Source organism: Mastomys coucha, unplaced genomic scaffold (assembly GCF_008632895.1).
Source record: "Mastomys coucha isolate ucsf_1 unplaced genomic scaffold, UCSF_Mcou_1 pScaffold9, whole genome shotgun sequence".
In the NCBI taxonomy this organism is placed as follows: domain Eukaryota; kingdom Metazoa; phylum Chordata; class Mammalia; order Rodentia; family Muridae; genus Mastomys; species Mastomys coucha.
In genome coordinates this window covers 52753841-52824876 of record NW_022196915.1, presented here as the reverse complement: position 1 = coordinate 52824876, position 71036 = coordinate 52753841, and the positions used below count along the sequence as shown (strand labels likewise).

At 46.3% G+C, this 71036-nt stretch overlaps 3 protein-coding genes across 13 annotated transcripts in view; 2 read left to right on the top strand and 1 right to left on the bottom strand.

Annotated features, from left to right (window-relative positions):
• The window catches only part of Chrna2 (cholinergic receptor nicotinic alpha 2 subunit), a 30385-nt gene extending 21769 nt beyond the window's left edge, over positions 1-8616 (bottom strand). For 4 of the 8 annotated variants that reach the window (XR_004116499.1, XR_004116500.1, XR_004116498.1 and 1 more), the window contains exons 1-4: positions 8511-8616; positions 8365-8409; positions 5990-6099; positions 2535-3567 (exon numbers count right to left, since the gene is read on the bottom strand). Coding sequence is in view for 5 of the 8 variants with exons in the window: in XM_031362845.1 (XP_031218705.1) it covers positions 2535-3567; positions 5990-6099; positions 8365-8394 (1173 nt within the window). In the remaining 3 variants the exon portion in view is untranslated. The other 4 variants (XM_031362843.1, XM_031362844.1, XM_031362846.1 and 1 more) reach the window with 4 other exon arrangements.
• A 20572-nt stretch (positions 8617-29188) lies between these two features.
• Ephx2 (epoxide hydrolase 2) lies at positions 29189-67023 on the top strand. Of its 3 annotated transcripts, XM_031361525.1 has the most exons (20): positions 29209-29358; positions 37620-37704; positions 39062-39221; positions 41438-41628; positions 42287-42409; positions 45926-45994; positions 47393-47488; positions 47967-48045; positions 50683-50717; positions 53396-53422; positions 54442-54527; positions 56722-56833; positions 61238-61312; positions 61979-62029; positions 62431-62464; positions 64142-64244; positions 64951-65020; positions 66092-66172; positions 66390-66448; positions 66619-67023. In XM_031361525.1, the coding sequence occupies exons 1-20, from the start codon at positions 29258-29260 to the stop codon at positions 66695-66697; spliced, it is 1716 nt and encodes a 571-aa protein (XP_031217385.1). In that variant the 5' UTR covers positions 29209-29257; the 3' UTR covers positions 66698-67023. The 3 variants fall into 3 exon arrangements, with proteins under 3 accessions (XP_031217387.1, XP_031217385.1, XP_031217386.1); XM_031361527.1 differs by lacking the exon at positions 61979-62029 and having other exon boundaries at positions 29189-29358; positions 66619-67018; XM_031361526.1 differs by lacking the exon at positions 53396-53422.
• Positions 67024-70890: 3867 nt separating this feature from the next.
• The window catches only part of LOC116084506 (disintegrin and metalloproteinase domain-containing protein 2), a 46189-nt gene continuing 46043 nt past the window's right edge, over positions 70891-71036 (top strand). For both annotated transcript variants that reach the window (XM_031361524.1, XM_031361523.1), the window contains exon 1: positions 70891-71036. This exon is cut by the window's right edge and continues 10 nt beyond it. In XM_031361524.1, the coding sequence (XP_031217384.1) occupies positions 70974-71036 (63 nt within the window). In that variant the 5' untranslated portion in view covers positions 70891-70973.

Sequence of the window (71036 nt, the reverse complement as noted above, 5' to 3'; positions counted from 1 at the left end):
GGCCTTGGGAAGGCTGAGGAAGAAAGCTTTGATATTGTGTAGCAGTTCTGGAGCCCAAAGCAACTGGGTTGGTTTCTCTCCACTACTCAGGATGGAAGGGTCCACGTGCTGAGCTCTCTCACCCAGCTTGGGCTGAGTGAAAATAATAAAAGCAGAGACTGTGCCCTGAAGGAGCACACAATTGAAAGAGCTTGAAGCAAAGATCTCAGTTCCTATGCAAGGCATGCTGACAGAGCAGGGATTGGGGACCAGGCCCCATGGATAGTAAGGGCGCCAACATTGGAGACTGCCTTCTGACTTCATTCACTTGATGATTTGAAGGTGGCCTTGAACCTCGTTTTTGTAGCATAGGACAGTGAGACATGGTGCTGAGGGGAACTTGGGGGCTCTAAGGTGCTTTCAGATGAATGGCCCTGCTGCTTGTCCCTAATGTTGCTGTTCTTCTGCCTCAAGCATCCACCAGGGCATCTAGATCAGTGGTTCTCAACCTGCCCAATGCTATGACCCTTGACAGTTCCTCATGTTGTGGTGACCCCAACCACAAAACCGTTTTCGTTTCAACCCCATAACAGTAATTTTGATACTGTTGTGAGCTATAATGTAACCATCTAATATGCAGTATATCTGATATGTGACCCCTGTGAAAGGGTCGTTTGACTCCCAGAAGGGTTGCAGCTCAAGTTGAGAACCACTGCTCTAGAACTTTCGTTGTGCCCCCACTCCTTCTGGAAGTGGACATTTCCTGCAAAGCACATAGAGGCAGGTTCAGAGCAGACTCTGAGCTTCTTCCTGGGCCTGGATTAAAAATACCCCAACCTGCCTCCCAGCCTCTCCACCCCAGCTGCCTGTCTTCTCTGACATTCTGAATCCACAGTGTTCCATTTCCCTTTGCCCTGGTCTGACCCCTCCATCCCTTTGTTTGATCCTTTTGCCATATGCAGCTCCTATATGCTCTTTCAGGAATAACCTGCCTCTCCCATGTCACCACCATGTTGTCACTCCCTGCAGAGCAGCCTTCACCTCTTCGAGTCCCTCAGCATCCCTAAATAGTTGTCATGTTGAGTGGTCTCAGTGCTTGTCACCACAATGGCACCATGAGCTGCTGCAAGGAGGATATGGAGTCCAGGCTAGGTTGGGGGTCTCGTAGATACATCGCAGGCAGATAGTATTAAGTCAAAAGAATATTCTAGAGATGGCTCCAGTCACAGAAGACTAGAAGATGGTTGTCCAGGCCACCTTGGAGCCAACATGAGGGACACGAAGTCAGATCATCCCAGCCAGGAATGGAGGAAGGAAGAGCCCGATGGTCCCCAGGAAGCAGACGATAATGAATAGCCAGAGGAATATCCGGTCTACCACCATTGCCACATACTTCCAATCTTCCTTCACCTGGAGTTAGAATTGGGCTTACAGTGATAAGGACCAAGCTTTAGAAAGAAGTGTCCCTCCCATAACCAGCCTCATAGAGGCAGCAGTCACCAGGCTACTGAAGGCTTGTGAAGCCAATGTGATCCCACACATAGAGATGGGCAGAGAGAGAAACAGGCTTAGCTCAGGGCTGAGGCATCCCTTGGAATCCCATTCTATGTTTCCCCATTGCCACATACTGCCAGGTTCAGGAATCCAGAGGGACATGAGGAGACGCTAGGACCACCAAGAGGGCACAGGCCTTCAACATCAGGAAAATTTAAATGTAGCTCACAGTAGTCATATAGCGCCCAATAATGTGCTGTCCCATGCTACCTCCCCACACACCTGAAGGGGACAAAAAAAGGCAGGTTGTAGCCCAGGGCAAGTCAGTGTGGAACAGCTGGAGCTTTGTAGCTCTTCAGCTCATAGGCCAAGCCAGAGGATCTACATTCTTAGACATTTCCAAATTAACGATCGATGTTCTTATCTACTCAATAAGATCATGCCGCAGTAACCACAGATCTTTCACTCCTCCTTTGGTTGGTAAGGGGTCAGCCAGGTTCTGAACACTAAGTACTTACTATATGCAGCCCTGGGGAGGGGAGCTCACCCTGGTTCAGCTGAGAATCTGCAGGGTTTGTGAGTGAATTGAGAAAGTCACAGAAGGCCCAGAGCCCAGATGGAGGAGACCCTCTACCACAGGGTAGTGCAGGGGCCAGTGATGCACTGAGCTGATGCATTTGTATTTGGTTTCTCTCCCTGGGCAGAGCAGTCTCTCTATCTCCCTGCCCTGCCCCCACCCTCTCATAGAAAGGCTGCTCAGCAAAAGCCAAAGCAGATGGAGACCAGATCTGAATTCTCCAATTTCCTCACTCTCTCCCACTTAGGTTGATCAGAGTGGGACGGGCCCTGTAGTATTCTGCCATTAGCGAGGAAGTGACCAAAGAACTTCTAGCTAGTGATCCTCTCTCGTGATCGAGTCTAGACTCCTCAGGCATGACTGAAGGAGTTTGATTCTTACTAGAAGGGAAGGGGTTACCCAAAGGGATGCCCTGGGCTCGGATTTTTCCCTGCTAAGCTGTCAGAATCACCCATGGAGGGGCCCTTCCCTCAGCCCAACTCACCGAAGAGTCAGCATCCTCAGACCTCAGGTGGTCAGCAATGTAGTGTACACCTTCTAGTGCTTTCTGTATTTGAGGTGACAGCAGGATCTCACTAGCCTGGGAGGGAGCCTTGGCTTCAGACTCCATGGCCCTCAGATGCAGGCTGCTGTGGCCATAGAGAACACCCATGGAAGAGTCTGGGAGGCCTGCACACATACATATGTTTTCATCTTCTCCCTCTTCTTCCTCTTCCTCCGTCTCCTCCCTTTCTTCCGCATCCATGTTGGTCTCCAGCCAATGATACGTGGGGCTGAGCTTCAGACCCGGGGAGCCATGGAGCTCCACAGGCGGCAAGGGCCGGTTCATCATCAGCCACCGGGGCACCCGGCCTAGCAGGGCGACCCTCACCCACTTGGGCATATTGTGAGTGCTGGGGGAACGGTGGTGGACATTGAGCACGAAGACTGTGATCACAATAGAGAGGGTGACGAAGATCATGGTGAAGAGCAGGTACTCGCCGATGAGTGGGATGACCAGCGAGGTGGACGGGATGATCTCCGTGATGAGCAGCAGGAAGACGGTGAGGGAGAGCAGCACCGAGATGCACAGCGTGATCTTCTCTCCACACTCGGAGGGCAGGTAGAACACGAGCACCGTGAGGCAGGAAATGAGCAGGCACGGGATGATGAGGTTGATGGTGTAGAACAGCGGCAGCCGGCGGATAACAAAGTAGTAGGTGACGTCGGGGTAGATCTCCGCGCAGCAGTCATACTTCTTGCTGTTATAGGTTCCGGTGGCGTTGATGATGGCCCATTCGCCGCTCTCCCAGTAGTCCTTCAGGTCCACCGTCCGCTCCATCTGCTCCAGGTCGATCTTGGCCTTGTCGTACGTCCAGGAGCCAAACTTCATCTTGCAGTTCTGCTGGTCGAAGGGGAAGAAGGTCACATCGATGCTGCAGGAGCTCTTGTAGATGGCTGGGGGCACCCAGTGCACAGTGCCCGTGAAGAAGAGGTGGGCCTTGGTCATGTGGGTCACCGCAAACTCCCCATCTGCACTGGGAAGAGGAGACAAGCTGGGGTCCTGTGTAAACCGCCTCCTCCACAAAGCAGGGCAACTGGGTAAACAGAGTCACTACTGACTGGCTAAGTAGGGCCATCGGTACAAGGGTGTGAATCTCTCCTGCAGACAGATGTATCTGAGTTGTCTCTTCAAATACTAGTGTTTTAATTACAGAAGTAAAATTTTTAAATAAACTAAAAAAAAAAAACATTATTGCCATTTTGATACTATAATTACATATCTGACTATCATAAAGGCTGTACCTTAATTTTACATATTTTAAATCATGGGACATTTATAGTCTGATCCTGTTTTTATTCATTTAGTATGTTGAAGTTTTGTGGGTTTTGTTGTTGTTTTATGAGACAGGGGTCTTACTATGTAGCCCCAGCTAGCCCACAACTTGCTGGCTGGATTTGAACTTGTGATCCTCCTGCCTCAGTATCTTGAATTCTGGGATAACAGGTATGCTCCACCATACCTGACTAGAGTAATGATTTTTGAGTGTTTTGATTTCCCTCACGATACAAATGGGAACTCAGTTCCAGAAGAGAAGGATCCTAGATTTGGTACCCAGATCTTTTGTTCCTTTCCAGAAGAAACTAACATTTTGGCTGGTGAGGAATCTCCCTATAGTCTGTGCATTTGGCATAGTATTGGGGGCCAGTTTCCATCTACCAGGGCCTGTCCTGTACCTGAGGGATGTGAGATGTGGACCCTGCCCTTGGGGAACTACATGGAAACGAGATATATTCACATGAAATTACCACACAACTGGGCATTTGGAATGCTTCTGAGACCAGGAGGGACTTCTGGCTGGGCTCGACAGGATTACTGTGAAAGCCTCTGTTTAGTTAGGACTTAACCTGGGAGGTAGAGACGAGGGCATAAAAACAGGAGGCCTCACAGGAACAAGGAATAAATTGGCAGGCAGGACTTCATAGGACTCTGAATTTCCCTGGGTAGAAATATAGTCTAGTCTTTAAACTCCACCTCCAAATCCCACCTTCAACCCAAACCTGTAGTGATAATTTTGGTCATTTCACATAACTACACTAGATGGCAGCAGGCTCCCATCCGGGGGGCGGAGAAGAGACCATGTGACTTCATTGACCCTTTGCCTATAACTTGGTGGAGGCTGTCCTCCACACACCCTTTAAATGCCTGCAGCAGTTCCGACTAGCCTTTGTCCTACCAGAAGAACTTGCTGCAATCAGGCATCAGCAACCAGGTGTCTTATTGACAATCTTAAAACTCAGATGTGTCTGCTGCTGGAACGCTGCTCCTGATCTGTCAGACAGAAGCAGAAACTAAGGATTCTAGATGTGGGCGCTCAGGGCACAGAGATGGGGTGTGGGGGCTGGGGGCATATGACTTCAGCAGCAGCAAACAGCGGGTGTTTAAGGCCTAGACCACCAGGGGGTTGACTATGCCATCCAAAATTATGTCACATGCCCCCTCCACCAAGAACCTTCTATAACTATTCATATCTCAAGAAGGTAGCAGTGTCCCCCAGAGACCTGCTTTAGAAAGTGTGTCAGCAAGAGACACTGCCATCATTTAAGTATTTTGTTGTTGTTGTTTTTTGTTTTTTTTCGAGACAGGGTTTCTCTGTGTAGTCCTGGCTGTCCTGGAACTCACTCTGTAGACCAGGCTGGCCTCGAACTCAGAAATCCGCCTACCTCTGCCTCCCAAGTGCTGGGATTAGAGGTGTGCGCCACCACTGCCCGGCCTTAAAGTATTAACATCTGGACTTCTCTGTGAAATCTTACCCAAGCCAAAAGGAAAGGATAGTTTTTAGTTTCTTTTATGAGAAATTGTGTGTGTGTATGTGTGTGTGTGTGTGTTTGCGCGCACACACATGCATGAGTATGTGTGTGGTGCATGCACATGTGTGGAAGTGTCAGTGCACATGAGTGAGTACGTGTTTGTGTGTATACATGCTTGCTTGCTTGTGTATGTATGTATGAGTGTGTGTGAGTGTGTGCTAGTACACATGTGTGAATATGTGTGTGTGATGTGTGCACATGTGTGGGGAGTGCTTGTGCATATTTGAGTGTGTATAGGCCTAAGGTTGCCATCAAGTATCTTTCCTTGATCATGCTCCATCTTTATTTCTTGAGACAGGTTCTCAAGAATCTTAGGCTTGTCGTTTTTGGCTAAACTGACTGGCCAGTGAGTTCCTAGGATCTACTTGTCTCCCCTACCCCCAGTGCTAAAGTTTTCTCTCTTTCTCTCTCTCCCTCTCCTGCGCACGGGTACACGCACGCATGTGCACACACAGACCTACAGAAACAGAGCACCGTGCCAAGCTTTTATGTGACCACTGAGGATTCAAACTCAGACTCAAATTTCCTTGCTTGCTCACTGAGCTTCCCCCTCCCCAGATGCACTTTAATTAATGAATGGCGTCTTACTTGTTGTAGAGAACAATGTCTGGGATCCAGATCATCTCTGAAGGGACGCGGAGGGAGGTGATGTTGCCAAACTCAGCCGGGTCCCAGCGCAGCTTGTAGTCATTCCATTCCTGCTCAGGGAAGTGGTCATATCAGGGTGCCACTCTGCCGGGACCTCAAGGTGATCTGAGGAGCTGTGGGACTCATAGGACCCCTGAGTCCCTCTCCTAGCCCCACAGAATCCACAGAATCCGTGATGCCAGGAAAAGGCTGGCATGGGAATCAGGCAAACCACTTCTGATAAGCAGCCCATTTTGTTTGGACTTTGATAGTGGAAATCCCAGGGTGCCAGTGACAGCACACTTGGCCCCTTGTTCGGATGCTCCTCACCTCATGAATCTGTTATACAGTCACTCCTTCTTCATGCAGGGCTTGCCAGAGATAGCCAGTGAAGCCAGGAGAGTTACCCATGACCTTCAAACTATGCTCTGGAGAACTCCTGATCCAAGAAGTCCCAGCAGGAAGAGAATGCTCTGGATCCCAACTATGCTGCCACCAGAGCAGGTCCTAGTGGGCTTTAAACCAGACTTTGTTTGTTTTGTTATTATTTATTTGTTTGTTTAATGGGAGATGGTGTAGCTCAAGCTGGCCTCCAACTTACTGGTTAAAAAAAAATGACCTTAAACGTTTGCTCTTCAGCCCCTACTCCCAAGCTCTGGAATTGAGTTCATGAGCCTCCATGCCCAATGCATGTGGTGCTGGGGAATCAAACCCAGGCAAGCACTGTATGAAACTAAGCTTTACCCTTCAGTCCCCAAATACAGAACACTTATTCCCTCTCTAATCCATCTTTCAGGATTTCAGGTTCATACATTTGGGGACACTTACATCAACTGGGGTATCTGAATGTCACAGGCCTAAGACAGATGAGTCACAGAGAGAATGGGGCTCCCAGGAGGTTAATAACTTCTCCAGCATCTCAGGCTAGTCCCAGGCAGCAACAGAAGACCTGGCTCCACCACAGTGCCCTTTCCCTTCCTCCTCCACAAGCCCTGGCATGAGTGACCAGGACAATTGTGGTGATCGAGGATCTAGACCTCCCCTCCCACCCCCCATGACATGAATGCACACCTTTCAAAGCCTTCCATCTCACTCTGGTTCCCATCAGTTCATCCATAGAGACGAAGCTCAGACCTCCAATGACTCCAGAGTGAGCAATGTCAGAAGCTATTGGCTCAGAGCAGCCCCTGACCCAAGCATCAAATTTAGAAGTAGCTCTTACACATCCAGGACCCAGTGAACTGGGGGTTGTATGTAGGACTCCCACAGTGAGCAACAGACCTATTTGAATGACTCTGAAATGTCATCATCTTGGTCTTTGTGGGTTTCTGCCTGCTAGCCTCTGCGTCAGGGCCAGTGGGGTACCCAAGTATGAAGCTGAGGGCAGGGAACCACTATAGATCCATACATATCTATCAGCTTCTACTTTCCGTCTCTTGGAACCTTCACTCAGGGAGGCTTGAAGCCACCAAGTGAGAATCCATCAAATCTCCTGCCGAAGAGACCCTAGGGAAGGAACCTGAGATTATGTACGGAGGATCCCAGCCTTCCAGAATCTTCCAGAGCTTTCCAAATACCCATGTAAAAGACAGACATGTAAGGCAGTGGCTCTCAACCTTCCTGATGCTGTAGCCCTTTAATGCAGCCCCTCATGTTGTGCTGACCCCCAAGCATAAAATTATTTCATTGCTGTTTCATAATTGTAATTTTGCTACTGTTAGGAGTATACGGTAAACATTTTGGGGGATAGAGGTTTGCCAACAAGCCATGACCCACAGGTTGAGAACTGCTGCTGTAAGTAAAGGAAGCTATTTTAGACAGCAACAGACTAACCACAGCTGTCCAGGTGCCACCAAGTACCTTAGTCACCACTTGAAGTAGAGAAAGCCATCTGATCACCAGGTCACAAATGCGCACAGTGTGGTATACGGGTCATTGCTTTATGCCTGTGAGTTCTGGGGTCATTTGTCAGGTAGCACAGACTCTAAGCCACACATAGAAGGAGAAGGGCCTTGGAGACGGGCACACCTGGGTACCCCCTTGTCCTTTGATAAAAGGGTGCTGATTCAGTGAGCTGTCTCGTAAACCTGGGACTATGAGATGCTTGCTTCTAGAACGGTGTCCCTCTGTGCTGTGGGTGAAAAGAACAGTTGAATATGAGAGTGGCCAAACAAAAGCCAGCCCCAGGGAGAGGAGCCTGCAATACCACAGCTGCCTCACATCTTAGGTGACCTACTGATCATGACCCATGAATTTAGCATCTTGCTGCTCGATAATGAGAGTCCTAGAAGGGGTTGGAGACTGCACATCTGCCAGCTCCTACTATGGAAGCTTACCTGCTTGAGCCAGACATTGGTGGTCATCATTTGATTCTTCTCATCCTGGGGTAGCGGAGACAGAAAGTAAAAACAGTTGGGGTGACTGATGAACCAGCCCAGAAGACAGAGAGTATACAAGGGAGGCACTTTGAGGATCTACTCACAGGACACCCAAGCCCAGCCGCCCCTCCTGTCACCAGCACTCTGATTCCTCAGGGTCACCCGGATCACAGAGGAGGGGGTTTGAACATGGGGATTTTTGAAAACCATCTTTTGACAACCTATGCTGTTGGGGTCTCCAAGGCATGGGAACAAAGGCACCATGGCAACCCAACATGGTAGCTGCAGGCTGTGACCAGGGTGGGCTTTGAGGGCTGATGGGAGAAGGGCTGAATCCAAGGAGGACCGAGAGAAGAATCACACGGGCTGGGGGCTGATCGAGGGAACGCAGCATGAAAGGGCAGGCCCACCACATCTATGAGCTGGGCAATGGATAGTCCAAAGCGCACGATGACCACATCGGAAGTGTTGGGCACTGGCCGTGCCCAGCGATTGTAGCCTCCAAACAGGTGTTTGAACAAGCGGTCCTCAGTATGGGTGTGAGAGCCTTGCTGGGCCAACACTGAGATAGGGACAGAAAAGAAAGGGTGAGTCTGCGTGAGGTCAAGGAGGTGAGCTTGTGGCTTTCCTTCCACCTCCCACCAAAGCGACAGCACTCAACATCATGTAGCCTCAGTACAGGGGTGCACATAGGAAGCCCATGGTGCACACAGGAAGCCCATCTCAAACCCATTGAGGAATCCATAGATTGATGCAGATTGGTGCTCAAGGCAGCACCAATATACTACTCTGTTTGCATGATAACACACCAGGCAGACAGCAAACACTCCTGATTTTAAGTAAAAAGTCAGGGAATGAGGGTTGCCACAGTTGAGCAAGAAAGCTCGGACCTAGAAACCAGTCTCAGCCAGAACCAGACAGCCTCCAGCAGTAGGAGGTAGGGATGGGAGATGGCTGAGAAGAGCTTCACCCACTCCCTGGCTGACAGTGAAATCTTTTTCCATTCCATCCACTTTTACAACAAGCTCCTGATGCCCACAAGAACATCTCCCACGCAGGGTACCACCCTGAGTTCCTAAATCACCAGCTCTGATCAGTTCTCTTCAGCTGTGCAAAGCTCTGCAGAACTGTCCGCTGGGATTTATTATGCCTTTGCACTGTGTTTTGCATAATAGCTTCTCCGCTCAGGGGCTCTGCTGTCTGAGCTGGCAAAGAACTACCTTACAAAAAACCCCAGAAAATCCCCCAGCAGCCATTGAGATAGAAAGTAGGACAATGACCATAGCTACTTGAGTGCATACACAACTATCTGCCCTAGCCTGTGTGCTGCGTGTAAGCTTCCTTCATCCCTGTAGTAATCTTGAGTGGTCTATGGTGCTGTTTGCATTTTGAGGTCAGGAACACTAAAGCTTGGGACATTCTAAGGCCACAAGGCTGCTAGTCCTAGAGTTGGAGCAGCCCTTCATCTTCACCCCGTGGCACTGGCCACCCAGCCGATGACCTTAAATGCACCCTGTACCCTTGGGAATGAAATGAGCTGGCCTTCAGGAGAGTCCACTCTGTGGCCTGTGAGCACACAGTGGTGAGAGGAAGTCCTCGTGGTAGTGGTGGTGCCCACTCACCTGTTGGCATCAGAAGGAGACACCGGAGATAAAGATGTATCCAGACCTGGAGAGCAGGGTGGGAGGGGGCCATGGCTTCAGAGGGTCTACCAGGAGCTGGCTTCTTCAAGGCCCCGTCTCTTTGCAACTGAATAATCAAGGGGAAGACTCTTAGGGTCAAGCAATGTGACATCTAGTGTCTTTGTTTTTCATGTTATTCCATAAAGGTTTAGAGGTGAGCAAATGGTTGTCAACGGCCCTGCCTGGCTTATGGGGCTCCATGGTTGCTCAGCTTCACAGAGGAGATAGGCGTCTCCTTTTGTCCAGAGCCATTGGATTATTAGCCACTTAGCTAACAAGCTAAGACATGACTGACCTTTACAGAGGACGGTGCTAGCCTTCTTGCCATAGTGGCCTCAACTCCTTATCTATAAAGTGGGCTAACCACATTGGACATGGTGGTCAGCAGCAGTATTTGGCTACTAGTGACAATGACCCAAAGATATAGGTAAGCAAATGCCATCAGTGTTGAGTGATGGAGTGACAGGCAAGATATCTAAACAATGGGATACAATGAAGACATAAAATAAATCAAGTACTAACATGGCATTTGCAATTGCTGGGATGAACTTTAAAAACATGCTATGTGAGAGAAACCAACTACATATTGCATGAGTCTGTTGACAGGTGACCTTTGGGACTTGCTAGCCACCCAGCCAAACTTAGTCATTCGAACCCTAATCCCAGTGAGAGGCCCTGTCTCAAAAATAAATAAATAAATAAATAAATAAATAAATAACACCTGAAGAACATCTGAGGCTGTGACCTCTGAACATATGTGCACACATGTGCACCCCTACACGTGTGCACCCCCACACATGTGCACCTGCACACACACACACACACACACACACACACACACACTCACCACACACAGTGTATGTATCCAAATGTCCATGTGCGGTACCCTATGTATACAGACTCGAGATAGAACACTGGCTCTTAGTACATGGCCCTTAGACATGGTGTTTCCTTTTAACAGTAATAAGAATGTTCTGGATATTCTGAGACGTTTTCGGAATGGTGGTCAGCGCACAGCATTCCTAAAGCCCTGAATGCCATTCATAGTTTGATATTGCATGTTTTTAACCGTGGCTTCACAAATGTGAAGAATGTGTAAGAAGATACTTTAAACACAGAAGTGGCCACATCCATGCAGGAATCAGGAGTCACCATCGTTACTGATGGAGCTGTGATGTAGCTTTCCTCTGGTCATCATCCTTCAGTCTATCCCATCCTGTCCCAAATGACCCAGCCGAGAGTCTAGCACCCCCAGCTGCTGCTGTCTCTCCTCCAAACTGTCACCATTCTGCACTGTGCTCCTTACCCCATCCAGAGTCTGCATATGTGACTTTGAGTCCAGGCCATGTCATTAACAACGCTGAGAATTCAGCTTATCTGTAGGGTAGCTATGACCCCCCAGAATAGGTTCATAGTCCAGTGGACTCATATGTGCCTGTGTGTGAGCTCCAGAACACTGAAGGGGGTGGGGCAGGCACTGGGTTGCTCTGTGGAGGTCAGTGCACTGTGACCCAGTGGGAACACTTAGTGACTGTCTGTGCCAAGTAGAGAAAAAGTGAACAGGGGAGTGCCAACATGCTGCAGTTTAGGGGACATATTTACTACTATAATTGACAGCTTCAGGGTGTGTTTGGGGGAAAAGCCTGCCTCCATCCCCCCCCTACACACACACACATCAATTCTCATGAGAGATTTCAATTCAGAGACTCATTAAAATTTGAGATTTTTGGCTCCTGACTCACAGCTCCACCACTACCCCTCACTACCACATTCACCCTCTCCACCCAGCCAGATCCAGCATGTACATCCTCCTCTGGGGTCTAGCAGCATAGAGAGACCATCCAGTCCCAAGTGATACATTTACGATGAACTCCTGCACCTGAACTAAGGCTTGGGAATCGCTGTGAAAGGAGGTAGGGAAGATTGTCACAGCCAGAGGAAGAGGGAGTTTGCTGTGAGATTGTGTCTCCTAGGAACTTCAGAAGCTACACCCAAGTCTCATCAGCATGAGCTGAGCAACATGGGCATGACTGTCTTAGGGTTTGTATTCCTGCACAAAACATCATGACCAAGAAGCAAGTTGGGAAGGAAAGGGTTTATTCGGCTTACACTTCCACATTGCTGTTCATCACCAAAGGAAGTCAGGACTGGAACTCACACAGGGTAGAAACTTGAAGGCAGAAGCTGAGGCAGAGGCCATGGAGAGGTGCTGCTTACTGGCTTGCTTTCCCTGGCTTGCTCAGCTTGCTTTCTTAGAGAACCCAGGATTACCAGCCCAGGGATGGCCCAATGGGCCCCCCACCCTTGATCACTAATTGAGAAAAATGACTTACAGCTGGATCTCATGGAAGCATTTCCTCAAGGGAGGTTCCTTTCTCTGTGATAGCTCCAGCTTGTGTCAAGTTGACTCACAAACCCAGTCAGTACAATGACAATGGTAGATACGCAAACATGGAAGGGGAAGCCCATGATGCCTCTCCAGCACAAAGAACTACATTCAGCAAAGGAAAGCTGAGAGCTGGAGAAATGGCCTTCCTCAGGAGAGAGCACACCAATCAGTTCTCTAATACCAAATGCTCATCCCTGGAAACATACATAAAAGTATCATTATACACAGCTTAAGCAGGTTACATTTATGTATATAGGAATATATATAATAGATATGCATAATATTTAAAAAGACGCCAGGAATTTGAAAAAAAGTAAGGGGGATGGATGTGCATGGGAGGGTTTGGAATATGCGTGTGTTGGTGGGGGAAGCAGAAACTATGTGATTACATTATAATCTCAAAAAAGTATTTTTTAAAAATTGAGATTTTCGTTCATCACCTGCTCCCTTGGGACAATACCACCCTGGCCACCTGTGTGCCTGTGCTATACTGCACACAGCCTGACCACACCTTTCTCTGCATTGCCTTGGTTCTCATAGAAGTGACCAGCTTTGTCCTGATTCCTCCCCAAAAGTCCCAGGGAGTGGGTTTAAAAAGCTAGTGATTTCCAAAAGATGGCAGCTCTGGAAAGCTCTTCTAGAACAGCGCCACCTACAGGAGAGCAGCAGGAAGGCCTGCCATGGGAATCAGCCATGGTGATGACACCATCCTCGGCTGCCTCTGGAGCAGCCGCAGTCTGGTGCTGGGCCTCCTTCCCTCCTTCACTTCCAGGGAAAGTGATCAGAATCAGCATGTTCTTTTATCTTTACATTTTCCTCCTGTGTGCCCGCAGTCACCTGCTGTCTCTAGGGGCCTAGGTTACAGGCATTTTTAACTTAAAAAAAAAAATTATTGGTTCTTTGTGAATTTCATGTCACGCACCCCAGTCCCACTCATTTCTCCATCCCTTCATACTTGCCTTCCACCCTTGCAACCTCTCCCCACCACAAAAGAAAAGAAAAAAAAAAAATCTTATTGTGGAAGCTGCACTTGCTTGCAAATGTTCAGACTACCACAAGTCATTGGTCTGGTTCAAGGCCTCTGGCTTCTACTATGCCATCAGTACTGGAACCTCCCTGGGACTCCTCTCCGATATCCTGTTGTTGCCCTGTGTCATGGAGATCCTGTAGTTTTGGATCTATAGAATCGGTCCCTTCACATGCTCTAGCGGTTCATGGATGGAGTAGATGTTGGGGTGGGCCAAGTCAAAGCCCTGATCTGGGCCTGAGAGGTATCTGAGCTGGTCTGCCTGTCGGCTTTCCCTCACCACACATGAAGCTTTCTATCCTGCCTGGGCTAGGTCATCCAGTGCCACCACCAGCAGGGGCAAAGCCAGCTCTCCTACTCTCAAGACCCAGGGCCGCTCACCTGCAGTCCCCATAACCAGGGCAAGCTCTACTTGGCTGCCCAGAGGAGGTACTCTCCCGAATGTTGCAGGTGAGAGACAGGGCCAGTTCTCACACTCTTGTGACCTCAGGGCCAGTTCTCCTGCCTGCCATAGGTGGTGAGGGACAAGGGGGAAATTAGCAGGAGGGGCATGCCTCCCTCATCTGTGCCACTGCACAGCAGACAAGTTGTGGGGCCCAGCTCTCCCATGCTTCCCCCTCAGGGCTGGCTCACCAGGATCCTCACCACCAGGGTCAGCTCTACTGTGTAGGGCCTGCTCTCTTGAGTGCTGTAGTCAGTGAGGGCAGAGTCAGCTCTCTCACTCTGATGGCCTCAGAGCCAGCTCCTGCCTGCCAAAGATGGCCATGGGGGGAGGGGGAGAGCATCTCTCCCTTGCTCAGAGACTTTTTAAAACTTCTTGACACTTTTCTACGTTTTCTAAATTTCCTATCATAAGCATAACATTGAAAAGTCTCTTTAGTATGCAGCGACATCCACCGTGCGTTCTGTGTCCTCCTCCAGCCTCACAGGTGCGGCTTCACTCCAAACTCACATAGAACTTAGATTCCAGTCCACCATCTGAATGGATACAAGCAATCAGGGTGAATTGTGTGATGGGAGGAATAGCCTACGTCCCCCAGAGATGTAAGAAAGAAAGTACTGTCTGTGCTCTCAGTGAGGACCATGCAGCCTTCAAAAGAAAGATCCGGACAGGAATGAACCTTGATGGCGCTATGCTCATTGAAATAAGATAGATGCAAAAGGGTAAACATTGTGTGACTCCACTTCTAGGAAGAGGCACCTGGAGTCATCAGATTCCCAGAGACAGAAGTTAGAGTCGGATGGGGATGAGAAGGTAGTATTTAAAGTGTAGAGTGTCAACTCAGGAGGACACCGCAGTTCTGGAGTCTGAGATGGTGGCGGGGCACCATGTTGCTGTGCTTACTGTCTGTAGGCTGAGGACCTGGCACATGGTACGACCTGTATTTTATCACAATAGTAAGAGTATGTTGGGGCCCATCTGTAATCTCACTAGGTTTAAGACATCTGAGTTCTCACGTACCACCAAAACTGGGGCAAAGGGAGCAGAGGTTCCAAGAAGAGCAGAGTCCTGCTGAGAACTCCCTCCTTAGGACGAGAACTCAGAAGCCCTGTTGTAAACTCACTCTTTGAAATGGAAACTAAGTTTCCTGCTTACTCTGTGTCTCCTGCACAACCTGTCCAGGGAGAACAGAGGCCTGGAGAGCTTATGGGGAAACCAGGGCTGGCCACTGAGGACAGGAAATGTGATCAGAAGAAATAGCTGTCATAATCTGGTTACTTAATACTTAATGTATGTGTAATTTGTATATGTGTGTAGTATGCGTGTATGTGGTGTGTGTGTGTGTGTGTGTGTGTGTGTGTGTGTGTGTGTAGAAGCCCCAAGTTGAAACTGGGTTTCTTCCTCAATCAATTTCCACTTTATTTATAGAGGCAAGGTCTCTGTACCTGAACCCCAAGTTGAAACTGGGTTTCTTCCTCAATCAATCTCCACTTTATTTATAGAGGCAAGGTCTCTGTACCTGAAGCTTGGCAATTCCAGTTGGTCTAGTTATCCAGCTTGTCCTCGGGGACTCCATAACTCTGCCTTTGAACTGCCGGGATTATAAGCAGCGCCCACACCTGCCTGGCTTTTACCTGGTTTCTGAACTCCAGTGCACACTTGTGTGTCAAGCTCTTTATCTATCAGCCCATCTCCCCAGATCCTCAGTTACCTATTCTTTATTCATGTATTTCCCCTATCCCACTCTTCACCAAGGCCAATGATGTGTATGGTAAGTAACAGACAGAGATTGAAGTCACTTGGATGACAGAAAGGAACCATAAGAAAGAATAACTCTAGATAACTCATTCGTCATGTACCCTGAGGTGATCCCTGGCATATTTATTTGTCCTCCGTTGTTGGCTTCAATACCCCTAGCTCCTTGAGCTTCTCTTCCAGGCCTTAAACAGTCACTCATTTTTGGGAAGCCCTTCCTTAAGTTTGATTTCTGTACAAACACCCAAGAAAGACTATAGTTAGGCTAAGCTGAGAGACCTGGAGTAAGTGGCTTGTCCTATACCTCTCTTTCTCTCTTCCTCTCATCCTCTCTACCTTGGAGGACCTCAAGACCACCAGGTCTTCAAATTTACCTGCATGAGTGAGTAACTTAAGCCTAGTTCTCACTGTCACAACCAGCCTGGGGTTGTAAAGAGGAATTACAAAACTCAGTTCCTGGAACTGGAACTGGAGAGATGGCTCAGTGCTTGAGACTTATATTCAGTTCCCCAAAGCCACCCACATCAGGCAGCTTACGATGGCCTGTAACCTGTGTTCCAGGGATTTGGTGTTCTCTTCTTCCTTCCACAGACAGGCACATGGTACATAGAGACATACATGCCTGAAACACAATTGTACACATAAAATAATAGCTAATTATAAAAATTAAAAACCTCAGGTCCTTATATCTAGCATCCCATGGGCAAGAAGACACACTGTTTTGTTCTTATGCTAGGAAACAGGCTGGGTAAGAACCATTCCAGGATCTGTGTGTTAACATGTCTTCCTGAGTACAATTCATATTAATATCGCTCAGGTTTACAAAGCACATTGATACCCTGGTAGTCCAACATGAGGATTTATATCACCCCAGGGAGGACCTGGAGGGAAAGTATTGTCTCCCATGTGTAATTAAAAAATTGTTGCTTGGAGAAGTTGACAAATCTATCCAGTTCAAGGAGCATAGAAATGATAGAACTGGAGCTAACTCAAGCCCCTGCTTCTAAATTATACAGTGGTAGCATCAACCACTTGGGTGTCTACACAAGAGCTCACTCAGCCAATACTTGGCAGCATTTTAGAAACACGAACACTATGACAATTATTGCCAAGCGACCATCAAGACTGGGGTCTGTGATGAACAAGGTGTTCATCCCCAAGCTGGCTCGCCTGGGTCCAAAGTTCTAGAATGTTCCTCTGTATGCAGGCCACTGACTCCTCCTTTTAACTGATACCATGGCTGCGGATTCCAAGGTTACAGTCTGAGTGTTATCACTAGGAATAAAGATTTGCTCCCTCTCATTAATGAGGCTCGGGATGCACGAGTGCTGAAGTTGTGTTGTTCAGAGATCAGGGAAGAGATGTCTATTAAGGGCTGTCTAAAGCAATGTGCAAATGAGACGCCATTGGCTCCAGAGGCTGTGTTTGGAGTTGCCTCCGATTTCCACCTTTTGTAATTAGCTTACCATGATCATTTCATTAATTTGTCACCGGAAACCAAAGGAGAAATTGTTCCAGGTAATCAGCAGTAATTAGAGTAACCTTCCACCACTAGTTACAAAGATTTAAAGTGAAAGGCTCTGGACTCTGAGCCCCAGTGTCAGAGGATTAGCAGTTCTGGGATAAGGATGCTGGTGGAGTGATGTCATTATTTGTTAAGTCTGGGTAAATGAGATCTATGCAAACAAACACACAAACAAAAACTATTCCACATGTAAAGGGCTCGTGTGTGAATGTTCCTACTGGGGTGATGCACACCAGGGTCTAGCACACCCCCACAGCCCCAGCACTTATTACAACTTTGCTTATCTACCTAGATTCAAATCCACTGAAGCCAGTATAACTCTGACCCTCTACCTTGTCCACCTTCCTACTGCAGCTGCTTCTTAGCTGCCCATTCATCAGAACACACTCTTACGCTTTCTGGAAGTACTGCCTCTTCCCCCAAAGGAGGGAGTTCTAGATCCCCCTCCCGACTGCCATCCAGAAACCCCTCATGCCACAGCACCACACAGACAACCCCTGTGTTCTCCACCAAAGAGACCCCTGGATCAGAGGAAATGATGCCAATGCCAGTTGTTCATTTTCCAAATAACACTAACTTGCTCCAGGGATGGAGGGCTCACACTTTGCTTCCATGGCTGCTCTGCTCAGTGCCCTGCTCATCACAGCAGAGCAACCCCTCAAGGTCAAGTGGAATCTTGAAGGTCATGTGCCTTCACCAGCTGAGGCAGTACTTTGTCTAACTCCAACCTTGATCCACACAAGTCATAGGGGACTTGCTACCTTTCATGTCAGTAAATCCCACTGCTGTCTGTTAGTCTAATTCATGTAAGTGTATATTCTCACTGAAGAGATAAATGAACCAGAAGATAGGAGTGACAAGGACACAAAGTGAACACTGCTACAAGACAGAAGTCTCCACAGCCCCTCGGAAGTGGTCCCTTCATAGAGTTCTGAGTGGGTCTAGCAGGGTCAACCAGAAGGCTGAATTCTGCCCAGCAGTACATGACTTCCAGCATTCTGACATGACTGTTTCCTAAGTGTTCACAAGTTGCTAACTTCCTTCTGAACTCACACCCAGTCTCCCCCAGCAGGCTGAGCACCTCTACCTAGACTCAGCCTCAGGAACAAACAACTTGCTTACTTACCTGTGGTTACAGAAGAAGTCAGGGCCCTCGAGGGATGCAGAGAACCAGCCGGCTGGAGACCTGGGGTGGCCGATGAGGGTCCCCTGGAAGCTGTGACAGGTGCAGATTGGAGCTCAGTCTCTTCAGCTCACGGTTGCACAGGCACAGAAACTAGAAGGTTTGGGAGGCACTGTAGGGATGAGGGATTCCAGCTAGCTTCCTGGGGATAGGCAGTCCAGTTCAACAGAGTGGTCAGTTTTCCTGGGGCTGCTCAGCTCCAGGAGACAGCAGAGGCTTCACATAGGTGCCACCGAAGAGGCTGTCTTGGAGAGTCATGAGCACTACGGCTTCTGCAGACTGTGCTCTCATACTGTGCCTCTCTCTCTCTCTCTCTCTCTCTCACACACACACACACACACACACACACACACACACACTGGAAGGAGGAGGAGTCTACCACTATTCTTCACATTGTGTCCAGCATAGACAGATGCGGCTCTGGCTTCTGTTCAGCCAATTACTATGATGGCTTGCTCCCAGCTCTGAAGGACCCTAGGCTCCAGGGCTGTCACCTGGAGTGCCTTTGGATTCCTGAACACACCCCAGATGAGGTCCTCTAGGATTGTAGGGTCTGTCATAACAATGTACAGATGTCAGCAAAATGTGAGTGAGCCATGGAACACCCCGCTGACAGTCGCCTCTGTTCTTTATCACCTGGAAGATCCTTGCCCGGACTCCAACTACTGCCTGAGGGTGCCAGGGTCTCCTGCCTGCTTTGGCTTCAGGCCTGTCTTCCTCTTACCCTCCTTGCACATGACTTCAATTTTTATGTTCTAGTGATATCAGATTGTCATGCTCCAACTCTATAAGCTGACCTCCGGTGCCTTTATAGTTTGTAGATTATCGCTGCCAAATTTATGCAGATGGTTGCCTGTGATCTCCATGGCACCACTCTGCACTTAGTGACTCCAGGCTTTTGTGGGCCCTGACCTCTTTTTCCTTTCTGCCCTTTCCCCTCAGCCCCTTTCAACCCAGTAACTCCAAGTTCTGTCTCCCCATTGAACTACTTACTCTCAAGGCTTTCTGACTCCCGTGGGCAAGGGCTGCTGTGTTTGCTTTCCAGTTCTGCATGGATTTGTGACTTCAGGCAAGACTCAAAAGATGTTTATGCCTCAGTTTCCTCACAAGTGAAAGGAGGGTGTGAATGATGGTGACCACCCACAGGCTTTCTTTGAGGAGCCCACGAGTTGGCATGGGCACCGTGAATTGCTTCAGATGGTGAGAGTGTGACGTTTGTGCAAACAGAAACATTTGCATGCATTACATTTATTGTCGGACATTTGATTGCTAAACTCGAGAAACACTAATCTCATTAATCATGATTTAAAATGTTACTATAACATTCTTGGCATATGCAAACATGAAGCTAGCTGCACACATTCTTCATTGGGAAACTGGAAGATGGGAAGGAGAGAGGGAAGGAAGAATCAGAGATGGAGGGAAGGAGGAAGAAAGAGGAAGAGATAGAGGAAGGAGGAAGGAGAAGGGAGGAGGAAAAAAGTATCAGATTATTGTCAAGATTCTTGGCTATCAACAATAGAAACAACCAACATTAAGCAAAGCAGAAGATAAAGCTGTGGGAAGCCACTTCATAAGCACATCGCCATTACAAAATGGCGATGACATTTGGCTTGCCGTTGGTATAAGAATGCCTTGTCGTTGGCATAAGAACGCTTTGTGCGCGTGTGCCTGTAAATCCCAACGAGTGCCTTTGGTCACGTCAAATGGCCTGATCGTCACACAGCCTATTATGAGTCGCCACGTCTGAGGCGGGCATACAGCTCTATATAAGGGAAGGGTTTTGAGATAGTCGGGGCTCTCCTCCTCCTCAACTGAAGCTTGTGATGCATTAAAGCTTGTACTGCAGAAGGATCCTATGTGTGCCGCGTCTTTCCTGCTGGCGGGAGATAGCGCGGAACAAAAGCCGCTGGGCAGCTTGCAGCAGCACTTACAAAACTGGAGGGACTGCTTGGAGGCCAGGTGGGAACAGAGGTGACAGCTCTGCTTCAGCCTAGAGCAGCCCTGTTGCCTGCGTGGTAGGCCCCTGTTGCAGAGCCAGGCACCAGAACTCAAGCATCATGGGTACTGCTACCTCAGCTGTCCCTGGAAATCAGCCTTGCTGCTGCCACTGCCACCACTGCTGCCACAAACGATTCCCCCCCTCCCTGGTTATTCATGTCACTGGCTCCTCATACAAAGGTCAGGGTAAATACCTCTGATTAACTCCGTTCCCAAGATCTGGATGTGAGGAAGGCTGAAGAGGGGCAGGCGTCTGTGTTGTGGTCTCCTGGGTGGAAGGTGGGCTTGCATTGTCAACATTGGGTAGGATTCCTAAAATATGTCAAAAGAGTAAAATTCTTGGGAAGTTCCTTCACCCCATCCAGAGCTTTCCCTCTGTAGAGACACACACAGTCTTCTACAGTCATAACCCCCTTGTTCTAAAAACTCACACCCAGAATTTGTTTGAATTAAGTCTGGTCAGATACAGATACGGGAATGAGGATCATCAAGAAGGCAGTTTATACTCACAGATCCCAGCACACAAGAGGCATGGCACACCACACCCAGGGCAGGCAGGAGGAAGAAGGTCTAAAGAAGAAAGCCATGATTAAAGAGCCCTCTCCTCGCTCTCCCCCGGTCTGTTCTGGATAGCTTTGGGTCTTAAGGTGTAGTTATTTACTGTTTGCTTGTTTGTTTGTTTGTTTGTTTGTCTGTTTGTTTTATGGAACAGCATCTCACTTTGTATCCCTGAATAGCCTAGAACTCTCAGAGATCTGCCTGCCTCTGCCTCTGCCTCCGCCTCCACCTCTGCCTCTGCCTCTGCCTCTGCCTCTGCCTCTGCCTCTCTAGAGTTCTGGAGTTAAAGCTGTGGGTCCAGGTTCCTAGACTGCCTTAACTGTTACCTTGAAACAACCTAGAATGGTCTGGGAAGAGAATCTCATTTGAGAGATTGCCTACATCAGATTGGCCTGTGGTCAAGTCTTGGAGATAGTGTGTGTGTGTGTGTGTGTGTGTGTGTGTGTGTGTGTGTGTGCGCGCGCGCGCGCGCGCACGCATGGTTTTGATTGTTAATTGATGTAGAGGGTTCCACCCACTGTAGGTAGCACCATAGCTCAGGCAGGGGGTGATTCTGAACTGTGTAAAAAGGCTAACAGTATGCGCCTGCCCCAGCCAGCATCTTCTATGCTTCCTGCAGTGTTTCTTTGGCATGAAAGTGAGTTCCTTGGTCCAGAGGTAATATAAAAATTGCTGAACCCCAACAAATATCCCTCAGGCAAACACAGGTGCTAATTCCAACCTTGGGGGTACATTTTAGGAGGGTACATTTTAGGAGGCAGTAGCCCAATAGCACCCATAGCATGAGGCAATGGGCTACAGAATCTCCACTAGGGAGACACTACTCAATTAGGGTGAGCTTTTGTACATAGTTTCTTACAAGTCCTTTATGCCCTGTTAAGAACAGTCAGGCTTCCTGGTGCTCAGATCTGGAAAGTTAGTGTGAACTGCTGGACAGGTCATTTCCAGGCATTCCATCTCAGCCATGCAGACCAGAGCCATGTAAACCAGGGTCATCAGACCAGAGCCATGTAACCCAGAGCCATGCAGACCAGAGTCATGCAGACCAGGGACTGTAGAGACCAAGACCTGTGCTGAATAAGAACAGTCTTGGCTGAATAAGCTCACAGCATGGCCTTGTTTATGTAAATTCCCGATAGAATACTGGCTTCTCTTTCTAGTTTGTTGTTGTTGGTGGTTGGTTGGTTGGTTAGTTAGTTGGTTGTTTTTATCTATTAATGGCCTTCTCTCCACTCGGCTTTCACTCCCTCAGTGTTCTGCACTGTCTTAGGTGTGTGCTAATTCTAGTGATCCAGGGACATGGGACTGACTTTACTCATTGCTTTGAATGGGAAGGGCACTCATTCCAGGGTCCTCTATTAGCTAACTGGTGACTATAATATGTCATGTGCTGATAAATTTCCTATTAGACTCCTGTTACTGTAACGAACTGAGGAACACAACATATAAGCAAGGTTAATATTGGCTCCCAACCAAGCTGGTTGGCCTTGCTGCTTGGGAGCCTGCGGTGATAGGAGTCTGTGCTGGAGGAAACTGCTCACCTCATTGAGCCTGAGAGGCAAAGAGAGAAGCAGAAAGGGGCCATGATCTAATACCCTTTCCCAGGGACCCAACTCCCTTCAACTAGGCTATACATTCCAAAACTTTCGACCACCTCTCCAGACCCCCAGGCTGAGCACCTCAGTGTTCAAACATGGTCCTTGAAGTAACACTTACTCTTCTTAATCCCTTAGCTCAAACCTTGGCACCTATCGAAGCCTGGGAGATCAAGATGCCTCCCAGCCTTGGAAGAGAAAGACCCTCCAGGCGCTTTCTGTGTCAGCAGGAAGGCAAACAAATCATATACATGGAATCTAGTCTTCCATTGCCTGTATGGGTTACTGCTACCACATCTTCACAAAACCCGTCAACATCATGTGGGCATGTATGCACATGCATGTGTGCCAGGGCACTCACATAGAGGCCAGAGGACAACTTTCAGGTGTCTTTTCCGCCATGTGGGTCTCAGATATCAAACACTAAGTAGTTTGGTAACAGCAAGCCTCATTTATCAGCTGACCTGTCTCATCAGCCCCATATGTAGCTCATCAAACATACAGACTAACCCTAAAGCTTTAAAAAGCACCCTGTCTCTTCCAAACACCAGCCAAACCTTCCAGGTCTGATAGACAGCACAAGGGTCTACACATACACACACACACACACACACACACACACACACACACTCACCTGACTGTGGACAGAAGCAAGCGGAATCTTGCAGATTTGGGGCGCTATTTTGTGCCTCCTTAGAACCTGTCTGTTGGGCCATGTGGGGATCTGAAGGGGTGGGAAGGGGTCATAAGTCAGGCAAGATGGTTATGGCGTTTTCAGCTAAGGCTGACGGAAACAGATTTCTGCACCAATTGCCATTCTTCATGGAAATCTTCCTAATACATGGCAACTCATTTCTTCTCAGCCAGAGCCAAAAACTCAACTAAAGCAAGAAGTGGGCAAATCATGAGATCAAAATGTGGTTGAAATGCAAGCCTGGACTTCAGCCATCTGGACAGGTGTCAGCGAGTCAATCTCAATTCCAAATGTCCTTTCACTACATTTCTTGAAACACTTCCCTTTCAATGTTAGAGCTTCGAGAGCCTAAGGCAGGAGCTTTGTGGTTTCTGGTAGTTATAGAAGCAGGGACTGCTAGTCCCATAAGGAGGCCACTGAGAAGATTGTTCGTGTACCCTGGAAGGTGCCAGCTCCAGCACATCAGAAGATCTAGCCTTAAACCTGAGCAGGTTTAAGGTTATCCTCATTGCATAGGAAGATGAGGAAATCAGCTATGATGGAAGTATGTCATTTGATGAGCCTGGGAGCCTTGGGAGTGTCAGTTACCTCAGACAAACAGCAAGGGGGAAAGATGCACTGGCTGATAGCAAGAGGGTTCTGGGGACCTGGCAAGAGAGGGGAGCTTCCTTAGGCTTCTGGGAGAACAGAGGGGAGACCAAATTAGAGAAAAGAAAGAGCTGGTTTGTTAGCTGGTTGTGGTAGAGTTTAATGATGTGAAGTGAATGTCTGTGTCTAGGGAGTTCTGGGAGCAAAGGTGAGGATTCATATGCTCATCTGCTTGTTCCCCTATTCCATGGGGGGCACAGAAAGAGAAAAAAAAACCAACAGAACACTAGAGTGAACCTCAGTGGAAGCAGGTCCCTTAGGTAAGAGCCCTAGGGCAGGCAATAAGAGACGGGATGGGGTGGGATGAACAGAAGAGGAGGAAGGGCAAGTACATGGTAGATTTTACTAATGATGGGCCTGAAGTTCCAGAATGCACAATGGATGCAGAAGATGCTGTAGAAAGGTTTGGGGGGGGGGAAGCTGTTATGAGTAAGAAGTGTCTTTGTTGACAATGACAGAATATATGTGTGGGCCCATGGCAGCTTGGGGAATTGAACCCAGGAAACAAGCAAGAGTAATAGCCACAGCCCAGATAGGAGCACAGGACCTGGCCCATGAGGACTCTGCTCTACAGTTGACTGCTGAAGCCATGGGGTCTGTACTGTCCCTGCCCACACAGTAGCTGATGAAACTGCCATTTGAGACCCTTCTCTCGTGTCCTTCTTTAGCTCAGCAGCTCCCGTGTGGTACTCTGGATTGATGCAACTGAGCTGGCGAGCTTAGCTGACAGGACTTCACCTCGATTCACATCTGTTTGGGAATAGAGTGGATGGAATTGAATTCTGTGGTCCAAGTGGCTCTTCTATCAAAATTCATGGGTTTGTATCTAAGCTATATCCGTCTTACAGTGTTCTTGTTTACAGGCCTGGAGTTTTCTTTCAGTCACGTGACCAGAAAGGGGATTGTTAAGGCCAAACTTGGGGAGGAGGCAAGAAGCCCGTTCAGAGACCCTACTGCCAGGGGCCAGAGAGATAGCTATCTGAATAAAGGCAATTGCCACCAAGCCTGATAACCAGAATTCAATCTCAGGGACCCATATGGTGGAAGGCCTAGAAACTCTATACCCAAGAGTGATCATGTCATGATACAATTTCAACAAAGCTGTTGCTGGGCCACCCTCGGGTACCATGCCCACTCAGAACCAAACCATACATGCTCCTCTAGTTCAGCCTCCACAGAAAAACTAGTTGCTCCCACTCCCACCATTCCTGAAAGAAAGTTCCAGCGCATACCCCCTGTTTTCTCAGGTCATCCACTGTCATGTCTAGACTCAGATAGAGGCACCAGAGCCCATGTCACACGACCAGTCTTCGGTGGGGTGCTTTGGGGAATGCAGCACCTGTGGAGCCTACCACAAGAAAGCAGTGTGCAGAATGTGGGAACTACCCAAATAGAGAGAAGCTGTTTGAAGGAGCTGGGTGGCTCTGAATGACAGATGCCACTACAGGATGCAGCTTCCCGTCTTTGGGTGACTACAGACACCAAGCAGCTGAAATAGTGACGGACATTCCACATATCAGTCCTCTGGAAGCAACTGGCCCCCATTGGGAATTCAACATTCCATGAACCGCACTCACCAGTGGCTCTTAAACCTTTTGTCTGCCACCCTTACAGATGCGTCCCAGCTATGTACAATGGTACATGGTGCATAGTAAGTACTTTGTAAATATTTGTTGAATGAGCTAAAGGAATTTCCCACTAGAAAAAGCACATTATCAACAAACTAAGCATCAAGCAGAATGTGAATTCAGTGCCTCTAAGAAGTCTGAGCTCAGCTGAAACAGCTACAGCAGAGAGAGCCCTCAATGTAAACTCTTCATCCAACCCCCAGAAAGGCAAAAATGGCTTTTAAAATCAAGCTGGGGGCTGGAGAGGTACCTCAGTGGTTAAGATCACTGACTATCCTTCCATCTGGATTGGACTCCCTCAGCACCTACATGGTGGCTGATAGCTATCTATAACTTCAGTTCCAGGGGACCCAACACCCAACATCCTTCTGCCAAAACAACTAAAACCATCTCCTTAAACTTTCTTCCTAAAATTATTTGAATTGAATCAGGAATGTTATGAAGTCATTAATTCATCTAAACAGCATTAATTCATGAAAGTTCATCTTCATGTTGATCCACGGGAAATGTGCCCTATAGGGTGTGAGATGCCCAGGAATCCTTAGGCTATGTGATAGTAGCAGGAAAGTCACGTCAGCAGTGAGAAGCAATCCTGGGATGAAGTCTCTGGGGCTGTACCTCCCCAGAGTGCACCGATCGCATCCATGGAAACAGTGGGCCATCTCCAGGAAACTCACTTGCTTGCCTTTCCTAGATGGCTTCTGTCAGTTGGGGGGTTACCACAACATTAGGAACTGTATTAAAAGGTCACAGCATTAGGAAGGTTGAGAGTCACTGCTCTAGAAGATCCCAGAGAATTGCTGGTCTTCGGGCTCTGTTGAAAGTTTGGGAAGCAGAGGCAGGCAGATTTCTGAGTTCAAGGCCAGCCTGGTCTACAGAGGGAGTTTCAGGACAGCCACAGCTACAAAAAAAAAAAAAAAAAAAAAAAAAAAAAAAAAAAAAAAAGAAAGAAAGAAAGCTTGAAGAAGCTGGTTCTATCTGTAGCAAAGAATCAGCAGCAGCAGCAATGAGGGAAATGAACTTCTCCTCAAGAGTGAATGAAGGCCAAGATGCCAAAGCAATGGCCCTTCCTTCCATGTCTTTTTATCTGGGCTGCTACCAGAAGGTGCCACTCACATTTTGGGTAGGCTTCCCCTCATCAACTAAAGCCAATCATGGCATGCCCCCACTCCAGATATGCCCACAGTGCAACCTCATACAGACAAATCTTCATTTTGAGTTGTGTCAAATTGACAACTAAAGCTACCTATCACACTAACCAAGGATGATTGCTGTTTGAAGATGGAATTTCATTTTTCAAGACTTCATAGTTTTCTTTTCAAGGAGTGGTTTGTAAATTCCATTTTTTTTTTTTGGTAGCCATGTTTCTCTTCTTTGCTTTGTAACTTTTATGAACACATTCCTTTGGCCTCAGTAATACCCTACCTGTCAGAATGCAGATGTGTACAACAGAAACCACTGTAGCTCTTTCAAACCCATGGTGTATTAACTATGAGTAATAGGCAGGTGTATTAAATATTGACAATTGTCAGAAGTATTAAATACAGGTGATGAGACAGACATATTAAGTATGAGTGATGAGGTAGGCCCACAAAATCTCTGAAAGGATTTGTTTCCAGGCAGCCAAACCTTTAAGAAAGAAACACCACCATGGATCTAGAAGCTGTCACCTCTGCCCCAGTCACCTGACTGGGAACCAAGTCGGAGCATGTGGTTCAGTGAGCAGCCAGGGCTCAGCCAGCAACTCTAGGGTCTCTGGATGGAGCAGCTGAGACAAAGTTTGTGCTATGTAGTAACACAGGAATATCCTGTTTTCAGGCCAGCTTTCTACTATCATAACAATCCCGGAGGTTATTAGCTTAGGGAGGGAAAGGGTATTTCTGGCTCACAGACTTGGTACTATCTTCCCATGAGTGGATGGCCTCATTGCCCACAGCAATAGCACATAATAAAACCAGTCACCTCAGGAACAGGATGTAAGGGAGAGAAAAAGTGAGGGGCCAGGGTCCCAAAATAGTCTTGAAAGGCATACCTCCACTGATCAGAAGACCTCTTTTGGGCCTTCGACTCTTCAAAGTTCTGCTATCTCCTAACATTGCCATCGGTTTGGGGTCAAGTCTTTAAGAGGAGGCTTAACCAAATCATAGGCTCTCAGGAGGAGCAATTCAGCCTCAGTCAGTTCCTCAGAGTTCAGGAGCTGTGGAGGACTATTCCATGGTCAAGCAAAGTTGTTGGATATGTAAATTTAGAACCCAAAGGATATCTGTTGAGTCAGAGGTTTATGTAAGAGTTTTTTTTTTTTTTAAAGATTTACTTTATTTATTTTATGTGTATGAGTACACTGTAGCTGTACTGATGGCCATGAGCTGTCATGTGTGTGGCTGCTGGGAACTGAACTCAGGACCTCTGCTGGCCCTGCTCTCTCCGGCTTAATTCACTGTAGCTGTCTTCAGATGCACCAGAAGAGGGCGTCCAGTCTCATTACCGGTGGTTGTGAGCCACCACGTGGTTGCTGGGATCCAAACTCAGGACCTTCGGAAGAGCAGTCCGTGCTCTTACCCGCTGAGCCATCTCGCCAGCCCTATGTAAGAGTTTGTATACAAGCTCGTATACAACTGAGGCTAATACTGAGCCCTGGAACCTTGTACTTCTGCATCCGGGAATGCGGGAGTTACAGACAGACAGTCCCATATCCAGTCCCGATCCCTTCTCTTTCTGTCTTCAGGCCCAGGGCCATCCCATTTCTTTCTCAAACACCCCACTACAGACACTCCCAAAAGACCCTTTCTGTTCTCAGGGCAACACCCCACATTTTCAGCCTCTTTCTGCGTCTTAGGTGTGAACCTCAGAAAGCACAAACTGCCCCAGACAAGACCTGAGGCAGTGTCTGAAAGAGTCACAAAAATTAACCCACAGTAGGGCCACTTTCCACCACCTAACTGGCAGCAGCTAGAGCAAAGGAAGAAGTCAAGTCCCGATTTCAGTAAGGGAGGCAGTCTTTTACAACAGCCTCGGACTGAATGGTGGATTTGTTAACTGAGCTTATTAATAGGCGAGGTTTCTTTTTCCTCTTAAGTAGGAAGAGTACTGGGCCAAGGGGCAGGGAGGTGCCAGAAACCTCCAAGAAGCACAGCTCACTTTTAAGCAGTATTATTTCAAATACAGTGTACAAAGGGGAAACAGACTCGATTAATTTCTTCTAATCCTCAAGAGAGAAAGCATTCTGGGTTGGCACACCGTGAGTGGAAGCTGTACTGTATTCCAGAAACGCTGCCAGAAGAAGCCGTCAGACGGGAGGGGATGGCAAAGATGTGGACCACATTTAGAGAAGATGGTCCGCAGATCCCAACATACATGGGATGTGCCAATCAAGACCAAATACTGAAGGAGGAAATGTCTGGGATGTCCCCTCTCCTCCCACCCGCCCCCTCAAGATCCCTCTCTCCTTATAACAGGCTTGGGCCTGTTTCCAAAAGGTCAAAGTCTGAGAATCGGGGAGCCTTGGCAGGGTTTCTAGTCCTTAGGCTAAGCAGGAGGAAGTGGTCAAGTCCAGAATTGACCCTTGGGTGTTGCATCCAGCAGGAAGCTCCCAGCTAGGCAGCGGGTCAGTAGGCAGGGCAGAGTCAGGAGTGGGCGTGGTGGGGGCGTGGCCAGCCTCTCCACTCCAGGCCACAGTCTTCCAGCTTCGGGTCTGTGTCAGCTTGGCACTGCAGCCCGGGCCGCCATGACGCTGCGTGTGGCCGCGTTCGACCTTGACGGAGTGCTGGCCCTCCCCTCTGTCGTCGGGGCTCTCCGCCGCGCCGAGGAGGCCTTGGCACTGCCTAGGTAAGGGGACCCGCGCTGGGTCAGTGTCCCGCCTGGTGCCCTGTCCACACGTCCAGCCCAGGGTTCAAATTGTTTCCTGGGCAAGATCAAAATCATTGCCTGGTACTAAAATGCCAGCGTGCACGAACAGATCCATTGCTAAATGCTAAGTAATTAAACCTTGCTTTTAAAAAAAAAAAATGCCCTTTACGAAAGAGGCGTTACTAGGTTATTTGCTGCCGGATTAATTCTACTGAACTGGATCTTTAAAATACCCGCCGCGATTTACAAGAAAGTTCAGTCCAAGACCAGCGTTACAGGAGAACTAGTGCAAGAGCAGTTTACAGAAAAGTCCCACAGCCTGGGGAAATGGGGACCTGGGAGGCAGTCACAGATACCAGAAGGTAATAGCTCGGATTCAGACAGGGGAGGGAGGAAGCAAGGGACTGTAGAAAATGTCTCGAATAAATATATCAAAATAGCCAATCATGGGACTGGAGAGATGAGTGCAGTTAAGAACATGCACTTGCTGAAGTCTGAGTCCCAGCAACCATATCAGGCGGCTCCAGGGTATCTGTCGCCCCCTTCTGGCCTCTTAGGACACCTGTACGCACTAATGCACACACAAACACATAATTTAAAGCTGTTGTTTTGTTTTGAGACAGGGTTTCTTGGTGTAGCTCTGGCTGTCCTGGGACTTGCTTTATAGAGCGGGCTAGCCTCGAACTCAGAGAGTCGCTTGTCTTTGCCTTCCAAGTGCTGAGATGAAAGACATGCGGGCTGGTGAGATGGCTCAGCGGGTAAGAGCACCAACTGCTCTTCTGAAGGTCGTGAGTTCAAATCCCAGCAACCACATGGTGGCTCACAACCACCCATAATGAAATCTGATGCCCTCTTCTGGTGTATCTGAAGACAGCTACAGTGAACTCATTTATAATAATAATAAATAAATTAAAAAAAAATATTTAAAAAAAAAAAAAAGAAAGAAAGACATGCGACCCCACCACCCAGCAACATGTTGATATGTTAGAACGGTGGCTCGCGTCAGGACATACCACACACTAGGCCCAAGCAGTTCCACGTGTAAGAGGTTCAGTTGAGAGGGAGAGAGGGGGAAGTAGCGTGGAAAGAGAGGAGGGAGAGAGAACACAAGATGGAGGAATGTTCCCCGTATATATGTGGGTTGTGACATAGTGGCCACAGATAAAGGTGGGAAGTGGGCCCAATGAATTCTGGTAATATGGTGGCTGTTGCTCTGGCAACAGGTCTCTGAGACCCGCCCATAAGTTGCCACAGGCTTTGGATGCTAACACAAGTAATTTAAGAAGTAATAAAAATATCTTTTTAAAGATCCAGACATCACTAATTGTATGTGAAATCATGTATAATTTTTTCTAGTTTTTTCTATTTTTATTTTCCAACCTTTCAGTTTAAAAAACGTGTTTTATAATCAGAAAGGAGGAAAACATATTTATTTTAAAAAATAAAAAAGATGAAAGATCACTCTGGTATCACCCAAGGAAAAGAACAAATGGATAATTTCAAAATACCACTGAGGGGAAGAGGCATAAGGGCAGCTTGGGGTCTGGAGTTCTGCCTCATTTGATGATTCTTGAATTCTTATGACACCAAAGGCCAACAGGGATTAACCTTTATACTACAGAAATCATGCAAGCCAACCCAAAGGATGCAGAGACTGGGGCTTGGCAGTTTGATCACACAGTAGGTAGCCTCAGCCTTGCTTAATCACATAGTAAATGGCCTTAGCCTTCCCTGATCACACAGTAGGTGGTCTCTGTGACTGATTACAGTGTTCCTATACTCACTGTAGCTCCTCCCTCTCTGGCTCATTGTGACTTTGTATCTTCCTTAGACACTGTTCTAGAAAAGTTTCTGTCCCAGGGTGAATAAAGACATCAATAACTAAGAAACACAAATAAACAAGTGGCTACAAAGTCCACCTCAAATGGTTACATTGCTGGTAATTAGAATTTGACTGAGAACTACATTTGAACTTGAAAAGCCACCTGACCTTGTGCTTGCCCGAAAGGAATCATACATTTGGGTGGGGAAACTGAGGAATGAAAGATGAGCTAGTTTTCAAGAACATTTCCATGTATGTGTGCGTGCACATGTGAGGCTATGTCCATTTTTTGTTTTGTTTTTGTTTTTACCTTTTTTAAAATTTTAATTTAATTTTTTTTTTTACTTATCCACTTTACATCCCATCCATTGCCCCCTCCCAGTCACCACTCCCACAATCCTTCTCCCTCCCCTCCCCCTTCTCCTCAGCCCCCTGGGTATCCCTCCCCACCCCCACAGCACCCATCTCCCACACTTCAAGTCTCTGTGAGGCTAGGAGCATCCTCTCCCACTGAGGCCAGACAAGGCAGCCCAGCTAGTAGAACATAACCCATGTACAGGCAACAGCTTGCTTTTGGGATTGTCCCGTTCCAGTTGTTTGTGACCTGCATGAAGGCCAAGCTGCACATCTGCTCTATATATGCAGGGAGATCCAGCCCATATGTGTTCTTTGGTTGGTGGTTCAGACTCTGAGAGAACCACGGGTCCAGGTTAGTTGAGTCTGTTGGTGTTCCTGTTGAGTTCCTATGCCCTTCAGGGCCTGCAGTCCTTCCTCCTGTTCTTCCATAAGAGTCCCCAAACTCCATCTACTGTTTGGCTGTGGGTGTCTGTGTCCGTATCTGAGTCAGCTGCTGGGTGGAGCCTCTCAGAGGAAAACATGCTTCTGTCTGTAAGCATAACAGAGTATCATTAATAGTGTTAGGGATTGGTGCTTGCCCATGGGATGGGTCTCAAGTTGGGCTGGTCATTGGTTGGCCATTCCCTCAGTCTCTGTTCCATCCACTCTGCCTGCATTTCTTGTAGACAGGATAATTTGGGGGTTGGAAGTTTTGTGGGTGGGTTGGTGTTTCTCTCGCACTGGAGTTTCTGTCTGGATGCAAGAGGACCTCTTCACATGCCCATTTTTATGTGAGGGTATTTATGTACAGATGTTTTATGTGGGTAAGTACATGGGTGTGCTTACTTAACCTGCCTTTTTAGTTATCTCTCCTTGTTAAGTAAGACATTGCCTTTCACTAGGAATTTGGGGTAAGGGTTAAATTAGCTGATATATAAAGCAGATGGGCAGCAGTGTTTTTGATACATGCTATTATTTACCAAATAGTCTACAGAGTAATGCATTTCGAATACCACTAGATGATACCTCACACAGCTCCTTTGTGACCATGGTCAGGGTTGTTCACAGGTGCCATAAAATAGGCCACTGCCAAAGGAGCTGAACTCAGAGTGCAGGACTCTGAGCTTGTTTAACCACCAGAGGTGCAAGCTAATTATGTAGGTTTCAGAAAGTGAAGAAAAAGCCTCTTCCATGCACTGGGCATTTTCCTCATGCCTGCAGACATAACAACTCTGCTCATACAAGTGACCAAAGCTCAAGGTTCCTGGAAGTTCTCTTGTGTCTCTCATTATTTGTGTTTTGTTTTAATTGTACGTGTGTGGGTGTTTTGTCTGTATGTGTATCTCTGTGTCATGTGTATGCTTGGTGCCCAGAGATGGAAAAGGGTGTTGTATCCTCTAGAACTAGAGTTCCAGATGGTTCTGAGCCATCTTGTGGGTGCTGGGGATGTAATCTGAGCACTCTCAGCCAGTGCTCTCCAGCCCCCTGTATCTCCTGATTCACCAGGTTCATTTTCTACCATGGCCCTTTCACTACTTACTAACTTGATGAAGCATTCTTTTTTTTTTTTTAAGATATTTTCTTTATTTACATGTAAATTTCTCCATTCCCAGTTTCCCCTCCAAAAAACAAAGAAACAAACAAAAACAACAAAAACAAACCCCTGTTGCCTCCCACTTCCCCATGCCTGCCACCCCGCCCTCTCCCACTTTCTGGCCCTGGCATTCCCCTACACTGGGGCACAGAACCTTCACAGGGCTGAGGTCCTCTCCTCCTATTGCTGATCAAATTTGCAATCCTCTACTATACACATGCTGCCAGAACAATCAGACCCCTCCATGTGCAGTCCTTGGTTGGTGGTTGAGACCCTGGAGCTCTGAGGGTACTACTTAGTTCATATTGTTGTTAGTCCTAAGGGGCTGCAAACCCCTCAGCTCCATTGGTCCTTTCTCTAACTCCTTCACTGGGGACCCTTTGATGAAGCATTCTTAAACCACAGTGCTCAGGGGCTGGTGAGATGGCTAAGATGACAGAGGCGCTTGCTACCAAGCACAACAACCTGAATTCCATCTCCATGACCCATATGGTAAAGGGAGAGAGCTGACTCCCTCAAGCTGCCCTCTGATCTACTCATGTGCATTGTGACATGTGTGTGCATATATGCCAAGGACCAGCCTCAGCTTGGAGAAGGGTCCTGAGAAAGGAGTGTTTGGGAGCAGTGAAAAGAATGACTCGAAGTCAAACATGGATACAAGCTAACAGCCAGTGTTCTGCTCAAGATGGCTCTCTCTGGAGCTCTCTAAACAGCTCATCCAGATATCTCAGCTCCCACAGATCAAAGCCCGGTCTTTCATTTACATGTCAATTCAGTCATTTACTCCAAGTTCCTTTTTGATTATCCCACAAATCAGCATTCCCCTCCATTCTTAGAAAGAGACTGCAAGCACATTATTTTTTTTAACATTGCAAGTGAATTCAGAGATCTCCCTGCTTTTGTAAGTGCAAACAGTAAATGTAGCTGGGTGGGATCCTGCCCTGCCACCACCATTCTCAAAGTCTCTTTATCTCCTCCCTTAATATCTTTCTGACAAGTTGACTCATCGCACAATTGCCTTTGTTCTTTTAGGTCCATGAAGCCCCTCATATAATTCATATTGCATCCTTATATTTTGCATAGTTAAGAAATTATATATTTTTTAACTTGTATTTTCAGAGTTCTTTCCCACATCCTTAAGGGCTGTCCTGAAGGTCATAGGATTTACCATTTTTGCAAAGAACATAGACACACCCTCACCTCTCAAACTCATGCTGTCTTTAATTATTATGGAATCATTAACCTAGGCTGAGAGGACATTCCCCAATAATCTTGCAGGCAGAATATTTCCTGATGATAACTTTGGCAGAGAAAATATTTTCCAAAGGAGGAACATAAAGTTTATATGTGTGTGTGTGTGTGTGTGTGTGTGTGTGTGTGTGTGTGTTACTATCAATCCTCATACACATCAACTGCCAACACTCATGACAATCCACACCCTGCTGGCTCTGTTGGCTCTGTTGGAAGGGGGCAGGAACCATGTCATATCCATCCCATGTAGGACTCGGCACATGTGCACACACCTACATATAAATAAATGCAATAAAAATTAGAGTTCATGTTTGCCAATGGCAAGAATATTCTTGTTATCGCTTTTACTTTTAAATAATCCCTGCCTGCTCTTGCAATGTCCTGTTGTAGTTATGCTGGTTTTGTTCATGCTTCCTCAATCAATTCCCATTTTCCAGGCAGAAACAGATAATTTCCTTATCTCACTCATACACTATAACTATCTGCTTACCAATCACTGTGCATTTCCTAAGGATGGGGTTGTTATTTTCCTCATCTTTTATATCACAGGTTGTAGCACACCTTAGGCATCTAATAAAAGCTGTGGCATCCACCTCCACTCTGATTCTTTTTTAAGATTTATTTATTAATTTTATGTATATGAGTACACTGTATCTGTACAGATGGTTGTGAGTCTTCCTGTGATTGTTAGGAACTGAATTTTAGGACCAGCATTCTGGTTGACCCTGCTCACTCAGGCCCAAAGATTTAATTATTATTAATAAGTACACTGTTGCTGTTTTAAGACACACCAGAAGAAACCATCATATCTCATTAAGGTGGTTGTGAGCTACCACGTGGTTGCTGGGATTTGAACTCAGGACCTTTGGAAGAACAGTGCTCTTACCTACTGAGCCATCTTACCAACCCTCCACTCTGATTCCTAAAACTGCAGGGCAATTGCTAAAGCACCTGAGGAACCTCGCTACAGAGATGGCAGTGTTGTGACACTGAACTGAGGTAGTATTTGCACTGCTCTGAGTTCACTATGAATTGTTGGATGTCAGGTTGAAAATGTGTGAATTTGATGTCAATCGTACCTTAATGTGATTATTCAAGAAAAGACTGTTGGCAAAAGTGGGGCAGAGCCATTACTAACACAAGAAAGTTAGTCAAGGCCACAGATTTCTTTTATAGTTGCAGAGTTGATTTTGCCTGAGAGAGGGCTAGTCTGTTTAAAAACAAAACAAAACAAAACAACAGCAACAACAAAATCTCCATTATAGTCAGAAACAAACTACTGAAGTAGGAGATAGTTGTTCTCATAACCAGGGATGGCGAATAGTTGCAATGGGCTTGGCAGTTACAGCTGATAATAGGCAAGGCGTGTCCATTTATTAGCACTGCTGAACAAAGAGCACAGACTGGCTGGCTTAGCAAAAAGTATTCTAGGAGGGTGGAAGTCCAGCTTTCAGCAAAGTTGATGTCCTGGTTTGCTTTTCTTTTGCTGTGGTAAACATGGCGGCAAGAAGCAACTTGGGGAGGAAAGAGTATGTTTGGCTTAAAGGTTACAGTTCATCTATGGAAGCCAGGGCAAGAACTCAGAGCAGGGAGAACCTGGGGGCAGGAACAGAAACAGAAACAGTGGGAGCATGGTGCTTATTGGATTGCTATCCTTGGCTTTTTCAGCTACCTTTCTTATACAACCCAGGGATGGCTCAGCTCTGATGCTGGATGTTCCCACATCAGTCAAGAATCAAGAAAATGGCCCGCAGCCATAGCAGCTCACCAGTCTGATGGAGGCAGTTCCTCAGCTGAAATGCTCTCTTCCCAGATGAGTCAAGACATGTACCAATTTGACAAAAAACAAACAAACAAACAAACAAAACAAAAACAAACAAACAAAAAAAACTATGACAGGACAATCTTCCCCGTGTCAGTACTAACCCACAAGCATATCCCTATAAGTAATACTCATTTCATTTCTTGTACCCAAGATCTCCATGTGAATATCACAGTATAAAATACAGTCCAACTTTTAAAAGTCCCATTGTCTTTAAAAAATTTCAATGTGTAAAAGTTCAAGATCTCTTTTAAAAAATAGGAAGTTCCCACTGTGAGCTCCTATGAAGTTTAAAACAAGTTACATACTTTCTTATTCCAAAAGAGAAGAATTAATTGGAGTACAGTTACAATCAGATCAAAGGAAAACCAAACCCCAGCCATATAACTAGCTCAGGGTCTGGCATCTGGGATTCACTCATGATCTTCTGGGCTCCAAGGGCTTAAAGACTCTACCTTCCCAGGGCCGCCAGCTGCAGCACACACAGTTTGTCTCAGAGGCTCAGGCTGGCTCTACTCCATACCTGTCCCTGTCCTGGGTAGCTGTACCGTGGTCCTGGTACTTCTAATCTGTTGGGGTCTCCACTACAACTGAGGCTAGTCTCCCTGCTGACCCTGCCATGAGTGCAAAGGCCCAGCTGCTCTCCATGACCCCTTTAATCCGGCAGCTCTCATGTCATCAAGACTAACACAGTTGGAGAGGCTGCTAGTTTGAGACACAGCCTTGCCCTCCCACTGGCCCCAACCACAGCTTCTGTGTGCTGACCCTGATGAAATACCTCCCTGAAGATTTAATCACAGTGATTCTGGCCTCTTGGCAACCACATCGGATTCTTCAGTCCCTGGCCATAGAATCGTCATCTAAAATATCACAGTAGATTTGTGACAACCAATGACAACCAGTTGGTTGCCTCCAATGAATCTCTCCTTGGCTTGAGGATAGCATCATCTCTGTATGTCCAAGAATGTTCTGGCTCTGTGTGTGCCTGTGTCTAATTCACTTCTTTTCATTAGAATACCAATCATGTTAAATTAAGACCAGCCCCAAAGGTCTCATTAAATTCATTATCACTTTAAAGATTCCATTTCCAAATATAGCCCCATTGTGAAGTACTGGAAAGTAAAACTTCTCTGTAAGAATTTTGAAGGAGAGATATTTCAGTCCCTAACAGAGGAAATGCTTTTAGAAATTAGAGACTAAGATAAAATAGGAACTATATGTCCAAAAAAGTGACTTTTGAAGAATGTGAGCTAAAATAGTTGTATGTGAACAAACTTGACCTTGGCTTATATCTATCCATCCTTTCTGACAACAGTTTGCCTACAAATATAAATGGCAGCCGTCTGTCCTTGCCATGGGACACATGATGAAGCCATCAGATAGCGGGTGATGGTACTGTTCTTTGTGTCTTCCAGAGACTTCCCGCTTGGTGCTTTCCAGACAGAATTCCCAGATGGACCCACTGAACAACTCATGAAAGGGAAGATTACATTTTCCCAGGTGAGGAGACGATGTGTGGAGAGGTGAGGAGACCCCTGGGGAGGTCCTCCGCATCATTACATTTCTACCCTTCCTTCAACTCCCTGTGGGCATGATTATGTCTTCTTGACCCTTGCAACCCACACCCATCCCCTACAACTTACAAAGTAGCAAGACACTGGAAGGTGTGTTTAGAACTGGCTTGTTGTCTGTCTGGGCCAACTTGAGGGACTTTTCAAGCCTTGAGGAACTGTGACAAGAAACAATGACAACCAGAGTAGCTATTTCAGGACAGGGCCACTCAATTAACTCAATAACTACAGAGTAGGGGCTTTGGAGTCTGGGACTGGGGTTTGGATTTGTAGGCCCAGATCAAGATCACAGCAAGTTACTTAACTTCTGGAAACCTCCATTGTGCTATCAGTAGAATAGGGTGATGATACCACCCATGCCCGAGTCATAGTGAAGCCTGGGAATGCTTAGCATTGTGCATTTTACTCAGTCGGTGCAGGTAAACACTGTTCCTGGTACTAAATTCTCAGTTAATTTTTTAATAAAGTAGTCATGGTATTTACAATTATAAATTCACAATTAGTGTGTTTATAAAGAATCTGTCTATAAGCCCACAGTTCTTTTTAAATCTACTTATTGAAAAGTTGTATTATTGTAGACACTTCAGAGAAGTGTAGACAGAGGTGTACACTATTGTAGACACATCAGAGAACTTGGGGACTACCTTGGTAATAAGAAAGATCATAAGAGACAGGAGCAGCGTATCTGCTGAAGATAGTGTCTCCTATATGTGACATGAAATCTCAATGTGCTGCCTAAAGAAGATCATCACAATGGTATCATCATTGATATGACAACGTGGATGGAGGAAATCTCACAGGACCCCATCCCAAAGTGAAGAGCTATAGACAATGAATGGCTGCTGAGAGAGCAAGAATCAGCTCCCTAGGGAGGAACCACTTAATTGATTATCTAATTCCTGGTAGTCGTCCCTAAACATACATACATACATACATACATATATATATACATATGTACACACATACATACCTGCCCACACACTTGCATACATATACATACACACATGTGTGCACATGCATACACACACACATGAACAAACTAAATTAGAGGGAATAGAGGAAACACAGGAAGAGTTGGAGGAGTAACAGGGAGGGATGAATCCAGTACACTTGTACAACATTTTCAAAACATACTTGAATTAAAAAATACACACAAAGCATTATGAAAATCCCATCTTTTGTGCTAACTTTTAAATTAATAATAATAACATAGAACTTAAAAAGAGAAAGACTTTCCAAGATTGCACCCACTGACTCCGCTACCCACCCCCGTGTTTGCTTTACAGTGGGTACCACTCATGAATGAAAGCTACAGGAAGTCCTCCAAAGCCCATGGAGCCAATCTACCTGAGAATTTCTCCATAAGTCAAATATTCAGCCAAGCCATGGCAGCAAGAAGCATCAACCGCCCCATGCTTCAGGCAGCCGTTGCTCTCAAGAAGAAAGGTAAGAGTCCTATACACCCATCCGATGGTTCAACTACACCAGAGCCCTGGAAAAGCTGAGGTCAGAATAATATTGGGTGTGTTTCAAGGTCACAGATCTGAAATGCTCTGAAAGCAAGCACAAGAGTCTGTTTGAGAGAAGAGACAACTCTGTACTGTTAGGATCCCTGGAGAAATGACATAATTGTATATAATAAAGCACTTACCAGTAACTGCTTTATAAACAAAATCCTGTCCCTTGGTTGGTACTAATTAGTACCAATAATTATTCAAATGAGCAAAATTTTTGCGACAGTTTTTAAAACACAGCTTTTAAGCAACTCTGAATCTCCCAGTGTTTGAGTGTCAGAGTGTCAGTCTTTGGGTGTCAGAGTGGTGCTAGGAGCTGGTGTGAGTTGAGATGATGTCATGCGGTCTAAGACACAGGGTCAAAACCATCCATTAGCATGTATTTTATTTTAGTGCCTGCCTCTTCTTCATAAGCATCAATGACACCATCCACATCAGACTTACATCATTGTGTTCAAGGCATCTGACTCAATCCATATGTGCTGCTATAACAAAAGACCCAAGGCTAGAGTTTATAAAGGACAGGTCTTGCTTCTTATAGCTCTGGAGGCTGGGAAGCACAAGACCAAGAGGCCTGTATCTGAGAGGGCGTCCATGCATTTTCTCACCATGTTGAGAATGGAGAGGGAAGAACAAAGTGTGAATGATGGGGAGACAAGATATCCCACCTTGCAGGCCCAGTATTGTACAATAAGCACAGACTTCCTTCCTGAAGGCAGAGCTCTCATGCCCTGGCCATTTGCCCACTAACCCTGTAATAGTAGGATTAACTTTCCAACACAAGTTTTTGGGAGACACATGCAAGCCATAGCCCATCCCATGTCCATACCTCTTCCCTCACCATAGGCTCATCTGTGTCTTGTTTCCAATATCTCCTGTTTCTTGCCATGGATGACTGGGTAGACAGAGCCAGGAGGTGATGCCATCTCTATTTGGATTTTTCCAGTTTTGAAATGGGAATGAGGTTCCTGATGGTCAAGGCAAGTGTTTTTTTGTAGAGGGCATGAGGCCCTCATGCTCACAGATGAGCACTCGGGAGACCAGAAATGTTAAACACGCAAGGTTTTATTTATTTATTTATTTATTTATTTATTTATTTATTTATTATATCTAAGTACACTGTAGCTGTCTTCAGACACACCAGAAGAGGGCATCAGATCTCATTACAGATAGTTGTGAGCCACCATGTGGTTGCTGAGATTTGAACTCAGGATCTTTAGAAGAGCAGTCAGTGCTCTTAACCACTGAGCCATCTCTCCAGCCCAAGGTTGTCTTTTCAAAGGAAGATGTATACTTGTTTTCTGCTGGAGACACTGGGGAGGAATGTAGTTAACCTTTGGTGACCCGTGGTATCTGGAGGGCCAGCCCACATTTGAATTCCGCAGACTATTATGTTTATCATAGTCACGCTCCCTAGGCCCTTATCCTGAGCATTATTCTGAGTCAATAGAACCCATCTTTATGGAAGAGGCCATATGTACTTGGTAAAGAGTTTCAGTGTACACATGTCTTAAGCTTTGTTTTACACATAGAATTGAATTAATTATCATCGGGAGATGTTTTCCAAAATTGCACTGTGCTTAAATAAACTCCCTGGTGTCAGACTCTAGATCCAAGATGTACTGCTGAGTTGCTCTGGACTAGATTTAATTCTTGTCTCCCCACCATGGTGGTCACAGAGACCCTCGTTGCCTATAAACATAGGCGGAGTTTTCATTGGTATAGACTACATAGGAGCATTGGACTTCACTGTGGGCTCTGAGTAGTATGTGCACTGTTCATCTGTCAATATGGGATAGGTAGATCTCCCCTGCCAGCCACAGAAGTAGAGAGAACTGCATGAGCTGAGGAAACAGACATCCTTATAAAATGAAGCAGTAGTGTCAAAATGCTGACGTCCACATGGTTAAGAAGGGAGACTGGTCTTCCGAAAGCTCCACGTTCAGGACTGTGCCAGGAGCTGCTCGTGGATAAGGTGATTCTTTCTCAGCTCCTCGAACGAAAGCTGTGTATGTGGAGATTGGAGTCAGTTAGCAGGAGCTGCAGTAGGAACTTGCCCATTCTCAGGGGCCCCTTGGAGGTACCCAGAGTATTGCAGGACAGAGCTCTCTTTATAGCTGATACAATCTCTGGTAACTTCCTACTCAGGATTCACAACGTGCATTGTCACCAACAACTGGCTGGACGACAGTGACAAGAGAGACAGCCTGGCCCAGATGATGTGCGAGCTGAGCCAACACTTTGACTTCCTGATTGAGTCCTGTCAGGTCGGGATGATCAAGCCTGAGCCTCAGATCTACAAGTATCTACTGGATACCCTGAAGGCAAAACCCAGTGAGGTTAGTAGGTACTCCCTTTTGTCGGGGAAAGGGTGTCCCAGAGATCTTACAGCAAGGGAGCCATTGAATTTATAGACTGGGGTGCACTGGGGCCCGGCAGCATAGTCTTAGGCCATTCCTTCTGTGTCAGGTGGAATGTTTTTGACATGTAGCTTAGTCCAGATGTTGCATTGATGTAGCCCTCTGTGGCTGTAGGTTAAATCAGATGCTGTTAGAGCAGCTGTCCAAGTTTACTCATGAAGAAACAGAAACCTTGGGAGACTTTGCCAAGAACACGAAGCTAGTGATAGTCACCCCACAAAAGGGTGATCAGGAGTGGATCTCCTGCCATGCCTTCTGGTCCACTCCCTGTCCATGCATCATGTCCCACTTGAATCCTCTCTGTCCATTAAATGTCCTGAGAGTCACTATGCTGAAACACTGTATTATGCTCTCCTCTAATCTTAAAGAGTAAAGGAAGGAAAGGTCCCTCTCCTTTGTGTGCTAGCTCTTCCTCCTGCCAGACCCACCTCACCACAAGATGCCAGATCCCTGAGCATCCACGTTCTTCATTTCCTCACCATAGAGCTGCCCCCAGTCCTGTTCTTCTTCTGAGGTTCTGAGGTTCTCTTCACACAAGATGTTTCCTCTAGCTGACCTCCATACTGTTTGGGTCCAGGTTGTTTTCCTAGATGACTTTGGAAGTAATCTAAAGCCAGCCCGTGACATGGGGATGGTTACCATCCTGGTCCGCAACACAGCCTCGGCCCTGAGAGAACTGGAGAAGGTCACAGGGACACAGGTAACTTCAGGTCTGGGCAGAGTCTGGGTCCGCACCCCCGGACCAACATCTATCTATTTCCTTCTGTGCAGACAGTAAGCAGGAGTTTAAACCAATGTTTGGCAAGTCAGGAAACTAAGACAAATGAAAGGCACTTAGGGCTGGAAGATGGCTCAGTTGGCAAGTGTCTGTCATTCAAACATGAGGACTGAATGTGATCTTAAGCACTTGCGTGGAATCTGGGCATGGTGGTACATGCATGGAATCTTAGCACTGGGGATACAGAGTCAGGCAGATCTTTGGAGCTCTGACCAGAGTCTAGGTTAATACACTCATATTTGGAGATGCTGGGATCTAGAAACTCATCATATGTGTTTCAGGGGAAGATACAATTCAGCTTATAACATAACAGCGTACATCTTAAATAAATGGATCTGTTTAATGCAATAAATCAAATAAATTTAATTAATAAGTAAAAAATATACAATAAACAACACAAGACCTGAAGTATCTTGCCCAAGCTTAGCTTGTTCTCTCTAGGCCTAGAAATCTTACAAGCAGAGAGGAAACTGAGGGCAAGTTGAATCAAATCATCCATCCTCTCTGTTACTAAGTTTATCCCTTCCTCCTAGTAAACTAGATAAGTGTTCTATAGCCTTTCTTTCTTACCATCAGTTATGAGGAAGTATAGTATATGGCCTAGAGCATGATTCACTATGACCGTATTTTGGGCTTTGAATGAGTGAGTTTATTAAGAATGTAGCAAGCCAAAGTAAGAGAATAAATACCAAGAGATAGATAGATTATAATTAAGTAGATAGGTAGATGATAGATAGGTAGGTAGATAGATATAGATAGATAGATAGATAGATAGATAGATAGATAGATAGATAGATAGATAGATATCAAAACATCATCAAATTAAGTGCTCAAAAAAATCTAGCAGAAATCATTTGGGGAAACCTATTTAAGGAAGCCAATAGGAGTTTCTGATAGAGTCCCAAGCAGAGAAGGGTATCCCCTGTGGTGAGGCTTCCAAGAGGAAGAATAAATAGCAGAAAGCTGACATCATCAAATCAGGGCCTTATAAACATCCAGCAGAGACCGACTGGGGAGCATGAGGGCATGAGCTGGAGTTCTCAGTTGAGCTTTCTGTCCATGGCTGAACTTCCCACAGTAGCAGGTACTGCTACATCACGTCAACAAACAATAGCAATCTTGTGATGGAAGTGGTTCACCTTCTGTCTTAGTTAGGGCTTTCATTGCTGTGAAGAGACACCATAACCAAGGCAACTCTTATAAAGGACAATGGCTAATTGGGGCTGGCATATAAGTTCAGAAGTTCAGTTCATTATCATCAAGGTGGGAGCATGGCAGAGTCCAGGCAGGCGTGGTGCTGGAGGAGTCGAGAGTTCTACATCTTCATGGAAAGGAAGCAGACTGTTTTCAGGCATCTAAGAGGAAGGTCTCAAAGACAACCTCCACAGTGACACACCTACTCCGACAAGGCCACACCTACTCCAGCAAGGCCACACCTCCTAATAGTGACACTCCCTGGGCCAAGCCTATTCCAACCACCACAACTTGTCATTGTTTAAGGACATGCTGCTTTTACTCCTGGATTGCTCTGCTTTTTCTCTCCCCTCCCTGTCACAGAATCTGAGACACAGCCCAACACCAGACAAGGGGCCTTGGAGAATCCTTTGAGACAAACATGCTTGTGGGGGTAGGGCAACCCCACTTCCAGAGCCAGCTTCTCAGTCAGCTCAAACACTATCTGACAGTTTCCCAGCGTTCTAAACATCACAGGAAGCTACAGGGGAGAATCGCTATTGCGTCCTTGTCTCCAGTACTTTAAAGTTGTGGTAAAATACATTTAGCAGAAGGTTTACCATCTTAGTCATTTTAAAGTGAGCAATTCTGAGGTATCAGGTACATTCAGAACACTGTGCAATCAACTCCATCCACCTCCAGACTGTTCCATTAAAAAAAAAAAAAAAGCCAAAAGCATGTACTTGTTAAATAATGACTCATGCTATACTCGATTTCCTGTCTCTCTTTGACTTCTGGGTCCCTCATATGAATGGAATCACATACTGTTCATTTTTACTTAGTACAATGTCCTTAGGGTTCATCCATGGTGTGGCATGACCTGGGTGGGGCTCCCTTTCTGATCTGGGAAACCTCTGCTGTCTTTGAAAGTGGAGTAAGTTCTAGAGTTTATGCCCCCATCTTAGAGAGTAGATAACAGGGTCACGAAGGACAGCTTTCTCAGGACTAGATGGCAGGCGAAGCCGGGAAGGGTGGGTAGGTAACCTGCACAGTCTCTGCTCGGGCATCAGGAGACTTACTTGCACCTGTGCTCCGTAGCTCATCCTATGATACTGATGCTTTGGGGACTGACAGCAGTAAGGTAAAGAAGGGGGCATTCTGGAACTTTCCTTCTCACCTAGATGTTTTCCAAAGGCAGGTCAGGAGAAGCCTCTGGCTCTCCAGACGACAAGGACAAGGACCAAGGCACAGACAGTTAAGGGCTGGGCCCTCCAGAGGACAAGGACAAGGACCAAGGCACAGACAGTTAAGGGCTGGGCTCTTTGAAATTCGCATACTGAAATGCCAATGCCCAGTATCTCAGGATTTGGCTGGATTTAAATACAGGGCCTTGGAAGAGGTAATTAAGGAAACAGGAGACCAGCAAGGGGAACTGCAACCTAATGTGACTGGTCTCCATTGGAAGAACTAGAGACTAAACTACAGGCACACAGAGGAACACATGAGGAAGGACACAGAGAGGCATGGCAATCTATAAACATAGATCTCAGGAAAAACTCGCCCTTACTACACCTTCATCTCAGACTTGTGTCCTCCCAAACTGAGGAAAGAGCTGCCTATTGTTGAAAGCAGCCACCCAGCCAGTGGACCTCTATGGTGAGAATTTGAACAGTTTAAGTCAGGCACAGAGTCAGGCTGCAGCTCACTGAGAGGCACAAAGTAGGGTTGCAGCTGACTGAAGGGAGATCCCTTCCTATAGAGGCATCACAAAGAGGCAGCAGTTATACCTGCTGTGAGCCTGGTGACCATTTGAGGACTTCTGTGGAGGATGGTCTGAAACCCCAGAGGTGTACAATCTTGTGTTTTTCTGGTTCATATGATATTCATTTGGTAGCCCCAGGGCCTTTGTGGAACACTGCCAGTTATTCAGGAACTTGGAATGACAGAGGACCTACTGTCACCAGTTGAGGGTTTTCAAAATCTCATAGGATGCCCAGTAAAAAGATAGGAGATAAAGGAGATGAGGGGATTAGAGAGTCATGTGTGGGTTTTGTTGGCTTGACCAGGGTGCTATGCACTCCTGTCTGCATTCCATCGGCCAGAACTCAGTTGCAGGACTCCAATGGACTGAGACAGCTGATGGAGTCCAGCCATGTCCAATCTGGAGGGGGTTGATTCATGAGGACCAGCAGGGTTCACTCAGGAGGGGTAGTATGGTGATGTCTGGGGTCTCACTGTTCTTCGTTGTGCCCATCATACTTTCAGTTTCCTGAGGCCCCTCTGCCAGTCCCGTGCAATCCAAATGACATCAGCCATGGGTATGTGACAGTGAAGGTAAGTCAGCCAACTTCTCTCTGACCACAGGACATATATGTTATGTGAAATAGCAGGGACCATTGAGCTGTCAGTCCACAAATGCACAGATGGGGAAAACAAAAGGGAACAAAGCATGGTAAATGGGCAGAGCCCTTGGTAGAGCATATACTTCTGATTGGCCAGGGCCCAGTCATGTGACTACATCTACTATTACCAGGGGAAGGTATGTCTAGAAATGGCAGCATGTTTCTGGGAGATGGGATAAAGCAGACATTAGAAGCCCTAATAGTCCTCGTGCCAATAGAGCCACTCAAAAGGACTGTGCAAACAATCATATTTAAGAAGCAAACTGTTGAGGAGGGAAGACAGCTCAGCCAGTCAGGCACTCACTGTGCAAGCATGAAGGCCTGAATTCCATGTGAAAACTAAAGCTAGGAGTGCTCGTGTGTATTCGGAATCATAATCACTGTGAGGCAGAAACAAACAGATCGCTGGGGCTCACTCACCAACAAGACTGGCCTACTTTGTGAGTACCAGGCCAGTGAGAGGTTCTATCAATAATAAATAAATAAATAAATAAACAAATAAATAAATTGGACCGCTTTTAGGGAATGCGTCTTATTTTCTATTGCTGTGATAAAATATCATGACCTTATAGGAGAAAGAGTTTAATTGGGATTATGATTTCAGAGGTTGAGCAAAGGCATGGCAGCAAGTGGCTGGAACAGCATCTGAGAGCTCACATCTTCATCCCCAAGCAGGAGGTGGAGAGAGCACATTGGGAACAGCACAGACCCAGCAAACAAGGCCACGCCTCCTAAGTCTTCCCAAGCAGTTCCACCTACCAGAGACCAATTAATAAAACACATGGCACGTGGGAGTTATTCTCATTCAGACTACCAAAGAATGATACCCAAAGTTGACCTCTGGCTGTCACTCATGCATGGACATGCACCCTTGCATACATCACCAACCATCTCACACACACATACACACACACACACACACACACACACACACACACACACACACACACTCACAAACAGTTTTTCATACAGTAGACCTAGAATTCTACATGCCACCATTTGTTTTGTTTCAGCTCCCACCTGAAAATTATGAGACATGGCCAGTACTAAATCAATTTAGAGAGGAAGGAGGCTAAATTGTTTTGATTCTGTTTGCTCCCAATTACATAATCTTTTCACATCATAGTGAAAACCACCTGGTATGTCACCCACACTGGCCATAGATAGGTCCAACCATTGTTACTTAGCCTTTGGTTCTTTGAGCTGAGGTGGCTGGGTCAGGCAAGGTCTGGCTATCCCATGCAATGGCTGTCGAATGTCACCTGCATAAGGAAGACCCATTTTGCCTTCATTGACACCAAGATTACTGTCATACCCCTCTCTTCCACAGCCTGGGACCCGCCTGCACTTTGTGGAGATGGGCTCTGGCCCTGCCATATGCCTCTGCCATGGGTTTCCTGAGAGCTGGTTTTCTTGGAGGTACCAGGTAAGGGAACGGGGGAAGGTGCTTCCCAATCAGGGTAAGAAGAGGTGGGTTATATGGCGTGGGCCGGCCTAGGATGTTATAGATGAATCATTTCCAAATTGTGACCATGTGGCCTCAACAGTGCTGGCTATAGGAAGTTTCTTTGGGCTGTATTGATTCTCAAGACATCTGCATTAGGAGGCCATTGAGGACATTCTGCACCTCCTGCTGGGAAATCTTAGTAATGAACCCAGTAATGTGCAGCAGCTTTGTCAGACAAGATGTTCTGCTCATTGTGCTCTGATGCAGGGTACAACCCCACCACTGTGGCAGTCTGAGGACATGGGCTCCACCTAGCTCCATGAGAACGAGACTAACAAGTGCCATGTGGCACTTTAGGTAGAGCCATTTCCAAGTCAGAGGGAGGAAGGGATACAAGCAAGGAGCATCAGCTATGGACCAGCAAGACCACGTGGCCATGCTCTCTTTTGTTTTCTAGATCCCTGCTCTGGCCCAGGCGGGCTTTCGTGTTCTGGCTATAGACATGAAAGGCTATGGAGATTCGTCTTCTCCTCCTGGTGAGCTGGCTGTTTTATAGATCATAGATGTCCTGTATGCTCATGCTTCTCTCTGGTCTACATCTCTAGTCCCCTTACCCCCGAGCTTCCAGCACCCTTGAGTTTGCCCTGTCCAGGCTGAACACATCTGATGAAGCTCTGATCCTCTCCTGCTCCCATATCTTTGGTCTTAGGTTGCTCCTGCTCTGCACACTCTGAGTGACCCAAGAGGCACACAGGCTTGTGCTGGAGGGTGCCTTCTGCTGGTCATCAGGGATGTAGAATGTAGGATACAGCATCTATTTCTAGAAAGGTTTTCATATGCCCAGCTGAAAGACTGAATTTGATTCCTCAGCTGTCTCTCCCCTCTGCCCATTCTCTATGAAGGTGGCTGCTCTTGATGCCTCATGTCAGTGGGCTCATACAATAGCTAACTTTTCATGACTGGCTGATCTCATCTAGCATGCTATCTCTGTGTTTATCCCTGTTGAATTGTAGCTGTTCCTCACTTTCCAGGTGAATGAGTTCAGTGTTCAAGCCACCATCTGCCTATATATTCCTCCTCCAAAGACCACTGAGTTGCCCCCGTCTTTTGGCTACTTTGATTAGCAATGCTCTAAACATGGACACACACACACACACACACCTGTGCATCTCTGCCTTTAATTCTTTAGAACGGCTGGATTCTGCAATGGTCAGATTTAAGCCCTGCAGCTACAGAACCTAAGAATGAACATTAAGTAGCTTCTCAAGCCTGAGCTGCTTGTAAGTTTATGAGCATTTTCCTGATAGGAAAAGTTCTTCATTTGTATCAGGTTCAGGAGAGTCCTTAGTTCAAAGGTCTTCAGAGCCCAGGTGTGAAGGCAGGGACATGATGCAGCCAAGTGTAAACACAGCTTCTCCAGAGGGCAGTGATGCTGCTGACAGCCGGGCGCTCTAATCTGCTTCCCAGTCCCCTTAACCACAGCCATCACAGCTGGCATGTCTGGTTCCTGTGTTTGAAGCCTGATGACCTAGACTGGGACTGTCATGCTGGAGGGTCATTCTCTGCGTGTGGCAGTGTCTGCTGAGTGTCTCCTGCCTCCTGAATGATATGAAACTCAACAATAGACTAAAGGCTTTCAACCTCAGAGCCCAGGGAAGTCAGATTTCTAGTTTTAGCTATGAAAAGAGTTGCTCTATATTTACCTTAGGACAGTCTCTTTGGAGTTGTCTGGGTATGATGTAGCGACATAACAACATTCTGAATAGAGCCAGTGAAAAGAGAAGGATTAGAACTTATTGAATGATTTTATTATTTTTCTTATATTTTCACCATTTTTGACACTTCTTTCTCTTTATATTCACTGGAATGGTTCTTATTAGTTTAAAAAAAGTCACTTACCCCCGGCCCCCAATGTAATAATCTTCAGGTACAATGCAGTCCTTACCAAATTCCAATGGCTTTTTTCCCCATCACACAAGGATTTGCTATTTGTTCTGTGGCTGGCTTCAAATTTGCTCCTTTACTCTGCTTCCCAGGTGCTCAAGGGCACATTTTTTCAACAGAAAGAGAGAAATTTTACAATTCGTGCAGTACCACACATATCCACAAAGAATTGAGTGCATTTTGAGAAAAAACTGTAAATCTGTAGGGATTTGAAATTAAATGTTGTCATTTTAAACGTTATTCCAAGTTCATAGTAGTTAAGTGGTATGATACCAGTATAAAGACAGAGGTAGCAACAAGCAGAGCAGACTAGAAAGCTCAGAAGTAAAACTCTCTCTCTTTCTCTCTCTCTCTCTCTCTCTCTCTCTCTCTCTCTCTCTCTCTCTCTCTCTCTCTTGCTCTCGATCTCTTCCCCCCTTTCTTAACTGGCCTTTAACAAGGGTGCAAGGGCTGGGGGGTGGGGTGGCACACGCCTTTAGTCCCTGCACTTGGGAGGCAGAGGCAGGTGGATTTCTGAGTTCAAGGCCAGCCTGGTCTACAGAGTGAGTTCCAGGACAGCCAGGGCTACACAGAGAAAGCCTGTCTCGAAAAATAAAAACAAACAAACAAACAAAAAAATAAACAAAAAAACAAGGGTGCAAGGAATACACTGCAAGGAGGAGCTAGTTCTTCAATAAGTGGCAGAAAAAAAAAGCTCAAACAGAATCAAATTAGGCTTTTATCTTATGTAATATTCAAAACCCAACTCAAAATAGACTTAAAAAGTAAACAGAGTGAAACTATTGGAAGTTTTTTGTTTTGTTTTGTTTTTGATACAGAGGACTTCTTGTTTATAAAATTAAAAGCATACATTTTCTCTCTTTCTTTCTCTCTGTCTCTGTGTGTGTGTGTGTGTGATGTAGACCACAATAATCTTTTTTTAAAAAGATTTATATTTATTTATTATATGTAAGTACACTGTAGCTATCTTCAGACACCCCAGAAGAGGGCATCAGATCTCATTAGTGATGGTTGTGAGCCACCATGTGGTTGCTGGGATTTGAACTCAGGACTTTTAGAGGAGCAGTCAGTGCTCTTAACAGCTGAGCCATCTCACCAGCCCCCAACCACAATAGTCTTGAACTCACAGAGATCAGCCTGTCTCTGCATCCTGGATGCTGAGGATTAAAGGCATGCACCAGCATGCCTGACATTTATTTATTTATTCATCCAGTCATTTCTAATTACAGAAATAGAAGAATATGCCATGGAATTGCTGTGTAAGGTAAGAAATCTCTTCAGTAACACCTACAGCATCGTTTCCATCCTGAGTTTCTCCCTGACATGAGCTAGGAGCACAGGTGTCCATCTAGACCCGAGGGAAGCACAGTGCGTAGCTTGTGTGTTGACTCTCACTGAACACAGAGGTGATAATTCTAAATGACAGCCAGTGCGTATAAAGCATGGTGTGTCTCCTGAATAAAATTAGGCAGCCTGAGGTTGCTGCCCACAGCCAACAAGTAATAGATCCAGATTTGAAGCCTTCCCTGCTCCACTCCCTCCATCCCATCCTGAGCATTCTCAACCACCAGCTCTGTGTGTAAACTGTGGCTTCCCTGCCACAGATAAGCTTCCAGGCAAGGCTGATCTCCTGCCTCAGTTTCCCATCGGTAACTCTTCCTATTCAATATCTTGCTCAGGCCTCCCGACCAAATCCCCAGGAATCTACTCTCATCTCTCATTCCACTGATGGCCACTCACCTGGCTTCATACTTTTTTCTATTAGAATCTTCCCAGGATGGGGTATACTGGGTTGCTCCAAAGAACCACACTCCTGCATGGGGTCCTGAGATCAGAATAAATGAGATGAAGAGAAAAATTCCTATCCTCCTCTCTTTGAGCTAGCAATAGTCGATCCACTACTAGGAACTAGCCCAGGAGAACTAATGATGAGAGAGCCCAGACCCCACTATTCAAAGAAGCCCCACCCGAGGTAGCTGCAAGTGGAAACAGCTAAGCACATGGGCTAATGACTGGGTGGGTGCCACACCATGATCCGTGCACTGGAGGGTTACTTGGCCACACAGAATAGTGAAGCAGTGGACCCTGTCCCCACACGAGTGAATGTAGAAGCTACTAAGTTAAGCAGAAGCCAGTTACAAAAGCCACACACCGTGCAACTCCATTTATAGGGAGTGTCAATACGGGCAATCCAGAGGGAACTTAGATAAGTGGCTGCCGAGACACAGGGGAAAGAGAATGGAAGTGAAGCCTGTTGGCCACAGGGCTTTCCTCTGAGGCAGTCCAAGTTTTCTAATACTGGATGCTGGTAACAGTTTCACAACTCTGATTATACTAAACCCGTTGAAGTGTGGACTTTAAAGGGGCTAGTTATAGGGTATGATTTATTTTTATAATGCTCCGTTTTGAAAAATTACCACAATAATTTAATGTAAAATTGCATTTTAAAGGCTGAAATTGGCTTCAAATATGAGGTCAGAGAAAATGGAATTATGACTCATATCACTGCTCATTTTCAGGTGCCTATAAAGCTTTCTCACCACAATTCTAATACCTTGTGAAACCATTTCCCTCAACTACAACTCCTAAATTTGTGTGACAGTTCACCATGTGACTCATAGTTTTTCTAAAGCTGGGATCTCCTTTTATTTAATCTTTATCTTTAATTCACAAGTGATGTGTTCTGTCACACATAACGAGGTATTTAATATCCACCCTAGAACAGTCACGTCCAGGTAACTGACAGATGCGTGACCGCACATAATCATGACATTCACGCGACATCTTTCAAGAACATATCATCACTGATTATAGTCATTGCTATACAGTAGGTCCCTTGAAACTTACCTACCTCTCTCTAGTTGTATATACTAGAGCAGTAAACAGAATCGATATATTGGGAGGTTTTGTTTGGATTTGTTTTTGATAAAGAGGACTTCTTGTTATAAAATTAAAATTGCATTTTCTCTCTGTCTCTCTGTCTGTCTACCTTTCTCATGTCCACTGCCTCAGCCTCTGCTGTTAGCCATTCTTCCATACTACCTCATAGATAACCGTTTTAGTCCTCATAAGAATGAGCCTCTCTCTCTCTCTCTCTCTATTTCTCTCTCTCTCAGCTTATTTTATTTTACCATCATGTTCTCTACATTGCTACAAATGAGCTGATCCCCCCCTTTTGCATGTGTCCAGCATCCCTTATGCATATGTGCCCTTAATGTCCTGCATCTTTCAGCAACTGATGGACACTTGGGTTGACGCCATCTTTTGGCTCCTGTGAAAATGATTTTTATTTTAGGATGGGAGCTTTTATTCTACCCATAAGCCTCCTGTATATTTATAGCCTTGGAATTGCACAGTGAGAAGGCTGGATGAAACATAGCAGTAATATCTTTTAAAGTTCACTGGTGTTTGGAGATGTATCTACACACAGCTGGTTCTTCTACTGTGTGTAGCTTTTGGTGTGGGAGTTTAACCTTTGCAGGTCAGGCTCTCGAGTACAAGATGCAGTGAACGGCTGGGGCTGTGTGTTTTACAAGGTTCTTAGGATCCAAGTGTGATTCTCAGCTTGTGGAGACTGGAGAGGACACTGGACTCACTCTGACCTCTATGATGAACTAGAACGTGGAAAGGAGCAGAAGCCTTGTACTTCAGTGGGGTGTGCCACTGCTGAAGATTTCTAGGGATCTCTTGAGTTCCTAGAAGAAGTAGCAGAATATGACGGAAGATGTTTGTGGGCTTCTCCAGGACAGAACCCATGGTTTCTATCAGAGACTGCAAGATCTCTCAGGACACAGAGGGACCACTGTGGTTCAGGAAGGAATAGGGGCCCCATGGCATGAGTTTCTCTGGGACTAGTGCTGACAGTGTATAGTATAGAAGCAGGCAGCTAAGCTTCTCACCACCTTACCTGTCTGATGCCATGTCCATGTGCTCTTTTTTAAGGAGATGGTGACTTTCCTGAATAAGCTGGTGAGTCATTCCTTCAGGACAATCTCTCTGGAGAATTCTGTGTGATCTCGGTAATGAAAGGAGAGTTGGATGTCTTGGGGGTACTGACTGCTGGTAACTATGAGCAGAGAGGACCAGAAGAGGAGACACATAGGCTTTAGGCAGTGGCGGGGGAGAGGATCTGTCCCAAAACTAAAGAGAGCCAAGGGTGAGGTTGGAGTAGGTCTTTTTTGCTAGTCATTAAGGAAAAAGGAGGTAAATCCCTTTGTTGGCTTCCATACACAGAGAGGAACCTTGAGTATCAAGGGAAAGATGTAGGGGAATAGTTTTAAAGTTTTTATTTCACAACTCATAAAAACTTGAGTCCCTTCTTACAAATCTCAGATCATTACATGGTGATGTCATTGTTGGAAATGTCAAATTCCGTCACAGTAATGAAAGCCAGCGGCCACGGTCATCTGCAGAGTGCATGTACTCTTCCCCAGACTGCTCTGTCATGTCATCTGCCTCACAGCACTAGGCTGGAATAAAATGCAAACACTGCAGGGTGGTCTGGAGAGAATGAAGGTTCTGGGCCAGTAGCAATGGAGGGAGAGAACAGGGAGCCTTGGAGCAGTGGGGTCTAGCTTACTAACTGGGTATAGGATGAGGAGGATGATGGCTGTCTCCACTCCATGGGATTGAGTCTGAAAGTGGTGTGTGTGTGTGTGTGTGTGTGTGTGTGTGTGTGTGTGTGAGAGAGAGAGAGAGAGAGAGAGAGAGAGAGACAGAGAGAGAGAGAGAGAGAGAGAATGAGAGAGAGAGAGAACTCGTGGTTAGTCTCCTGCCTTTAAGGAGATTAGTCATTCAAAGCCTAGTCATTTACAGAGACCAAGTTGGGGATGGGGGATGTGTGAGAGGTGCAGTTAAGAATGGTACATGCCTTTGAGGGGCTCCTGGGTGTTCCCATTGGTGTCACTGGGCTTCTCAAGTGGAGCCTTTGGCTCTTCACTCCCCATTCTGGAAACCCATCTTCATCATGTCTCTTCTTGTTTCTCTAGGGAATCCCTCAAGCAGTGTTCATTGGCCATGACTGGGCTGGCGTGCTGGTGTGGAACATGGCTCTCTTCTACCCTGAGAGAGTGAGGTAAGCAGCCAGGTGCACTGGGATTTACTAGGCTGGACTTAGAGCCCCCCCACACACACACATACCCAAGAACTGCACATGCTTCTCTGCAAAATGTCTAGACAACAGTACGTAATAGGGAAGGTAAACACACTAAGCTACTGAGCTCCTAGGAATGGTCTCTGACCTAATGATTGACAAGGCAAGTAATTCAGAGACAGGGTGTCTTGTGGGAACTCAGGACTGTCACTGAGTGGGTGGATAAAGAGGCAATAGAGGGTTCATAGACTCAAATCCTTAAGCAGCAGGTAAGAGTTCACCCTGGTCAAACTTCAGAAAAATTCGGCCTTTAAATGGACACTGTGACACATGCCTGTAATTCCAGCACTTAAGAGGCTGAAACAGGAGGATTGTGAGTTCAAGGTTACCACAGGTTACAGGGGGTAGGGGAGAGACAGGACACAATTCTATGCAAGACCGAGGGACAAATCATGTCACCTCCTAGGCCTTGGTTTCTTCAACTTCAAAGCTACAACTGGAAATTGTAGCCAGACCCACATCCTGAAATGCTGTGCGGTGTGCAGCTTCCGTGGCATGGCATGGTCCCCACCACAGCATTCAGCCATTATTATCCAGGCTCGTTTGAGAGCTTTTGGATGGCCTGGACCCTAGCAGGTGAAGTGGACCTTGTGACTACCCACAGCTGAGCCGGAAAGCAGCAGTTAGTGCTACTGCCTCAGTGGCAGGTGAGAGGAATATAGACAATAGCCTCTGCATGCCTTAGTTAATGCAGTCACTCCTCACATGATGAGATTTCGAAAAACAGAACCAGAGAGTGCTTCATTCAGTTAGCCATAGTGGGTTCTTGACCTGGCCTGCAGGTCAAGTTATTTCAGGGGGAACGAGGAGGGTCACAACCTGTGAATAAAGAATGGGCGAGAGAGACGACAGGACTCAAGGAAGCATTGCTTGTCAAGAGCCGTTTACTTGGTTGAGCAGAGCATATTTAAAGCAAAAAGCAAAAATCTTGGAGGGAGGGGGAGAGGAAGGAGGGAGAAGGATGTTTACAGGATCCTCTGGTACTAAGGGGGGGGAGTCGTGGGGGGGGGGAGTTCTCAGAAGTCATGGTACACTGAATGTTTCTTATCTCAGGGCCAAGCTGGATCTTGGAGAGCAGGATGTTTATTCCAAGGTGCTCAGCCAGCTGGGGCAGAATGTTTTTCTCAGGTCTCTGGGTCAGGATGCTTTTCTCAGGTCTCTGGGTCAGGATGTTTTTCTCAGGTCTCTGATGGTTCCCAACAGGTTCTCCCAGAACCCTGGCTTTTTTGGCTAGTCTGGCTGGGGAGCTCTCTCCAGATCTGTCTCTCTCAGCTCCCACAATGCAGGGGGTTGCAGGCACTTGTAGCCATGCCTGGCTTTTTACGTGGGTGCTGGAGATTTGAACTCACATCCTCATGTCCTTATGTTTGTAAAGCAAGTGCTTTTACCCACTGAGCTACCTCTCCTGATCCCTTGTAAAACACTTATAAAGTGAATATATTGCTGCTACACACACTCACACACACACACACACACACACACACACACAGTCCTTCCTTCCCTCTTTCTCCTGTTTAATTTAGACTGCAAATAAGAGTTTGGTTCTTAAAGATTCAGATTCACCAAAAAGTTACCTTATAAGCATAGTCCAGTGCTATTGAAAATAAACCAATGGGAACACAGCCATGAATGTGCTGTGTAGCTTAAAGATGGCCGTATATACTGTTTTACTTAATTTAATCTCTTCCCAACAAAAATTCGGAGCATTTTACTGGCCAAAAGGAGGTTTTTGCCCAAATAGCAGACTTGAGTGAGGCATCCCAGCATGCCCTGGTCTCCAATTCCTGCTGTGTTCTATCTCAGGCTCCCTAGTCCTTATTTCTGTACCTATTGTTTCCTATCATTCCCAGAAAGGTGTGTGTGTGTATGTGTGTGTGTGTTCATATATGTGTACATGTGTAAAAGGCAGGTAGGTTTTTAAAAAGTTACAATTGAGTGGGAGAATCCACTAGGTTAGGAATCAGAGTTCTAATACCACTCTCCCATCCATTGTCGGAATGAGACATTGTGTGTATAATTTTCCCACTTGGGCTTCTCTTTTGACCTGAAGTGTTCTTTCTGAGTCATGTCTGTCTCCTCAACAGGCTTGTTGTTTTACTGTTTCTTATTCCTGCAGGGCCGTGGCCAGTTTGAACACTCCATTTACACCACCAGATCCTGATGTGTCTCCCATGAAAGTTATCAGATCTGTCCCAGTTTTCAATTACCAGCTGTACTTTCAAGAACCAGTAAGTATGGGACACCAGGAATGATGATGTCAATGCTGTTGTCTTCCTCTTCTTCTTTCTCCTTCTGTTCTGCTCCCTCCGTCCTTTTCTTCCTCCCTCCATCTCTTCCTCCTTCCCTCCACCCTTCCCTGTCTCTTTCAGTTTATCCCTGCCTCTTAAATATTCTGAAGCATTAGGTAGAAATGACTTTGCAAACAGGCTGGGGCATACTGACCACAGATCCAGTGGGTTCTTTGTGAGTAGGTGAATATTTCTCTGTGTCTGTCTGGGTGGCCCCAGGCTGAGGAGCGGGAGACAGTGCCAGGCTGGCTTCTGCTGCTTCTGTAATTGTGTGGAGCAGGGTGCTGAGTGCCCACTTGCAGCTATTGCTCTTGGGCTCTTGGTAGGAACCTTGTACTCTGCTAGCTGACAACTGAGCCTTGTGAAATGGCACCAACTACCAAAGAGCCCCTCAAGAGGCGTATTGGAGTGTGGGGTTGTTCTAGGCATCAGCACAAGTTCCACAAAGATGCTTTTCAAAGACAGCCCTGGACTATGCTCATCCTTGTGATGGGGTCTGACACTACATTAGACAGGGGCTTTCTGAGAACACCATGAGTTACCTGATCAGAAATAACAAGAGTCCATCACCAATGCACTCTAACCAATGAAGTGCACAGCCCAGCACCAGCTACTGTGGCAAGACTTCTGAACCAAGCAGGCACTTTGCTTGCCACTTCCTTGGTTTAGCAAATCTGGAGTTTTCCCAGAGGCCATGGCTCCTTCAGGAATCCCCACCTCCTCAAGAAGCCCTGCTTCCTTCCACCTCCACCAAACAGCTCTGCCTCCTTGATCCCATATTGCTATGTATGTGGTCCTGGTTTACCTTGAAGGCCAGAGCTCACTTGACTCTTACAGCGTTAGTGGGTTGCCCTGCGGCACAGTAGGGCTGAACCAGTGTTCTCAGGAAGGACCCCACAGCCACAGGCATACAGTCATGTCGTGACCATGGTCCTGAGCCCTTGAACGTTTGAAGAGGTTATCTTGTTTGGTTCTGCACGTTGTGCCCTTTGAGGTAGGATGACTCTGGGTCTGTGTGTGCCCTTGCACAGAAGAGGTGGGGACATTAATCATCCTCTCCATGCTGAACTTGCAGTTGGAGACTTTTTTTTTATGAAAGTCATGTCGGCTTGTTGATTACGAGCCTGCTCATTTGTAGTATGCAGTTACAATGGAGAATCAATGGATGCCACCTGCAAGGTGATGTATGTCAGGCAAGAAATAGCAACGGGAGGCTGTAGATTCACAGTGATGGATGAGGGCCTGCCCAGCCTGTGAGCACATTTCGGTGTCAGGGATCTTGATGAGACCGCCACAGTACTCTGATATGGTGCTTAGAAGAGTAAACAGATGTCAAGGGCTGGTGAGGCTCAGAGAACACACGAGTAAATAGTTCTGTCCACCCAGAGGAAAGTCCATCATGCCAACAGGGAGGAGGAATAAAGGTGGGGCCAGAACAGGAGAAGAAAAGCGGGCTTCTGTTCTTGGGTGTGTAGGGAAAGGCTGCCTTTGAGAAGGGGGCATCTTCACACTGGGTTTGGGACGGTTGATTTTGTTTTCTTGGGTGACATTCTCTACTCTCAGCCAAACTGAAATAGAAACCAGGGCCTAGAGTGAGGCTCTCTTTTCTCTTCCTTGTCCCTTTATTTTCTCTGTCTCATTCCACCTCAGGCTGCTCCCCAACCCCACATACACCTTGCCTTGTTTCATCCTTATTTCTTCTTCCTATTGACAAAGCAACGTATTAGTGGGTGTTGAGAAAAGGCTCAACAGATGGGAAAGAGGGCAGGTAGGAGTGGAAATAAGGAAGGAATGTGAGTCAGATGTTGACTGCAGCCAGACTTTGAAAATCTGTTTTTGGTGTGCCCCTGTATATCTGGTGGGAAGTTCATCTCCTTTTTCATGTACCAGCGAAGTGGGAAAATCCTTTAGCTGTAGGCATGCCCTTGCTATTGGTCCTGTTTTGTGCTAGTGTTATTCCTGGGCAGCGGTGGGAACTAACTGTATGGCGTCATCAGCTGTGGCCAATATTGGCTAGTGCTCTCTATGCCTCTGTGGCCCAGTCATATCTTTGGCTTCTGTTCTGCATCAACTCTAGACTTCATGTTCAGCTGAAGCTCATGAGTATATGGAGGGAAAGATGCCTGGTGTAAGCAGGTTGGTATGTGACCTTCTCTGCACTGGGCAGGTACTGTCATGTGTGTCTGGGGTGTGGGTCCACTGGAGGATGTTGGTAAAATGAAGTCTGGCTCTGTGGAGTTGCTACAGACCTGCAATCTAAGCACCTCCCCAGGTGAGGAGATGCTCCCAAAGCCAAGCCTGAAGCAACAAGACCCATAATCAAGTCTCCAATGAATTTTTGAGGATTCAGCAAAAGTTACAGTCTCTTGTCCACAAAGGGTCATACACACTACCCAGTTCTGTGGCAATTCCAAGATGTTCTAGAATTTCTGAAGGCTACTGTCTTAGTTAGGGTTTTACTGCTGAGAACACACTCCATGACCAAGGTAATTCTTATAAAGACAACATTGAGTTGGGGCTGGCTTATAGGTTTAGAGGTTTAGTCCATTATCATCAAGGTGGGAGCATGGCAGTGTCCAGGCAGGCATGGTGCAGGAGGAGCTGAGAGTTCTACAACTTCATCTAAAGGCTGTTAGGAGAAGACTGGCTTCCAGGCAGTTAGGATGAGGGTCTTAAAGTGCACGCCCACAGTGACACACCTACTCCAACAGGGCCACACCTCCAAATAGTGCTGATCCCTGGGTCATGCATATTCAAACCACCATATCTACCCTAAGTATACCCAGCTGTTTTGTTAGGAGACCCCCTCTCTCTCATCTCATTGGCCTGGGGCTTGTTTGTATAGATCAGGCTGGCTAGTATCAAGCTCTAGAGACCCACCTGCTTCCACCTTGTGATGACTGGGTAGCAAACGTGTGCCACTTCATTCAGGTTCTTCACATGGGTACTAGACACCAAACTCTGGTCCCCACTCTTGTAGAACAAGTACTTACCCACTGAGCTGTCTCTCTAACACTCCTGTAGGAGAGGCATTTCCCATTCAAGGTGCAGTGTTTACCATGGTTCTCCTCCTCTAGACCAACAAGGCTGTGCATCCCAGCTCTCTCCTCAACCCTTCCTCCACCTGCACAGCCAAGTCCTGCTCCAGTGTTTCCTCCCTGCCTCAGTAAAAACAAGCTGTTGCCTTTTGGGCAACCGGAGTCAACTGCCACTTGCTTTCTGGTCCTTGCTGCTTATTCGTGAGGTGTTTGCCGCCTGCCCAACTCCCCCATGACTCTTTAGCACATCGTGAAATTAAAGTATTTACAAGATGAATTAGAAGACATGAACTCTTTCCAAGAAACACCAGATGTAATATTTCTGATATTTGACAATATTTGCAGTGGACAACCCTTCCTCCACTTTGCAGGGGCATCTCTGTTTTGTCATAAATAAGCTCCTAATTATGTGTATTAAATTTAAAAAGATGATACAGAGGAGAACTATGTAGAAGAAATGTTGGAGGTGTATACCTCTGTGCTCCCCTCTACCTACTTGTTCCTCATTCCTGCAGCCTGCCATCCAGACCACATGCCATTTGAGAGCTTGTTGTAGCCTATAATAGATAAGCAATTATCTGTAATAACACTCTCATGAGACAGAAGAACCTGGTAATTTATTACCACCAAGGACATGTGTCCCAGCTCCTAACAAAGGAAATCAGCTGCCCTGTTCTTAGGAAGATAGGCCTGAGAGCATTCTGAAAGTCTGTACCAATTTAGGACCACATTGAAGATGGTTGAAGTAACTACAGTCAATTGAGAAGCACCAAAGGAAGCTGGGAGCAGAGACATCTCACTACTTACATTCTCAGAGCCTGGCCACCACCTTACATCTGTATTAACCTTTTTGATTACTGCAAGGCATACCTCATAGTTGGAATCTGGGCATCATCCATAGACCCACCTCCCTGGAAGCACCCTGTTAGCATATTATATTCTATTTTAACCTTTTTCTAGCATGCATATCACAATAAAAACATTCAAGGAATAACAATCCTAATAAAATGTTAAATGGGCTAGATGGGACATGCATTAAGGCCTCCTGGCCTCCAGTCAGATGGGAGAGGGCTACAGTTTCCAGGGCATCTTAAAGGGATCTTTAATTTTCCTTTTTTGGGGGGGTGGGTGGCTTTTGGTTTTTTGAGATAGGGTTTCTCTGTATAGCCCTGGCTGTCCTGGAACTCACTCTGTAGACCAGGATGCCCTCAAACTCAGAAATCTGCCTGCCTCTGCCTCCCAATGCTGGAATTAAAGGAATGTACCACTACTGCCCAGCTTAATTTTGATTTCTTGACTGTTTTAGGGAGTGGCTGAGGCTGAATTGGAGAAGAACATGAGTCGGACTTTCAAAAGCTTCTTCCGAGCCAATGATGAGATGGTAAGAGGTGGGAGATGGGATGTGTGTGTGTGTGTGTGTGTGTGTGTGTGTGTGTGTGTGTTTTATAATTTTGGTTTGTGAGCTTATCTTTAGTGACATTTAACCTGTACCAGTCTGTTTGTTTGGACTTTGGACCCGCTTCCTTGGGTGGTTCAGCATTATTTGTTGTACACTCTGCTGGCAATACCAACCCAGGCTCACGTCTTTGTGTCACACCACAGGAGTTTCAGATCACATGAACTGTGTAAATACAAAGTCGCATATCTGCAAAGGCAGGCCTCTGATAGGATCACATGGATGCCTTTTGGCTTGATCTTAGTGCTAAGCTGCAGCGAATAAACTTTGTGTACTGTGGGAAGGCCTTTCCAACTTACCTTTTCATGGATACTTCTGCACACTAAGGAGCCCTGGGTTGTCACATTTTCTCTATGGAAGGACAGGGAACTGTTCATTCTAATTCCTCCATCACTGTCTGTAAGTCTGAGCTCTTGCTCCCAATGACTGGTGAGCCCAAGCCAGTACTCAAATTTGCAAGTGCCTGCAGCTGCTGAGGATGGGAGTTTCAGCCCCGCCTTCTCTGACCCTGAGAGGCCCCTTTGCTGCCTTTCATGTTTATCCTGTGTTATAGCATGGCCCCGTTTACTATTTTACTTTCTGTGATTTCAGTTATTCTTGGCTAACCATGATCCAATAACGTCAAAGAGCAAATTCTACAAGGGAAGTATAACTTATAAATTGTGTGCCACACTGAGAAGTATAATGAAATCTCACATCATCCCACTGACGTGAACCTGCTCCGTGTCAGTAGGGGGTGAGGTGGGGGGGGTCTGTAATTAATTATTGTTTTAGCATTGGCTGTCATTTCTGATTATCTCATAATGGTGCCTCATTTATGAAGCAAACTTTAACATAGATGTCATGTACAGGATATGCATGGAGCACACAGGATCCAGTGTTCTGTGCTATCCTGTGGTTTCCGACTTGCATCCCCTATATATTTTAACACATGTCCCCACATGAAAGAGTTCTCCTGTGGTCCTCATGCATGTGAGTTCTTCTGCATTAGTTGCAGTCTTCTTTTGCATGACTTACATCCTCTCTAATTTCTTTTCCCACAGGGTTTCCTCACTGTGCATAAAGCCACTGAAATGGGTAAGAGGTGTCCCTGGGAGGGAAGGGACAGCAGGGCCACATCAGCAGAATGCTAATGCTAATGGAGTCCTGTCCCTTCCGCCTGTGAAGAAGTGCTAAACTTGCCTTCCTGTTCTGAGCTTCAACATAACCAACAAAGATCCCCTGATGATTAATGGTGTTACTCTAGTCTACCCCTTAGGGAGTTGTGTTGCAGTACATCTCCAACGCAAATAAGCCCAGGCAATGAAAACACAACTCAATTAATATGAATACATGCTGTGCACCTAGATTGGGCAGATCTACCACTACACTACCATCTTGCCCATATAAAAGACCCCTTACAACTTGCAGTTTCTCCAAGCCAAGTGCTTCTGCTCCACTTTCCTTCTTCCTCTTCCTCAGTCATCCCCTCTCTCTCTCCTTTTCTCCCAAAACTTCAGCTCCACCTTCCCCTCTTTCTCTGACCAATCACCAGCTCTATCCTTTATAAATTAAGGTGGGAAGAAGGTTTACAGGAAATCACCTGAGTGCTGCCTCATTCCTTGTTCGCAAGCCTTACAGGAGAGCAGAATTAATGTCGCTTATCAGTCCCAGGGCTATCCACAACAGAGTTGAGTGTTAAAGTCCTAAGATGCTTTGAGGACTTGGACAGAGTATCTGGCGCAGGCCTCTGATGATGGAATTGTAGAGATGCCTCTTGATTTCTTCTTAGTACTAACCTTTCTCTAAAGGACCCTACCCAGGATGGAGAGTGGGCTGCTACAGTCACCAGTGTGTGCAAGGCAGAATGCACTAGATCCACCTAAATCTCCCACTGGTCCTTCTACCCTGAGGTCCTGTACTGGTCACTGTTCCCACTCATAAGGACCATCTTGGTCGCCTTGCTGAATGCACTCCTCCCCTACCGAGGCCCTCATATCCAGCGCCAACCTCACGAATGCTTACTTCAGTCCTAGCACTGCCTCCTAGCCATTAATCATTTGTATCTTAATAATGGTGGTCACTGACACTTCTACGGCTGTCACTGTGACCTCTCGATTACAACTGGAAGAAGTGAGTCTCAGAAGATTGACCTACATCAAAAGACCAAGCTGGGACCTAATCCTAGAGGTCTTCTCCTCTGAAGATATCTGCCTTCTTGCCTGCCTTCTTTTCTTTTTCAGCCCCTTACTAGTTTGTTGATTCCATGTTCTGAGTGCCTGGCTGGGGAGGCCTTGGCTGGGGTGCTGCCCACAGAGAGCTCAGGGTTGTGCAGGGAGGCAGAGCAGCAATAAAGAAGTCAGACATCCAGGTGGGAGGCGGTGCTCCGAAAGGACCAGGTCCCAGTGGGACAGGAGCACCAGCTTGGTCTCCTACTCCTTTGACATTTAGCATCAAAGCCCTGAGTGACTGTGTCCTTTGTGTCTAGTGTTGTAGAATAAAAATGACGTGTTTGTCCCCAAGGCACCTTTAAGGGCATTTCCAGGACACTGCATACCTCGGAAGACAACATGACATTCTATAATGAGATCCCTGCAGTAGGGTGGAAGCCAGCCCCAAGGAGCTCAATGAAGAGAGAGAGGGCAGATGGGCAGAGATAGGGCACATGAAGCCTTCACTCCAAGTTCAAATGGGGCAATATCCGCAGGGAATGAATGGCAGCTTTAGAACGAGTGGCCCCCAGCAGGAGAGAACGCAGGTATCTTTTTTTTGTAGGGGGAATCCTTGTGAATACTCCAGAAGAACCCACGATCAGCAAGATTACTACTGAGGAAGAAATAGAGTTTTATGTACAGCAGTTCAAGAAGTCTGGCTTCAGGTAAAAAAGAAGGGAACCCCAGACAGGATGGAGGGCTGGTCAGCTGTTAGAGGATGGAGGTAGTTCTCTACCATGGCCCCTGTGAGCACTATAGTGACCCATCTGTGCCACCATAGTGACCTGTCTGTGATCGAATGCCTCCAGTGCCAGGAGGCTCATGTATAGCTTCCTCTGTGGTATCCAGCTTGTTCTTTCTTGTGTTTATTGACTTCCCTAGATGGCAGGGGTTTTTTAATTGATTTGTGGCCATAGCTCCTCCAAGAATTAAGACAGCTCTGCATTCTGTCCTCAGAAAAGCAAGAACCATGTGAATGAACCCAGATGTGCATGTCTTCTCATTATTTCTTATCCACCATGTCCCTTCTTGTTGGGTTTCCTGGGGCAGGAAAGTGGCTTCTGGGTACAAATGAGCCAAGTTCCACCCTCTGGTTCATTTCTTGAAGATGAGGATAACCTGTAAGGTCAGCTTCTCTTTGCCCCCAGATCATGTCAGAGGCACCAGCCTGGTGGCAGAGAGTTCCAGTACTCGGCCTCGCGGAGCAAGCGGGAGCTGTGAACAGGCAGCATTTGTCCAGGGATCCCACTCGTGTGTCCTACAGCACTCACTGCCCCTGGCATATTTATTTCTGGCATCGTGGGTCACTGTGGGCCAACAGTGGCCAAGTCCTGGGTACTCACCTGTGTTACTGTCTGATCCTCTCCTCAGAGGTCCTCTGAACTGGTATCGGAACACAGAAAGAAACTGGAAGTGGAACTGTAAGGGGTTGGGTCGAAAGGTGAGCACTGTGACCTCCTGCTACACACACACACACACACACACACACACACACACACACAAATATCTCATCACACACATACATTCACACATACATACCTCATCACACAGACACCTAGCACACACAATACCAGTCATATATACACACACATACACCAGTCATACATACACACACATGCACACAGCTTACACAAGCATATCAAACACACACACATACCAGGCATACATACATACACACACAGACACATAGACACACACACACATATACAAGTCATACATACACACACACACCTTACACAAACACACCAAACACACAGACATCAAACACACACACACATATACTAGTCATACATACACACACACACAGACACACACCTTACACAAAAACATCAAACACTCACACATACCTTACACAAAAATACCACACACACACACACACACACACCTCATTACACAGATACCAGACACACACACACATACCAGTCACACACACACACACACACACACACACATATGCAGTGCCCTCAGAGGCCAGAAGAGGGCATCAGATTAACAGGAAATGGAGTTACAGATAGTTGCCAGCTGCCTTGTGGGTACTGGGAACCAAATCTGTGTCCTTGGAATAGAACCCAGATCTTCCACAAGAACAGCAAATGCTCTTAACTGCTAAGCAATCTCTCCATCTCCTGGCATATCTTTTTAAATCAAAAGGAGTCTTGTCTTTCATCAAGGATATCTGTCTTCCTTCCTCGTGCCGTTGAATCAGTTTTATGAGTTAACAGAGATTCAGACAAGCTCAGCTCTTCCCACCCTTCACACACACACACACACACACACACACACACACACACACACACACACACACACACACGGAACTGCATTGCTAGATCCAAATTCTGATGAACCATCCCTGAAGAGCTTGGTGGAGGCAGAGGACAGGACAGGGCAAATGTCTTCTCATGGGATGGGGGTGAGGGCTGTTGGTGGCAGGTACCCAAGGCATCCTTCCCTGGGCACAGATGGCATCAGGGTAGCTGAATGCCAGATTCCCTTACTACCTGTTTCCCCTCAGATCCTGGTCCCAGCCCTGATGGTCACAGCTGAGAAGGATTTTGTACTCCGTCCTGAAATGTCCAAGAACATGGAAAAGTGGGTAAGGGCATGACCCTGCACAGTGGGCATCAGAGTGTCCCTAGAAGAGAACACTGGTACCCAGAGGACGACATCCCCATGAGGCTCTTCGAAAAATGGACTGTGGGAATCATGGAGGCCAGGGTGCCCTCCCAGATGGCCTCTGCTGTACCCACTGACCCCAGTCAAGCCCTATTAGTGTTCTGCTACTGATCTTCCTGCATGGGCTTTTCTTTCAGATCCCATTCCTGAAAAGGGGACACATTGAAGACTGTGGTCACTGGACACAGATAGAGAAGTAAGGAGACTGGGGTCCCAGTGAGGAGGGTATACTTCCCTGGTCACCTGACCTGTGAGTGCTACAGGCTTACTTCTGCCCAGCTCAGGTCTGCCAGGACTTCTCAGTCATACTGCCTTGGCGAGAACAGTGGGTCAGACGGGTTGACCTGCCCTTTCTTTCCCTTCCAGACCCACTGAGGTGAACCAGATTCTCATCAAGTGGCTGCAGACTGAAGTCCAGAACCCATCAGTGACCTCCAAGATTTAGCCCATGGCATGTCCTCTGCTGGGGACACATTTTAGTTTCTGGAATGCGACCTTATCCACAGCCAGCAGCATTGTTCTTTTGCCAGCCAGTGATTTTCTTTGAAATGAAAATGATCAGATGTGATGTAATTTTAGATCCAGAAGAGAGTGTGTGTCTAATTCTTTTGAGGATGACTGTATCATCAGAGAAGAGCTCACACCCCAATAGGAAGGTGTGGGGTAGCCCAGTTTGTACCTTTGCAGCCAAACCCAAGCCTGCTCTTTTTGAAGCAGCTGATCGGAGAGTAGGGACCTTCATTCAATAAAACTAAGACCTCGGTGCTCCAATTGCCTGTGTTATTGAGAAGCCAGGCAACTGCTTGAAGACGTCACTGCTTTCTGAAGGACAGAAGCCTCACATGGGGCTCCAGGTGACCTAGACTAGCTCTGTCCAGGAAGCCTTCCGGAAGGATGTTGAAGGTGGTGGGTCCATAATGTTTCTAATAAGTGTGTACTCAGCTACTGATGCAGACTGGATTTGATCTTGCTCTGGAGTCAGAGGATGTAAATGTCATCTGTCACTCCACTAGGCTCGAGTTGATTTAGCTTTGTTCCTTCTCTAACCCCCTTTACACCCCATCTTTTCCCTTGTCACATCTAGGGAGACCACAGGTCTCACTGATCTTGTGTTCTGCAGTTATCTGCCCTCTGTCCTGCTTTGGAAACCAGAATCTCATAGAAGCACCCTCCCAACTGCCTACGCCACCTGTTGGGTCTTCAAAGATTCACACAGGCTAAAACCATGCTCTGAGACCCACTCAGCCTGGCTCACCACCTCCTGACTCCTATTAATAACTGCTCTCCAATTTTTCTATCCTCGAATCTTGCACTCACACCAGACGGGCTCTCCTGATCCTCCACTCACACTGTGTATGCTCTCATATGGAGTCTCCCCACTGCCTCCTCAACCAAGCCTCAGTCTGAATGGTGTGTCCTCTCTCCTTGCTGCCCGAGCTGGGTACATTCACATACATTCACGTGCATATATACCCTCATTTCAGGTGGAGTCCCTCATTCTTATAACCTGTCCAGAGGAACTTGACCCAGTGGTGACCTCAGCTTTTGTTTCAATGACCGAGCTCTTTGTATTGAGAATCTCCTAAACCTGGAGACCACCCAGTATAGACATCTGATCTTCTCCTTCCTTGCTGTGACATTGAGGAAGTGCCCTATATCTAAGTTCCCACAGCTTTAAAGAGAACATCAATAATACCTAACAGTCAGGTGGTAGTAGTGGTCAATGTGTGATATGTATATTTATATAGCTACATATATATATGTATATATATATATATGTATATAGTATAGTGTTTGATGTATATGTATATATCTAGATTGGGAGCCACATGGAGGGACAACTATAGGCAGGTGGTTGTGGGGACCCTTGTTTAGACAAGATCTTGGAGAGCTTTTGATTTAGCGACACCAGGATCACCTTCATCCTTCTGGACCATAAGATTGAAAGGCTTATTTGCCAGACAAACATGCGACCTGGCATAATATTTATATGAGACCGGAAACAGCATTTTCCTAACTAGATATATGCAAGCTCATCTGTAAGGGAGACTCTGAGAAGGTTCCCCTAAACCAGCAGAATGACTCAGATATTACAGAGCCCAATGAATCAGGCTCATAGCATTGCAAAAGCAAAACAAACACACAACCAGGCTTGCAAGGTTGAAGGTCATGAGTGATGCTGGATGGGCAAAGGTCTCCAGGTTATGTAAGATGCTCAGATGATCATGCCCAGATGATCAGCTCTGGGGAAAGCTGGGCCACAGTTAAACTAGCTTTGGCAGCCTGGGGGTTAACTGGGGCAGAGAGTGGTTCAGGAGCCATTTTTAAGTAGATTTGCTTGCAGTCTTTCCAAAGTTATTTTACTATAGAACAATAGTCTTTTTTTTAAAAGATGTATTTAGTTTATGTATATGAGTGCTCTATCTGCATGTACACCAGCATGCCAGAAGAGGGCATCAGAGCCCATTATAGATGGTCCTGAGCCACCATGTAGTTGTGCTGAGAACTGAACTCAGGACCTCTGGAAGAGGTGAAGAGCAAGTGCTCTTCAAATATTGAGCTGAGCCATCTCTCCAGCCCCTAAAATGATAGTATTTTGTTCCTACTGAGGGATATAAATAGTCAGTGTAGCGCTCCCTCCCTCCCTCCCTCCCTCTCTCTGGGAATGGCACTGCCTTTGGTGAGCTGAGGTGACTCATACCATTTGATTTCCAAGAGACAGCACCCTCTTCAAGGCAGGTCTGTTAGCCTGACAGAAGAGAAGCTAGTGCTGTTTTTCTTTTTCCTTTTTTCTTTTTGTTTTGTTTTTCGATACTGCTGTTTTTCTTTAAGTATGATGAACCCATGGTTTAAGGCCCGGAGAACTGGATAAGCTAATCTGCATATTGCCCATACCAATATTATCAGCAGCATATTAAGAAAAAAGAACACACACTGAAACCCAAGTGTGTGAAGAGACAGAGTCCCATAAGTTTCATAAGACAGCTGTATGTAGGGGTCTGTAGATGTGAGGATATACTGGCCAAAGGATATAATTACAACCAGGTTCAAAGATTAAGGTTTAATCCTTTAAAAGAAGCTTAAGACTTAAAAAGCACAATGACCAAAGAGAAACAAAATTGACAAGCTCTTAGTTAGAATAAGATGAGGGAGGGCACTCAATTGATAACTCAGGGACCCAAAAAGACATTGAGTAATAACTGGTACTCCAGAAAGATAAGAGAGCTATAAGAACAATTATAGGCCAATAAGGCGGTAGGCCTAGGGGGCGTGAATAAACTAGCGACAGCAGCAACCCAGAGTGAACTCTGAAGAAGCAGAAACCCAGAGCAGGCTAACAACAAGCGATGGTTTCAACAGTAAGAAGCTGCCCAGTGAGAAAGGCCAGGACCAAGTAGCTTTGCCGCTGACACCCGCCCTGACTTCTGAAAATACTAATATCAGTCATTAAACTTTCAAACATAAATGACATCAGGGGATTCTCCAGACTCATCCAATGAGATCAGCATTAACGACTCTGATACCAGGCGCCAACAAAGACATAACAAAAATGAAATACCAATAACCCTAATAAAACTCAATAAAATACTAGCAAAAAATTAATAAAACATCCACACTTAAAAGTTTATACATCATGATCAGCTGTGTGCAAACCAAATACACGAGACAAAGAAGAAATCATGACGAAAATTAGAAACTCTTAGGGCCTAATATTAATGTGATAAAACATTGCTAAATAAAATATACAATGTACAATATGTAATACTTAGTGAAGCTAAAGCAGGGAATGTGTGGAAATTGGTACATTTAAATGAACAAGAGGAAAAGATGTTTTTGAAAAATACATAAACTTGCAATTTTAGCAGCTAGAAAAAGGACAAACCACATTCAATAAAAACAAGAATAAAGTCAACAAAATAGGGAAAATATTAACATATGAGAATGGAATCTGACTGGATCCCCTTCATACATTTTTAATTCAATAACAACTGACCACGAGTTAAGAGAAAAATCATGTTATCAAGACTATTTTTAAAAGATCATCTATGTGGAAGGCCTTTAAAAGGTTGACACGGGAGAGGGGATGCTTGCTTATATTTTACGTTTTTACACTTCAAAACTCAGATCTAAATGTGAAGGAATACAGTGTTTCACCCTCTCTGGGAAAAGTTCAAGGCAGACAAAATTAGTCTTGTGATTGTGAGAATTGCCAGGGAAAAAGCCGGAGGTCTGATAGTTCTGTCTTAGCCATTGATCTGGGTTGTAGTTACACTGGTTTGTCTCCTTAAACGTTAGTTAGACAGTCCACCTATGATTGACACTATCCAAATAGATACAAAGCACTGTTAGATACTCTAACATTTTCGTTGTTAAGAGAGTCAAAAAACAAAACAAAACGAAAACAAAAAACAAACAAACAAAAAACGGATTAAAAGTTCACCTACGTATATGTGAACCTTTCTGCTGCTGCTCGGCTGTTCCATAGATTCTGTCTCTCCGGAGTGAGTTTTGCCTCTCTCAACCTCCTAACCTCCCTTTTCCCTTCTTTGGTCTCAGAATTCAAAGCCAGCAAGTCCTTCAAACCCCCGCCAGCTTTCGTGGAGTAGCACAAAAGCCTTCCAGCACACAGCTGCGCTGCCCACAGCCCTCACCTCGCGCCCTCAACTGTCCCGTAGAGGGCCAACTGCCATTCCCGGGGCTGGGGTCCAGGAGGCCAGGCCATGTGGCTCATCTTGCTTCTGCTGAGTGGGCTGAGTGGACTTGGCAGCCTTAGCGAGCCCCAA

Bases quoted from the DNA above. Each gene is read 5' to 3' on its own strand.
- Ephx2 (XM_031361525.1), top strand. From the start codon at position 29,258: ATGACGCTGCGTGTGGCCGCGTTCGACCTTGACGGAGTGCTGGCCCTC. The intron at 42,410-45,925 runs GTAACTTCAGGT...TCATACTTTCAG, and splicing joins AGAAGGTCACAGGGACACAG to TTTCCTGAGGCCCCTCTGCC. The intron at 61,313-61,978 runs GTAAGAGGTGGG...CTGTGATTTCAG, and splicing joins TCCGAGCCAATGATGAGATG to TTATTCTTGGCTAACCATGA.